This window comes from Ctenopharyngodon idella, chromosome 12 (genome assembly GCF_019924925.1).
Source record: "Ctenopharyngodon idella isolate HZGC_01 chromosome 12, HZGC01, whole genome shotgun sequence".
Lineage (NCBI taxonomy): Eukaryota > Metazoa > Chordata > Actinopteri > Cypriniformes > Xenocyprididae > Ctenopharyngodon > Ctenopharyngodon idella.
In genome coordinates this window covers 7,049,754-7,121,560 of record NC_067231.1, presented here as the reverse complement: position 1 = coordinate 7,121,560, position 71,807 = coordinate 7,049,754, and the positions used below count along the sequence as shown (strand labels likewise).

Below are 71,807 nucleotides of genomic sequence, written 5' to 3'. Positions count from 1 at the left end.
TATTAACAGATACAACATTTGACTTTAATAATGTATAAGTAAATGTTGAAATTAACAAAGATTAATACATGTTTTTTTCATTGTTAGTTCATGTTAACTAATGTAGTTAACTAATGTTAACAAATGGAACCTTATTGTAAAGTGTTACCCATGTAATTATATGCAATTAACTCACGGGTAATTGTAGCCTTACCTCTGTCGCGTGATGAGGTTGATGTAGTGTCTTAGAGCCGTGTGGTACTTGGCCATCTCCTCTGGACCCACGTCTCCGGCTGGAGGTTCAGGTTTGGGCGGGTAAGCTTCAGCCAGGCTGCTGAGACACACTATGACACACAGCACAAGAGCCAGCGGCACAGTCCAGGATCTCAGTGCACTTGCCATCTGATAGACACAGAGAGAAAACCTTTGGGATTCATACAAAGTAGGATGCACTTTTGAAGTCTTAAAGTCTACAGAACATTTCAAAGATACTATTAAACCTTTCCTGTTGATTTTCAACTCTTGCTCTATTAGCCTCAAGAGATTCTCAGTGCTGAATGGTTTTGTCAAGTTCACTCACTGATGTATTTTTTGTTACAGAGCTATCCATGGTCCTGATTTGGATGCCGTTATGTTGAAGTTATCGTCAACTAAAGAGTGAAAGAAGCAGAATGCTACTTACTCTACAATAGATGTTCAGGCCCAGAAGGATTGTGTAGAGCTGATGTTGGTTGTTGGCGTTGATCTGCTCTTCTCTCACCAGACCATGGTGCTTTTATAGCTCAAGAGACCCCAGAGGGAGGTCCAAACCCCACCCAGCACTTACACACAACCAGTGTTAATAATGAACTAATGAGTCATTGGCACAAGCCATCTGACCCTGTGATCTCAATATCTCTGAGACTCTGAACATTAACAAGATAGCTGTATAATACTAGAACTACACATTTACTTAAACTTAAATTTGGTTCTGAAATTATAACTCTTAAAATTGAAGCTTGTTTCTGCTTGTAATAAAAAGTAAAAAAGGTACATGCAACTTTTTATCTTTAATTCTGACTTTCTCGCAATTGCAAGTTATAACGTCTGAATTGTGAGATATAAACTTGCAAATGCAAGAAAAAAAGTCAAAATCGTGAAATAAAAGTTGCAATTTCCTTTTTTAAATTTTTTATTCTGTGGCGGAACAAGCTTTTAAATAATTTTATGCTGTTACATAATTCAGCAATAAGGTAAATATTGTGAATATTATTATAATGGGCACTGGTTAAGCACCAAATGCAGGGTATATTCACAATACAGCATAGCCTCAAGTGCCTTATTGTTTTTATAAAATAGTTGCTGCATAATAAAATTATTAAAGGCATCAATTTTCATTAAAACGTCATTTTATTAAGCAAAATCATTTGACATTCTCCCGCAGGAAGTTATATTCTCTGACATGTAAACTAAAGATAATAGATGTCAATGGGTTCTGTGCAGTTCAGTGTCTCTAGGAACTGTATTTCGACTAGAATGGAATGATCAAGGCCTATTTAATAGTTTGAGATTCCAAATAATGATTGAATCAGCTGTGTTTGTGTTTGAAGCCATTGTAAAATAGTCCATATACACACACACACACACACAACTCAAGTGCATATCAGGTGAATTTTACAATAATGTAGGCTATGCCTACTCATTTGTTATAGGGAAACAAAAACAGTGTACAGTTTGAATATTAGCCTACTTGTTTATGGTTATTATTAGAAATACATTTAACTATTTATTGAACATTAGTTAATAAAACGTTATGTCACGTTTTACACGTAATAACGTGTAAAATCAGCATACAGCCTTTGGTGGCTTATGGAACATTTTCATTCGCCATATTATTTTAGTGAATAAAAATGGGGCTTTGGGGAACTTACTGTCTTAATTTCCTAATATTACGTCTAATTTTAATTAAAACACGTTTCCCGTAACTTTTTGTCACTATAGGACTCTTTTCTAAAAGATGTGTTGTCAATGTTGTGTCAGTTGAATGATCAACACCCAGGTAGCCTTACCCACTGAATACACTGTGTCATTTTCGAAAAGTATAGCGTCCATTGAACAAGGTCTTTTTGAAAGTTAGGATTTTGCACTGCGAATAATATTCATAAATCGCGTTTGATAAAGGGTCCGCTAAAATAATACTTTAATTAAATTGATAGATGTAAAATGCTTCTGTAAATCCACTAGAGGGCGGAGCTGAGCGAACACAGAGCGTGCTGAATGCGTGCAGACACGTAGGGTGAACTGCCCTAAAGTGGGACACCTAAGGTCTAGTGTTTGTAGGTCCCCCATAAACACACGAATGCCAGTGGAACTACGGGTTAGCCAAAGCTGTGGTGTCATGTGATCAAAATAAGATGACCTCTCAAATGTCTAGTCATATATGAGGGTGGAGCAATCATCAAACAGGAAGCACCTTGTGTGAAGACCACCCAAAGGTCAATGACAAACTTGATATTAAGGAGTAAAAATTAATTTTAAACAAAACAATCCTGCTAATTTTTGGCCTAATGTGCTTATGAAATGTTTGTCATCACAAAATAGCTACAAAAATTTTTGTATGTATAAACTATATATTTTATATTTTTATCAAATTTCCTAGTGTTCCTAGTGTAGGAAATGTGGGACAGTACTTCAGTCAGTCAGAAATGTGTGTTGGGGCATGGTTTGTGGGACAAAAATGTTTATTTACAGGGTTTTAGTGTTGTTATGCAATATTAGAATGCTGTTATTGCAGATGTTTAAGGTCATGGGAAAGTTTTTATTTTGGGGAGATGATGGTTTGAAGGCTCTTGAAAACCAATAAAGCTATTCCACTTTATTTTATGCATCTACAATTAATTCAATGAAATGTATTTCAGATCACAATGGCAAAGGGGAGAAAGACAGGGAGAGATTGTCAGATGCAGAGAGAGAGGCAGAATCAGGGAAAGGATAAGAGAAAGAAACTATCAGTGGAGGCAGGACAGGATATAAGGAGCCATAGACACTATGTCTATCATTTCTTTTATGAATGTGTTATCTGTACTTTTTCCTTTTATTTGATTAAGACACATCCTGGGGTTTTTAAAATGGTATTGGATGTGGATTTAATGTTTTAGCTACACTTCGCAATATGTCACAGAAGTCTTTTTTTTAACAACCCACTTTTGTTGTTAAGTAAAATGAACTAGAGAACAGTCAGGAATTCTGATTGCGCATTTAACTCTTTTCTATGTACATAACATAACTATGATAATAGTTGCTTAATGTCTTTATAATAAAGGCATCAAAACTATCATATTGTATTATTTTTCTGATGATGTTCAATTATCCATGTTTCATCCATCCATAACCAAGAGAATTACTAACTTAAGAAGATTTTACTATTCTACATGAATCAAGGTGATTTTGACCTTTTATCATAGACTTTTCCTAGACTGATTTGGTGTAAGTGCAAATGAGCTTGTGCTCTCCGCCCCCAAGCTCGCGATTTCAATATGTTTGCTAACATTCGATTCTGAATGAATTTGATAGCATGCTGCACGGCTAACGTGGCTAAAGCTACACACTGTTGGAAAGACTCAATAAGAAAGAAGATGCGTTTATGAATTATACAGATTGCAAGCGTTTTCAGGTTAAAAATGAAAATAACGAAATGGCAACCATCACGAAATATATATGAAATTGGATCATGAACAGTTGGTATCGATCCATCATTGAGAATCAACTTCTGTGCAAATCCTGTGTTTTACTGACCCTCGTGTGCAAAGTAGTCTGGTGTAAAATGACTTGCATAAACTGGTATATGAATTTATTTCGACACATTCCCTTCATAAATAAAATTACACCACTGTGCCCTTAGTGGCTTCGTTTATTTAGGCTCATATGTTTACTATTATAGCCATTTACAGATCAGCGATGATGTTTACATAGCTGAGACATATCACGAGCTCAGGGACGGTCGTTCTTGAGTGCTGCTGTCCTGCAGAGTTTTGCTCCGACCCAACTCACCTTCCTTCACGTAGCTTTAGTAATCCTGAAGACATTCATGTGCTTGATCAGGATTGTAGCTAAACTGTGCAGGACAGCTGCACTTCAGGACCAGAGTTACTGGTACACCGTTGTCGCTTGCAAAAACAAAATGGCGGCGCGGTGGGTGGAAACATACAGATTAAGGAGCGGTGATATTATAATAAGATCCCCGAGCGAAATCTGAATGTCTAATTTTTTCACATGCTTGCAGAGAAAGGCTTACCAAAACAAAGTTACTGGGTTGTCCTTTTTCACATTTTCTGGGTTGGTAGACGCACCAAGGACCCGATTATAGCACTTAAATCGCATTCCGGTGGGTGGAGCTCAGTTAAAATTGCTGGGCCTACCAAGGCACCTTGAATCATCACCACCATTCGCCCCGCTAGCAATGGCCCTGAAAGGAAGTGAAAAATCGATTTGTGTGGATAAATAGGCCTTCCTGATCTGCTGTGTGTGAGTGTGTTCTCTCGCACTATGACACAACTGTGATGATGGGCTTTTGATGAAAATTTCTCCTTAAAAAAATTCTCTCAAATCTCTAAATGACAGACATTCATTTAGAATAGAAGAAAATGAGAGCTGGAAATGTTAATTATATGTCATTGATTACTAAAGAAGGCAGAGGTGGTTAATCAATAGTCATCTTGATCTGTATCAGTGGAATTAATCTTCAAGTGTTTTAATGAGAGCACAATCAGATCGCTTAAATTACAAATATTGACTAACAACTCGATTATTTTAGTAAGTGTCAGGATTTAGATTTAGGGAATGTAATAATATGCAAATAATATGGATGAACAGACAAATCCAACAAACTCCCTTGGCAATTATACTATTTTATGTTAGGGTTAGTAAATTAGCATCTAATTCATATGAATTTGTATGATATCATTCATACAGTTTTGTATGATCTGCTTTTATGCCCTACTGATTGCTAAGGTTAGGGATGGACCTTCAAGCATGCATGATTTTACACGTCTTGTTCATTATGATAATCTTCACAAATGAAAACAGCTCTTATGAATTTTTATGAATGAAGCCCAAATACAATCAACATAAGTAAAAAGCTAAACATATTGTATAAACAAACTACACCACGGTCATGTGACTTCAACATCACCATCATAATTAATTCTACTCAACTAAATCTACTCATATTCTTCATTCAACAACTGCAATTAATCTTCTAACTTGTTATTAGATTACATATTACATTCTTCCAACATATAAATGCGTCTGTTGCAGGTAAGTAAAGGCACATGGGTACTTTCTCTCTGAGATCCCATAAATGCAGGAATAGATTAAAGTGTAAATCCTCATGTCATGGCCGATCATGAAGCCATATAGAAATTGTGTACATCTCAGTGGTGGTCTGTACATGTTTTCTTGAAGACATTTTCTTTAGCAAATATAAATATGATCAGCCTATAATGTGTAAGATTGATAAAGATTGCTTGTTTTGCTGTTTATATTACGCATACAATTTACAGGAACATTTCCCGAGGCTTCTGTTGTAAAATTTTTAGGATTGTATTGTGGTTGGAGTCGCCCAACCAGTGCAACCATAAAAGTCAATGAGGAGAAACAACACACAGTAGATATTGATACTCACACTTCAGCTTATCAGTATGAATAAACACTGAGAAAGCCACGGCAGATAATACAAGCACAAACTGATTGGCTGAGTGTTTACGCTATGATAACTCTACAAATAATATCCTCTGAGGCGGTGATTGTTGTGCAGATGAGAGGAGTGCTCGGATGAACTCAACAGAAGAAACGTTTTGAAACGTCATCTGCATGTTCAATGTAGATACTTTCATATGAAAATAAATGGTGGTATAGTTTCTGATCAATACTGGAAACACCTTTTTACTATGGAGCTTGTTGTAATTGTATTGATTTTAGGTTTTAGCGGGATTGTGTGTAATAATTCCACTAGGCATAAAATGTAATTAAATGAAGAATCATAAAACTATGTATGGGGAAAGGGAGTGAGAGAATAGGCATGAAAAAATAAACAGGTTAGATCAGGAAAACAAAATTAAAGAAGTAAAATGTCGCACATGGCAGTTACAAAAGAAAACAGTTTGTTTATTGCTGTATTGTTTACACTGGTGGGCGATATGACCAAAATCTTATATCACAATATGAGTAATTTTATGTCACGATAATAAAATATATCACGATAAAGTTATTTTTGCTTTAAATAAGGTTTTCATAATATATTTCAACATTTGATACCATTGAAATTGCATAATTCTTGTCACCAGTATCACAAGAAAAACAACCAAGTAAACAGTTGTGATAAAATAAGAACTAAGAAACGAGTTACAATCAATTTCATAAATTAATACATAAATTAAAGTAATCATAAGTATAAAAAACACTGCATGGTCTTCACTGTGTCAATTAAATATACATTTATTGTTATTAAAGTTACAAAAGTCATTCAGTCAAGAGCAGTGATATATTTCCTCTCTTTTGTTGTTTGATTAACATTAATGACACAGACAGCAGCAGGTTTATTAGGCTGTTGTCACTTTAAGACCGAATGCACGGATCCAATATGCTGTTACACATACATTTTCTTTCTCAACTGTTTACGTTCACTTAAGACATAAATGACTGGATTCATGAGGATACTTGCAAAGACGGGCATTTTGACACATACATAGGCCTATGTGTAAGTATTGCCGCCCAATTAGGCGGCAAAATCAACTCAGTTCAGTACTCACACGCTCTATGAGCAGCGGCTTCATGTGTGTGCGTCTTTCAGACAGCGCTCAGAACGCACATATAGTGAAATAAGCTCTCTTTGGTTAAAAACGCATTCAAACGATAAGCTTTCGTGACGGCGCAGTACAGCGTATTATGTACATTATGTACATCTTGAGCTACATCTTTCCTTTTGCTGTGACTGAATACTTCTTTAAAATACAAAATGCACCATTGTCAGCTTGCAATGAACATGTTTCATTAAACAGTTTAATTGCATTTATGTGTAAACACACTAACTGTAAAAAAAAAATAAAAAATTACACAGTAAAATACCGCTTTCCATTAAAACCACCACTAACCACTTTCTCAAAAACAACCAATATTACCTAGAATGATTTGTTTTTGCAGTATATTACTTCTGTATATTACAGTGCATTCTGGATAATATTATTTGTCATTTTCGGGAAAGTAGCCTATAGGCCGCTTTTCTTAAAACGACAGATATTACCCACAGTTGTTTCTATGGTATATTACTGTTTTAATGGAAAACGGTATTTTAATGTGTAAATTTGTTTCGTTTTTTTGCAGTTAGTTTTTTTTATATATAAATGCAATTAAACTGTTTAATGAAACATGTTCATTGCAAACTGAGTTTTTAGAGTGCAGAGTTTACACACCAATGTCTAATGGGTGCTTTTTAAGGGTAACTGACATGAGATGTGGCAGCATCAGCACTGTCCTGAAAGTTTAACATTTTATTATTCCTTTCTCATATACAGTCAAATCAAAAATTATTCAGACATTTTTGATATATTTTTACTAGTGAGTTCAGGACACTATAGTGAATTTATGTAAGTGAGGATAGCAAAATAAAGTAAAACTGTGACATATTATTCCCAAAAAATTCTTCATACAGTGAAAAATTTGGGACCAAAAATTCAGAAACTTTGACCTGACCCTGTTTTGCTTAAGTGTTATCTGACATAATTAAGATAATTTTTTTCTGACACAGTTTAAATCTGAGATCTTGTCATATTTTATTACCATTTTTTTAAACTATAGTGAATAAACTGTATTAATGAATGAAATGTTCAAGGTGTCTTAATATATTTTGGTTTGACTGTATATGTGTGTAATTTAAAATCTGGGTAAGGTCCTGAAAAAAATCAATATAGAAAATTCCTTCATATCCACATGGTACACTGGACCGTATTTTTAAATCAGTTAAAATATATTGATGATTGATGATGAAAAAGCTGTCTTTAAATCTTTGTGAAATTAATATGTATTAAGCCATTTTTGGCTAAGGTTATGTTTGTGTGAGAAGCCAAGCGAAGAGAAAATGGAAAATAGACACATTCAGACAGAGGCAAGAAAAGTTCACTGCCATCATTCAGACAGAAAGGAGCCAAAGAGAACAACTCTAGACTAAAAAGCCATTTATGACCATTTATGGAAAGCTGCAATCGTTCATTGTTTCAACTTTGCTACCGTGAGGTCTTCCACTTACGCACACAAAATCCTGAAACTTCCTGTATTTATGGCTGTCCTCCTGTTTCAGGGGTAATGTTACAGAGAGTCAGAGGAAAACATGGAATTATTATCAGTCTTATCATGTGTTATGGCCTCACTAATGTGAGCAGAGTGCTTTGGTAGCAGCCTAGCATGTTTACATGAGCTGATTCAGTTCAGAGAGACGACCTGAGAGAGCTTGATGACCTTAGAGAGACAAAGAAGAACACTGATAGCATAATGTCAGTCAAAAAAAAAAGAAGCTAAGATTAAGACATTAGAGAGAGAGGGAACATTTCAAAAAGAGTTTAACATACTTTAAATTACTTTAATGCACATTTCAGATAAGTGAAACTTAATATAGTGTGTGTGTGAGAGAGTGGCCATAACGCAAGATGCTAAACAATGGAATGATGAAGGTCATAGTAAAAACTGATAGTATTTTTATGATGAAACTCTGTAAATCTGCATTGATTTAGTACAACCCGAATTCCGGAAATGTTGGGACATTTTTTAAATTTGAATAAAATGGAAACTAAAAGACTTTCAAATCACATGAGCCAATATTTTATTCACAATAGAACATAGATAACATAACAAATGTTTAAATGGAGAAATTTTAGACTTTTATCCACTAAATGAGCTCATTTCAAATTTGATGCCTGCTACAGGTCTCAAAAAAGTTTGCACAGGGGCAACAAATGGCTGAAAAAGCAAGACATTTTGAAAAGATTCAGGTGAGAGAACATCTGGCAACTAATTAAGTTAATTGATATCAGGTCTGTAGCTAAAAAAGGGATGTCTTAGAGAGGCAGAGTCTCTCCGAAGTAAAGATGGGCAGAGCTGTGAAAGAGTGCGTAAAAAGATTGTGGAATACTTTAAAAACAATGTTCCTCAACGTCAAATTGCAAAAGCTTTGCAAACCTCATCATCTACAGTGCATAACATCATCAAAAGATTCAGAGAAACTGGAGAAATCTCTGTGCGTAAGGGACAAGGCTGAAGACCTTTATTGGATGCCCGTGGTCTTCGGGCCCTCAGACGACACTGCATCACTCATCGGCATGATTGTGTCAATGACATTACTAAATGGGCCCAGGAATACTTCCAGAAACCACTGTCGGTAAACACAATCCGCCGTGCCATCTGTAGATGCCAACTAAAGCTCTATCATGCAAAAAGGAAGCCATATGTGAACATGGTCCAGAAGCGCCGTCATGTCCTGTGGGCAAATTTAAAAAGGACTGTTTCAAATTGGAAAAGTGTTCTATGGTCAGACGAGTCTAAATTTGACATTCTAGTTGGAAATCACGGCCGCTTTGTCCTCCAGGCTATAGAGGAGGGAGACCTTCCAGCGTGTTATCAGCGTTCAGTTCAAAAGCCAGCATCTATGATGGTATGGGCAGCATGCATGTTTTGGAAGGCACTATGAATGCTAAAAAAGTATATTAAGGTTTTAGAGCAACATATGCTCCCCTCCAGACGACGTCTATTTCAGGGAAGGCCTTGTGTAACAATAAAAAAACCACATACTGCAGCTATTACAACAGCATGGCTTCGCCCAGACGTCTTCACACTGTTTTGAAAAGAAGAGGAGATGCTACACCATGGTAAACATGCCCCCGTCCCAACTATTTTGAGACCTGTAGCAGGCATCAAAGTTGAAATGAGCTCATTTTGTGCATAAAATTGTAAAATTTCTCAGTTTAAACATTTGTTATGTTATTTATGTTCTATTGTGAATAAAATATTGGCTCATGTGATTTGAAAGTCTTTTAGTTTTCATTTTATTCAAATTTAAAAAACGTCCCAACATTTCAGGAATTCGGGTTGTAATAGATGCCAGTCTAAGGAAATTTCAAGAGATTTATTATCATTTCTTCTGAAAAGGTTACTGCTGAACTCTTATTTTCCCACCTCAGATCCGTTTTTCCAGGAGCTGATTCTTAAACCTAGCAAGTTATTTAGATTTATTAACCTTAATCCTAACACTAAAACGCAATGAAATGTATATACTTAATTCAAAGAGTCCCTAAATCACACATTATAATTTAAAAAAATATATATATATTAAAAATAAAAATAGAGACTGCTGTTTTTTTGTGATAGAGTCAAACTTTTGAAATACTGATAAACACTGTAAGAGAAATCTGCATCAATAAGAGAAAGAGAATCTTTGTTTTAACCATGTTGTCAAAAAAAATGATATTACTCCTGTAAATATGATGTCATAATGATCAAACCATAATTTTAAAGGAGGGAATATTATATCATAACAGGCTGAACAGAAAGTGCAAAGACAAATTCTGAATTTTCTCAGAAAATCCATAAAGCATTTCAGAAAAAAAAAAAAAAAAAAAAAAACTACATAGATGGTAAAATCATGATGTTTTAATTTGAATAAAATTAAATTATTTTTAAATTATCAACTATATAACTCATTAAAAATGTAATGGGGACATGCAAATTAGCTGGTTTTAAGATGAAAAATAAAATAATAAATGTTTTATTTGGAATTTACTTTGCATTATACACCAAATAAAGACAAGTAACCTATATAATTGTGACTAAGCTCATTATTTTGTAAATTAGATTAGTATTAAGTAGGGTTTTCAACATTAACCCATGCGATTAATTCAAAATCCTTAACGCTTGTGAAATTGCATCATTAAAGTAATTTACGTCATGCAAAGTTTGATCTTAGAAGTTGGGAGTTTATCACACTGACTGAGCATCTATAATGGTGCAAGCACCTTCTATTCATTTCTTCTATTTCTATTCTAACCCTTTGCCCGATTTATCTTCTCTGTTTGCGATTAGATCAAGCTGCTAAAATAATCTAGCAAGCGATTTCACAAAAAGGGTGTGATTAATCGTGATTAAAAATTTTAATCTACTGACAGCCCTTAAAGGGTTAGTTCACACATAAATAAAAATGTTGTCATTTATTACTCACCCTCATGTCGTTCCACACCTGTAAGTCCTTCGTTCATTTTTGGAACACAAATTAAGATATTTTTGATACAATCCGATGGCTCAGTGAGGCCTCAGTTGACAGCAAGATAATTAACACTTTCAGTGCCCAGAAAGCTACTAAAGACATATTTAAAACAGTTCATGTGACTACAGTAGTTCAACCTTAATGTTATAAAGTGACAAGAATATTTTTGTGTTCAAACACTGCTTCATGAAGCTTCAAAGCTTTATGAATCTTTTGTTTCGAATCAGTGGTTCGGAGCGTGTATCAAACTGCCAAAGTCACATGAACCATTGAAATTTCAAAACGTTTTGAAACACTTATGACGTAACGAAGCCTCGTTTACCGAAATCACATGACTTTGGCTGTTTGATACACTGAGTTTGGCAGTTTCCGAACCACTGATTCGAAACAAAAGATATTATCAAAAATATCTCAATTTGTGTTCCGAAGATGAACGAAGGTCTTACGGGTGTGGAACGTCATGAGGGTGAGTAAATAATGACAGAATTTTCATTTTTGGGTGAACTAAGTCATGGGAACAATGCTGTTGTTAAATTGTACTGCTCAAAGGTTAACCACATAAAAGGTATGTTAGAGACTGGGAACTGAAAGGGTCTCCAAATGTTGCTAAAGACACTGGCTCACAGTTAAATGGTGAAGAAATGCCCTCTTCACACTTCTAAATGCTCACTATTGTGGAGCTGTTTCATTGACATATGCTAAATCTCCCACTGGGAGATAAATAGCAGCTAACAACAAGTAAGTGAAGTTACTCAACTGACACAATAATGATATAATCCCCCTAAATGACTCGTAATGCACACAACCCAACTGATTTCCCAAGAGAGTCAACCTCAGGTTACAGAACCATGTAATTCTTTCTTCTTCAGTTAGCATCCTCTTATTAAAACAGATAAATATCAGTTGATGTGCAGTTAAAGATTTACAGCTTAAATGTGTTTTTGTGCCTGGTCTAGGGTCAATAAGTTTTTGCAAATAAATAATTATGAGGTAAGAATTTCTCCACGTTTTAACAATAAATTTTCATCTCAAAAAGTATCCTGACATATTACTAATAAAAGAAATTGAATTTAGACAAATTTGCTCCCCCAAGAGAGATTACATCTTTACATGTAGATGATGCCATTACATTTGAACCTAAAAAACTAGACTTTTCATGACTCTTTAAAAATACAATGGACATCTAGACCCTTCAGTGTCATCACTAGTATACTGATTACCTAAAGCTATGCAACAGGTCCAAATGGATTCATTAAGTCATGATACATTGTAATATATTACAAATTCATTTCAAATTTGCAAATGTGCCACACAAAATGATGTTTTATTTGGTTTATTTATAAAGGTTTTGTCAAACTTAGCTAACTTCTTGACAATTTTGTCCTCACTGCTCAGCTGTGTTATTTTTTTGGCTCACTTTGTGCCAGACAAGATAAGAACAAAAAAATTAAAGACCTTTTAACAAAGTTCAATACACAACTGTCAGACATTTCAGTCTGGTGCTTTAGGGTACATTTACCATACACACCAGCCAACTCCCAACTTAACCCAATCACACATAGAGGTCACTACAGTGGGCAGATAATTAAAAGGCCATTTTCTTGCATATACTTTTTTGGCTGTAAATGTATGTGATATTAGATTGTAATTTGCAGTTACGTCAAAAAAGTAATCTGATTACATAATGCTTATAATGCGTTACTTTACTCAACGTCAAAAAAATAATCTGAATATGTAATGCACATTACTTGTAATGCGTTACTTTACTCGTTACATCAAAAAAGTAATATGATCACGTAATGCATGTTACTTGTAATATGTTATCCCCAAAACTGCTGATTTCAGATGAGATTTGAAAACACCCGATTGCTAGTTTTTCCACAGTCTGAAAATGTAAACAGATCAATGTAGATTTCAGTCTGAAGTTTCTCAGAGAGGAAGGCTAAATTTGTCCATTTTGAACAATCAGAATTGTCAGCTAATAAAGGTAAATCAATGTACTCTGGTAGACTGGAGTGTGAGCATTTTCTACATAGTCTGAGTTGGATTTCCAGAGTTGTACGTTCACCGGTTGTAGAGATCTTTGATGGAATCACATCCTCATGTTCTGATATCAAAGACACGTGACATTCAAATGAAGTTCTTCTCTGTTTACTGGTTGAATTGGAACAAACTTAACTGCGTTCGGAATAAATGAAGCTGTATTATATTATTTGTATATGGGTCAATGACGTGACGTGTCATTTTTGTGGTCCAATAGCCTTAATAATAATAGAAAACAAAGATATGACATCCAAAGTATGTAAGGTAGCACAACTAGATCTCTTTTATTGAATCCAAAAGGTTTTAATTATATTTTGCTACATATAAAGGTATTATAAAGATTAGGTTAGGGTTAGGGTTAGATTTTATAACATCATACATCAACATAGTGCAAAATGGTATTAAAATTATGTGTAGAAGTCATTGCTTTGTTATGAGAAAGAATGTCCAGAAAAATGAATTTTATTGATGTCATTCGGAGTAACCAATACAAAGAGACCATTTTGGATCAAGTCATGTGGTCAGTATCATGTAACAGGATGTGACATCATTCAGACACCTGCAAAGGACCACATGGTCATAAAGCAAAGTAACTAATTCTCTCTTAACTGTTTGAAAAATTCATGTTTTCACTTGCTCATACGCATGTCCCAAAACATCAGTTCATTTGGTACAACTCCTCCATTTCCCAACAACTCTTTTCCAACAATAAAAATGAGAAAAATACTATTACCGCCTCCATTTTATCTCTCTTAATTACTCTTGCATCCATGAAATAAGGCAGGATGTGTGCTGTTAATTTGTGACCAATCCTCCAGTGTCATATACAGCAGCTGTAATGAAGCAGCATGCCTCATTGTGTAATTACAGTCATTTATCTCTGCACACACCTTTAAATTCTCATTCCAAAGTACTCACAGGTTTTCCATTCTAACCACGTCTTACGGCCATAAAGTCCACCATATGGGCATCAGGCTGATGGGTACAACAGGTCTTGAATATTAACATGGAAAGAAATCTTCGATAAGTAATTAAGTGAAAAAGCCAAGGTGTGAATTTACCACAGGTGGGTCATTCCTGTTACACAACACATTTTCATGTCACCATCATGTCTTAATATATTGGATAAAACATTTCATTCAACTCACAATTTGTTAATATTGAAATCATATTAGACAGTTTGATTACATCACAATATCACTGTTAATTGAGTATACAGGTGGATTTTATACCATTTTTGCCATATCAGGGTTCTTTAAGGACGGCCAATGGTGGGGAGCCTTTGAGCTGTTTATGATCTCTACAATATAGTGGTTTTCAATTTGCGTAAGCTACTGTGAAAATTTGTATTTTAGGTATGGGAATGGCATATTCTGAGTTTTGATATTTAAGATGTGGTTATTGGGCTATTTTTGATTGGCCATAGGTCTAGTTTTGTGACGCAGACCTGGCAACCATGCCAACTAACCACTGAAATACAGACATACCAGCTTTAAAATATGCTCAAATACTTCAGCACAATATATGTGACTTATTGATATGGATATCAAGTTTTAGTAGAACATTTGCTCAATTCCAAATGAAATTTAGAGCAGGAATGTGAACTGTTCCACTAAGATACCTGTATATAGTTCCTAAGAATATCTGAAGGCGATTGATAGTATTAATATAGAATTCATCAAATGCATGCAAATATCTATGGAAGCTTGTTTCTGCCATGGAATAAAACAATTTAAAAGACAATTATCTCACAATTCAGACTTTTTTCTCACAATTGCTATGAGTTATAAAGTCCAATTCAGTTTCTATCTCACAGTTCTTACTTTATAACTCGCAATTGCAATTTTCAGAATTGCGAGATATAAACTTGCAATTGTGTATTATAAAATCAGAATTGTCAGCAACACGCAATTCTGACTTTATAACTCGCAATTGTGAGTTTATATCTCAATTCTGAGAAAAAAAAGTCAGAATCGTGAGATAAAAAGTTGAAATGATCATTTTTATTTTTTATTCAGTGGAGGAAACAAGTTTCCATAAATATCAGATAGTTCACAATAGATCAAACACTGTGCATCATATCAGACTTTGAAATTGTTAACTATTTTATAAAGAAAGCTACAGTCCAGGTCTCAATGGTTTAAACTTTCAGTTTAAACTTTAATGTGAGTGTTCACATTCATTACATTTACATTATAGAGAGGCAAACATGCCAAAATCATGGGGGGAAAAAAACAAAATCAAACAAAACCCAATTCAAAAAGGAAATAAATTGAATTCAAAACATGCAATAAACAAAAGGCATGTATGTTGTTATATTCTCAAAACATAAATCACTAAAATATACTTTTTTTTTTTTTAGCTTAGAAGGTTTGCAAAAAGTAGACCTCTTAGCTCTACTTCAAAGTATGCAGATTTCAAACAAATTCAACGCTGAAACAAACAAAATCATTATGACATTTCTGTAACATCCTCTGCCCTCCCTAGGATCGTTTCTGCCATCTTAGGCAGGAAGGACTCTAGGAAATGGAAGAAGTCTTGAAAGACGCCTGCAGTATCATGGCTGGGGTGAAAACAGAGGACAACCTTGGTGCTTTCATTCCCGCCGACAACTTCTGCATCCACTTTGAACTCCAACAAATCTTGAAGTTTCTCCCCTTTCTCCACAATGCTCCGAGTCACCCTGCTTTCGATGTCAACGCAGCCTCCTTCAGGTTTGGAAGTCTCATCACTAGTCTTTAAGAGATCTCTCCGCACTTTCCGTCGGCCTGCCCAAACGCAGTTCCTTTGAGTCCAAGTCCAGTGGACCGGCTCTGGGTGCTCCACATCTTCATCTAGTCTCGGTCTTTTAGCTAGTGTAACAGTGGAGGTTGATGGACCCTCCTCCGTTATAAGAGGCCTCTTCTTACCAGCTTCACTTTTGGCTTGAGGACCAGTATCTTCTAGACTCTGGTTATTATTCACCTCCATTTCACTTCCATCTCTCTCTGCTTTGTCCTGACTTTGACAAAGGTCTGCAGTTTGAGTGTCCTCTAAGGGTGAACATTTTAAAATTTCTTCAAACACAATCTGCACAGCAGAGCAGACCTTTGCAAACCAAAGACCCCTAAATTCCTTCCCAGCCAATGCCAGTTGGGCACGCAAGTGTTCTGGGAGAACGGCTGCCTTGAAAGGGATGCTGACCTCCATAACCTTCTCAGTCTCGACCTTTGAACGGGGTCCTGCTTCACTTGGCGTTGCAAAGAGCCGCACGAGACCCCAGGATTTGCCCTTGGCTGATTTGCGCTGGTACTGCAAACTGCGGCAGTACTTCTCAGCCTCGCAGCATTCTCTCTTGAAGTTCTTTTGTGTTCGTTCGTTAAGGTTCCCGGCCACATTGTGGTTTTGCTCAAATGGATCCAGGACATTCATAGGGCCCAGTTTAGGGGAAGAGGAACACTTCTGTTTGGGACTAGAGGTCTCTGCAGCGTTTACAGCTTTCTCGTCACTTCGGAGGAAGTCTGTAATAGGCAGCACATGGCCGTCTCGCAGAGACACCACTGATGCAGGGAAATCAAACTTTGAGTAAAAGGTGAAGAACCCAAAAAGCAAAGTGCCTGATGGAAGGAGATAGGGAAAGTTATAGGGAGAATAACACAACTGGCTTGCCCATGGACAGCACGTGTGACATAATTTACATCATATTCACAGTCTACTGATGCCCGTACAGATAGTAGCAAGTGATCTGAGCACTCAAAAACAAAGTTTCACATGGTATTGAAAAAAAAGGGCTGGGCAATATGTAAAAAATTATTGTTCCATATTGTTCCGAATATAAGATTGTTTTTTTCTTACAAATACATCTGAAAAAATGGGTTCGTCTTATATTCAGCAGCTTCACATTCTGACAAAATAATCATTTATCGAGTAAGAAATCAAAAATACTTAATATTCTGGTGGATTATTATATAGATTATTATAATTATATTATTACTTTAGAAAAACTCTGAGTACAGCAGGGTGGGTCAACATTAACCAAACAATTACCATTTAGATAAATGGCAACAAGACAATCCCAGAGGAAATAGGGAAACATTTCCCTATTTATTCTGGGAGTCCATTACCCACAGAGGATACATGCACTGCTGCCTTTGCTTACATGATTCAAAAGTCAGATTCAGCATGACTTTTATACTGTACAACTCCTTTGGCTGTGCAAGACGAGAACACAGAATGCCGGTTAAAAGATAGTTCGCCGAAAAATGAAAATCATATCATCATTTATTCACCCTCATGTCATTCCAAATCTGTATGACTTTCTTTGTTCGGTGGAACATAAAACAAGATATTTTGAAGAATATTGGTAACCAAACAGTTTCGGTTCCCATTGACTTTCTATATATTGACCAAAAAATTAAGTCAATGGGAGTCGAACATTCTTCAAAATATCCTTTTTTGTGTTCCACAGAGGAAAGAAATGCATACAGGTTTGGAATGACATGAGGGTGAGTACATGATCACAGATTTTTCATTTTTGGGCGGATGATCCCTTTAAAACGTTTACATGTCTGACAGAAACAGTTTGACACATTTACATGACCACGCACTTTGTCAGCTTATTAAGCATAACTGGTTTAAGAACGTGCATATAAACACACTGATAAGTCACCCGAAATGAGCTAAAAGCATATATGATACTTACTGAGATCTTCAGTGTTTTTGCTGGGTGGTACACTAAAGGGCTGACTAGGAAATGTACAATCCCATTCCTCAATAACGCACTCTTCTTCCTCACCTACATAAACAAAAACCATGATTAAAAGTGCTGTGGAATATAAATGTTTTTCAAAACATCACAATGCTAATGCGAACGATTCTGCATCAATGCATAAAAACAAAAGAACTGATTTATTTAAAATGTAATTCAATAGGCCTATAATACATACTAATGTGCTGTTACTAATATATTGATGAAAAAAAAATTGTGTTTGTCCTTAGAAAGCAAAGCACTTGTTTCGGGTTTTACGAAAAGACCGTACGAATGAGAAAATAAATTGCAGGACATGCTTGATGTTAAACAGTTATTAAGCGTAATAAGCACGAGTAACTGTGTTACTCGCAGGAAAATCTGATGTGTAACAACATCTTAGATCAGTGCATTAGGTCTTAATATAATAAACCTGTTGCTGTCTGTGTCAATGTTAATCAAGCAACAAAAGATAGAATCACTCACTGCTCTTGAATAAATAACTTTTGTAGCTATAATAATATTTAATTTATGTGTAATTAGTACACTAAAGACTATGCAGTGATTATTTTTACATTTAATTATTCAATTTGTTTATTTCTTACTTGAGTGCTTCTGATAAATAGATAGAACTGTTAATTTTGTTTCTTGTATTGTATTTGTTCTACTGTTTATATCTGCAATACTGTTTGTTTTATTAGCATCTTTGTTCTTATTTGTAATAAAGATAAATTAACAAAAAAAACTATGTTGTGATTATTAATATAATAACGATTATTATTATTAATAAAAGAATTAGAGGAAAAGATGCATTGTGATGCATCAAGAATCATTCTATAAGCGGATCCTTATCCTCTGAATCGTAATCAAATCGAAATATGAGGCAAGTGAAGATTCAGACCTCTAATTATTAATACTTTTAACACTCATCTCATGCTCTCATGACAGATACTGTTTAGTCTGGCTTCCTATTGCTTCTGAATTTGTCAACAAAATGTGTATTAATTAATTAAATACAGATAAAGCAACTGATTAAGGAAGTTAAATGAACGGTTAACGCACAGGCCATGTTCTTGAGCTGGTTCACAGACGGAAGCACAAGAGGGTCTCGATTCTGAAGGTAGAAGATCACCAGGAGTGTAAGAGCGTAATTGTTCAACAACGGTCCAGGGCCAGACAGGTTCCCTATGACATTAAAAATGGACAAGGTTTAACTCAGAAAACTGTACATGCAAACTACACAAAAAAACGGTAATGTCCAGGTCATACAGTATATCAGCATAAAATCACGAGAAAAAAGTAGTTATATTTTGTATAAGGAAAATTAGGCTTAGTTTTAGAACCATTAAAAGGTTTTTTTTTTGTTTTTTTTAGCATTTTTATATTATTGTCATGATAACAAAGCAGATACTTAGCCCCAGTCCCAATGGTCTAATTCTCATTCTCATTTAAATTGTAAAGTATATGTCTGCAATTCTGAATTATTTTACTTCGATTTTAATTTAAAAAACAAGTATTGATTACTAAAGTATCCTCATTTTACAGTACTAAAATTATAACTTAACAGCACTAAAATAGACACTTGTTTATGGTAAAATATTTAAAATTACAGAATGTACCTTTATAGACAATTAATTATCATATACAACTATATTACCTGCTAATTGTTTCTGCTTAGCCCATAATCGGATGGTGTAGACTAAGGGTCGCAGTCTGGAATCGATGCCTGAACACAACTGCAGAAATCGAGTGTTTCTTACTGCCAATCTGGTGCAAAAAAGGAAGATGTCACAATTTAAACCTTAAGTCTACTACGGTGCTACATTCAAAGTTTTTCATTTTACGAAAAAGAACTGTTTTTAACCTATTGTTGATTGTGATGTCTCCTTGGAGGTTGAGCTCTCGATGACTGAACTTGACCACAGGAAGTCGGGCAGTGCCGAGCGTCTGTACTTTGTGCACACCTGGAACGCACTTCCTCAAAATGGTTGCAACAAGCTCCAAAATTTCAGTAGGAGTGGCAGTGGACAGGTCAATGTCGGACAAAATGGAGTCTTCAGAATGGCAATCCTCAGACTGATTTTCTCCTGTCTGTTGAAATGGGTAGGTTTAGACATTTTACAGATAGATGTAAATGGATTAATTATTTGATGTTTGAGTTCAGGATGTCCAGTATTAGTGGTGCTAACATACCGATCCAGAAGATTTTGCACGAGCTTGAAACGCTTTGGTGTTCTCAAGGTCGAGGAACAGATCAAGATCACAGGAGTGAATCCCAAATGTGTTCACAGAGGAGCCAAAGGGCACAATTTTGCAATCTATAACACATGACACAAAGACATAGCAACGTTACTGAAGGTGTTTTTTTTTTTTTTAAACCACTAGAAAATGAACAGGAAAAAACATTTCCAGAACCAGTGCTGCTGAAAAAGTGTGTGGCCACTGTTGCACTATATTCTGCAATGATTACAGTCGCTTGGAATATGGAAAAGCTTACATTCAGCGGCTGGAAATATTGCCATTACTTTGATTTTGTCGGGAGAAAAGATGACAAGAACACTGTTGTCAAACAGTGTGAACCTACCGCACACTGCATTTCCAAATGCATGTTAAACTCACAGAGATGAAGTTCTCTGCATTTGATACATTTATTAGCTTTTCATAAACTCACGAACCCCTGCAGTTTCCTCACAAAAGCACATTTTGGAAACCTTGGTCTAGGAATAAGGCTGCGATGATGGAAATCTGGTTCAAGTTTGAGTTAAGACTGGACCTGGAAAGAACTCTGTGAAGACTTCCTGTAGCAGCTGAACTAGGAGATCTCTCACTTTCTTCTCATTGTCTCCCAGCTCAAAATTCTCCACCACCTTCTGCATCTGCTCATTTACCTTTTACAGACACACACAAAAAAGTAAAAATGATAAAACAAAACAAAAACTTTAAAACAAGTAAGCTATGTGAATGTGGAACGCTCTCTTACAGATGTAGCCTTGCAGAGCTCGTAGTTGAGTTTGTCCAGGCTGATCTGGGTGTGTTTGGGTTTCCCCCTGCTGGCCAGTTTGAACTCTTTCCTCTCTCTGGGTTTGACACGGAGCTGGAGTCCATTGAACTGATGTTGTAGCTGTGCCAGAACTGTCTGAGCGTTCTGTGGCTCGGAGAACTCAACTATAGCGTACACACCCTACACAGAACAACAACTCTAACATTAACATCTCAATTAAAGGATTAGTTCACTTCAGAATTAAAATTCTAATAATTTACTCATCCCCATGTCATCCAAGATGTTTATGTCTTTCTTTCTTCAGTCGAAAAGAAATTAAGGTTTTTGAGGAAAATATTCCAGGATTTTTCTCCATATAGTGGACTTCAACAGCTACCAATGGGTTGAAGGTCCAAATTGCAGTTTCAGTGCAGCTTCAAAGGGCTCTACACAATCCCAGCCGAGGAATAAGGGTCTTGTCTAGTGAAACGATTGGTCATTTTCTAAAAAAATAATTATATACTTTTTTGAAAAATAATTAGATACTTTTTGTATCAGATGAGATCAGGCAAAAATTCCACTCGCAAAATTGCAATAATTAGTCTCCTCAATTCCCAAATGATTAAAAAGTGTAATTAAAAGTAAAAGTGAGGTGACACAGTCGTAAACATGCCTCTGTCCCAACTTTTTCGGAGTGTGTTGCGGACATTAAAATCTGCTTGTTGTTTAGTGAAAACATTGGAAATCTTTTCTTTGTACTTTTGTCAGTTAAATAAATGATTAAGAGAATTAACAAATCACAGATTCTTGATTTTACTGCATTTTACAAATGTCCCAACTTTTCTGGAAATGGGGTTGTAAATTGGGGATGAAATGCTAGGATAATTTTCTGAATTTGATTTATGGCATATTACTTCTGTTTTAAGATACAGACGTAAGCAAGGCAAAGACCAGATGATAATCACAAGAGAATTATACCACAGGGTAAAGACAGTGTGTATATTAACCTTGTCCTTGTCCATGATCACATCTGACACCGGCCCAAACTGTGCGAAATACTCCTTCAGATCGGTTTGAGAGGTGTCTGGTTTAAAGCCGCTCACAAACACGCTGTTTTCCTCCTGAGCTTTACGCTGATCTCTGAGCCGCTGGAGATGCTGGTGCTTCTTTCCTTTGACATGATCTTCCAGGCTCGGCCCTGCACAAAAAAACACTTCAGTTAAATGTGAAAGCAACATCGTTGATGGAATACTGGTGAATCCAAACCATCAAATGTTTGTGAAGATTTTCTTAATTCATATTTTCTTATATATTATTAATTTATGATTTTTCTCTTTTATTAATTCTATCTTTGAATTCATGTATTTACACATTTATACTTAACCTTCATCATATTGGAGTATTTAGTTAATTATTTAAGTTTCCTTCATTCCACTTGTTTTATATCCACTTGTATTTACCAGAAATAGAGTTTGTAAGACGTATTATGGTATCTAAAATAGCTTGCTTTGCTGTCTTTATTCTGAAGGTGTCAAAACCACACCACGTCTATCTATTTTTGTGGCTGTATCATATTGTGCGTATAATGTTCCTGAATGACTACCATATTCATAATCACAGTATTTACAAAACTCACAAGATGCTGCAAGAAATGCCGTAGTATTACCACAGAATGTTTTAAAACGTACGTTTGGCTAACAGTGCCATAAATATAGAGGGAACTCCTGCACCTACATCATTTTTTTGTATAATTACTGTATTATAACAAGTTTGCAACGTCTAGAAACGGGTCTCACTCGTGTTAGCGCTAATGTTTTTAGTTTATGACAACTTACTGTTGGGTATATTAACATTGCAGAGGCTGCAGTGAAATCCTCTCTGCGTTGTCTGGATGTCTTTATCGAGCTCCATTGAGAGGCTGTGCTGGTAATTCCCAAGAAAAGCGTTCGAGTTCCTACATAAAACAACTCAAATCTCCCTCCATGATGTTCCGCTGCGTCCGTCCCCGCAATACTTCCAACAAGAAACGCTGAGCGAGGCATTTCAGTTCCGCCCTTCAGGAGGGAGGGTTCCCAGATAATCTAATAAGTTACTTCTTGTAACTTTAAAGTTAAAGTTATTTCTTTTGAATTAATGTATATTCATTTAGTGTATATAATAAAACGTGTAATAAAAAAAAATACTGAACACAAATAGAATTTCAAATTGAAGTGCGCTACTTTGTATAATATTGGGTTGCATGACTTCATTACAGTACGTTACTTATCATTTAGGAAACAAATACAGGTTTTACATTTTTAATCCAAAAGGAGGGTTTTAAAATGCATTACATCACAATTTTCGATATTTAGCTGTGCTGTCAAAAGCGAAGTACACTCATTGTATTTAACAAATTTAATAAATATTGGCTCTACAAAATATGGGAGATTTACTAAAAATGACTCGCAAAACAAAATTTTTAGAGGCAGCCCTTCAAAATCCTGTTACTTCCCAGTCTCTACCAGTGATGAGCTGAGTGAGGGAAACAGTAGTTTCAAGGGTCAAAGGTTATCTCTTTCAGAAATGCAACATCTAGGAAGAAGAAAGTGTTCACTTTTTGGCACAAAACTGCCAGTTTAAATTTGGCTCAAGAACAGATTGATGAATACTGGGGGCACAATCTTTTGTCAGAAGAGACTAGGATAAATTTGTTTTGCTCAAATGGGATCCAGGACAACCACAGTAATGGTGTTGGGAAGATGACATTTATAGATGGCACCATGAATGCTTGTGGATATCCAAACATACTGGCTGACACCATGACTCCCAGTCTCCAGAAGCTTGGAATAAGTGGAATGTTCCAACATGATACAATAAGTGACATTTTATTGATATTGTGCTCACTTCTGTTTTATACTGTATGCAGCACAGCCCTGGAAATGTACTCTATTAGAAAAATATACTTTTAATTCATGTTCTTCGGTTTTGTTTGCTTTATGTCGTTTTTAATACATAGGCTATTCCAGTTTTCAAAACATTCCATGTTTTATTTTTTATGCCTGATTAAAATTTATATATAGTGAGTAGCCTCCACTTATCTCAAAAATAAACTATATTTTGCATTTTTGATTAAATTTTGTATAAAAATGTCTTAACCTTCAAAAGGAAATATGTTAAAATCACAGTTGGTACTACCTCTGGTCCACATGGAACAGTAAGGTCAAGCTAAATGCATTGTATTGTGGAATCCAACTAACACGCTACAGCAGTAATTTCCAAGGACAAATCAAAATGATTCACCATACAATTACACTCTAAAGAATGTACAACAAATACAAAATGTACTTTTCCCACAAATGTGAAATTTCTCAAGGACAATTACATCTGATTTTAGTTTGATATATAGTGACCAACGAAATACTAACATCTGATCTAAATCCTATATAAATCAGACAATTTTTCCAGCACATAATACAAAGTCAAATGTTTTATTTAGACAGTGGAAGTCTAACTAAAAATGGCATTTGAAAATGGTACGGTACTCTAAGAACTCAAGCAAGCAGTATAAAACTAGCACAATAAACATCACCTTTTGAGATACAATTTTCCAAAACATATTTATTTTTTAGTAAACAAACATGTAAATACAGGATAAATACACAAAGTATGATTCTGTCTCCAAAGACAATGTATTTACTCCAACATTACTCCATGGTGCCAGAATCAAACAACATCAGTGAAAAAAAGTCTAACAGTAAAACTATTTACAAATCAGAACTATTAGACATTACAAGCTGTTCGCTTTCTTCATGAAGTTTTCCACTAGATCCGTCAGCTGTTTCATGTCAGCCTCGTCCTCACGGATGACTTCCTTCATCTTATCAAACCTTTTCAGCTGCTCGTTGCAGTGTTTCTAAAGAGACAAAAAAAATATATTTTTTTTTTTTTGCTTACAGGAAGAATCTACACAAACCTGGTAGATTGAAGTACAGACATAAAGAATGGGATAGTGTATGAAAGGAATAGTACAGGGCGTGAATTAAACAATTTTAATCCATGACATGGGTGCAAAGAATCTTCCAATAAAATCAAGTAATGCACAATAGTCATAGATTATCCTGCTTATACCATGACCACTTGCCAGCACTGACAAGTTAAAGCTGTCATTAGTGTTTACAGCACAAAATTTGACTGGAAAAGCACCAAAATGTTATTTTGGCTACAGGTCATTTGCTTTAGCAATCTGCCAGATTTAAATCAGAGATGAAGTAGTGCGGTAAGATTGGATAATGAATTGCTATTTAATTAAAAAAAACGCAGGCAGCGTTGACAAATTTCTGTGTGTGTGCTAATGTATCTGTGTACAAGTGCTTTAAGGAAGACAACACATAAATAAAGGATTAGTTCACTTCAGAATTAAAATTTCCTGATAATTTACTCACCCCCATGTCATCCAAGATGTTTATGTCTTTCTTTCTTCAGTCGAAAAGAAATTAAGGTTTTTGAGGAAAACATTCCAGGATTTTTCTCCATATAGTGGACTTCAACGGCTACCAATGGGTTGAAGGTCCAAACTGCAGTTTAAATGCAGCTTCAAAGGGCTCTACAATATCCCAGCCGAGGAATAAGGGTCTTATATAGTGAAATGATTGGTCATTTTGTAAAAAAAAAAAAAAATTATATACTTTTTAGCCACAAATGCTCATCTTGCACTGCTCTGTGATGTGCCACGCATTACGTAATCACGTTGGAAAGGTCGTGCGTGGCGTAGGTGGAAATACTGCGGCAGGGCGAAAAGCTCCATCTCATTTTCAACTTCAAAATTGTTGTTTTACCTTTTTGTTGTAAAGGCCGTTTGACTTAGTCTTTGCACGTTCCTTTTGTAAACACTTGCTCGGTACCTCCACCTACGCCACGCGTGACCTTCCCAACGTGATTACGCAATGCGTGGCGCATCACAGAGCAGTGCAAGATGAGCATTTGTGGTTAAAAAGATTATACATCTTTATTTTTTTAGAAAATGACCGATTGTTTCGCTAGGTAAGACCCTCGGCTGGGATTATGGAGACCCCCTTGAAGCTGCACTGAAACTGCACTTTGGACCTTCAATCCGTTGAACCCTGTTGAAGTCCACTATATAGAGAAAAATCCTGGAATGTTTTCCTCAAAAACCTTAATTTCTTTTCGACTGAAGAAAGAAAAACAAACATCTTTGATGACATGGGGGTGAGTAAATTATTAGAACTAATCCTTTAAGGGTTGTTCACACCAAGGATGTTAACTATGAGAATAGGGAAGTCCACACAACAACTGTAACGATTGCTGGAATCACTTTTATAATAATTTGTTCCAGCTGATGAATGATAAAATCATCAACAGCCAATCAGAATCCACCTGACTTTACAGAGCTTGAGCATTTAAAGCAGCAGAACTGCAGCATTGCCCTTCTAATAAACAGATTATTGTGTGTTGATGTGGATGCTAATATAGGTATTTTTATTGTTATCATTCTTGGTGTGAACGGAACTTTAACGAACACCTTCCAGCCAATCAGAAAAGAGTATTCAGACAAAACATGGTATAATTAAAATCTAGAAGAAATGTATCTGGATTTCCTTTTAAGTTTCAAAATGTTCCACCTCATGAAGCACATATCAAATCAAGATGTGACTGGTAATTATAGGAAAAATCATCACATACTTCAACTGCACACAAGTGGTTTACTGCAGAAGTGAAGACATCAGTCAGATTCTTGAACACCATGCGGTTCTCCTCATTAGTCTCCTGCACGACCACATGATACCTGATGGAGAAGTTTAGAACACAAGTAAAGTGAGATGAATAGGCGACATATATTGAAAAGAATGAAGTGGGAAAACAGATGCTAACTGTTGTTGGGCAGCTTTGAGTTCCTCTTCAGCTTCCTCGCATCCCTGCGTCACGTTCTTTTCCAAGCGCTTCTTGTGGGTTTCAGCAGAGTCCACCTCAGCTGCCCACTTCTCCTCCTCTTGCGCCATTTCCTACACACACCATGACTAGTTCAATCAAATGCACTTTAAAATGTGTCACTTCTGAAAATCAATTAAAAAGTCCATGAAATCAATTAACATATATTAGACTATATTTAGCAGGTTTAAAATTAGAAATCCCCATACTGATGCATCTTACCTGCATGTCATGTTCCAGCTGTTGGTCAACTCTGCGAATCTGTTCCTTTAGCTGCTTGATATCATTCTCCTTATCAAAGATGTTGGACTTCACCTAATAAACAGAAGGAGTGGTACATACATGATTGACCTCACTTCAGGCGTTTTAAGCACATGCTTTATTCCAAAACCTAGTAAGCTGTCTCAGTGTCTAACTTCTATATAGGCAGTTGCCTTTTAAAAGCCAAGGTATACTTCAAATTTCCGCATTCCGCTCCGTCTCGCGTGCGAGCCTTTCAAATTATATTCTTTTGGCTAAGCGCGGAAGGACGCGTTCGGAGTGTGCACACCATCTAGTGAATTTTGTTTTTAAGTGCTCAAGTCACTCGCAAATACGCTGTTATGCGCACACCATCCGCGCAGCCTCAAAAATTGGGCTCCACGTGGACGGTATTTGCAGATGACCACGGACCCCCTGATGACAAAAATTACATCATGTGGACAGTGCCCGGCCGCGGACAGCCGAAGTATACTTTGGGCTTAAGGCACCACCTTAACTGAAACAGAAACTCACATTGGCAGCAACTGCAACAGGGCTATCTGCAGAGTTTTTAAATCAAATTTATAACCTCCACAAATAAAATGAATACTGCATGTTCATATAGACCAAACCCCTGCGATCATTAATCTCAGATTCAGGCTGGGGCTCACATTCAACTGCAAGTTTAAAATACTCAAGACAAGGTTTTGTTCAATATAAACAGTATGTATTGCAATTGGTTTATGTACTAATATATCAATCATTGTATATATGAATTATAGGTCGGTCGATATTGGATTTTGCTGATACAATAATGTGTTTACTCAAAGGCAATAAAAAGATTATTGCGCAGATATAAGTAAAATGTATTAATAAATTAAATTAATATATTGAATGTGTTAAGTTAACGCTCTTAGAGAGAAGCTATTCTTTACTACTTCCAGTTTCTCATTCAAAAAGATCAGGGAGATATAATATGAATTCTTACAACCGTCTGCAACATTTTACAATATAAACATCATAAATTAAACATTGTCATAATTCATCAAGATTAGATAATTAACAATACTCTAAGCAAAAATAATAATAAAATACATACAAGTAATCACAAATACTTGGTAAAATAATGTTACAATGCAAGTCTTAATTGTACTAAAATAGCCTCTATATTCTTTATGCAAGATAAAATTATCTGTTGATTTGGGAGAGAAATATAAACTGGGCATTTCTTGACAGATTTTTTAAGATAATTACAGTCACATGAGTAATGTGATATATTTACCAAGATGGAAAGGTGTTCTTATGCAAGGCATAAAGAGCAAATGGGAAAAAAAGAAAAAGAAAAAAAAAAAAGGGTAGAATAAAAGCTTCATACCTGTTCAACAGTCTCTTCCAAACTCAACTTCACATTAGTAAGTCTGCTGCATTCATCCTCCACGTCAACCATCATATTCTTCAGAGGATTCTACCAGAGTTAAGACAAGACAAAAAAAAAAAAAAAAAAAAAAAGAGTAAGAAAAATCTTTAATTAAAAAAGAAAAGAAAAAAAGAAGCCTCTGATGATGGCAGTAGTGACTGTACCTGTATCTGTGTCTTGTACTGCGTGATGGTAGTGGCACTATAATCTGTTCTGATTTCAAAGTCATGACCGCAGGCGTTCTCTGCTGACTGTGGGATGAGCTTCAGCTTACGACCCAGCTTATTATACTCAGCAACCTTCAACTCCGCCTGCAACAAAAAGTGAAAACTTTCAATCAGTACATACATAAATATGTGTTAATATAGAAGCTAGTTAAACATGAAGCAACTGATAAATTCATATGATAAATCAAACTGATGGATATATATTGCACAGAACACAAAACAATCTCTAATTTGATTGGCTGGCTTCACTTAGTTTAGCATTCCATCATATAATGAGCCAGGCAGATACAATACACATTTGAGGAAGCACTAGTCACTGGATTTACAAGGTTAGTGACATCAAACCTTTGAAAGATATTCATATTATCTGATACTATAAGAAATTCTGCTTTGTTTTCTTGAGTCAGAGTTTGGAGTAATGTCAGTAAAATAATTAGCACACTACTTTTGAACAGACATATTTTTCCAGTTTATTACTGTAGTATCATCATTTACAGATAAAAATGAACTGTGGTTGGTCACTTTACATGTCAGTCAGATGGCCTCTTCCTTTTTAAAAGGGAGGTTGTTGGTCAAAATAGAATTCAAAGTGGACAAGAGTATGTATTACATTTGATGAAGAACTATTGACATTTACAATGTCTATATGAAGTATGCATGTGTGTGGTACAAATACAATCCAGACATACTACATTCACCATGTTGGCACTGTCATGTGACCTACAATGTCAGGCTCATCACTTTCCTGCCATTTACGAATCCTCTTCTGTACTGTGGCCTCATTAGACAGTGACGATACACCAACGTATTTCGCCAGACATAGTATTTTATCCACAGATTTTCACATACTATATAGTAGGGATAGGGATTCAGGAGGCATATTCAGAAGTTGCGACAGTCTTGCTTACTTCCCTACTATATTCAGGTAAAAAGTATATGGAAAAAGTAGTATGTCCGAATTCATAGTATTTATAAAGTTTTTAGAAATTTCTTCCTGCAAGATTTCAAAGTGCACATCTGATGGACACTTTACCATCCCATGAGGCCACAGGAGAGGAGTTGTGAATGGCAGTAAAGTGACAAATGACACTGTAAGGCCGCATGTCCACCAAACCGTTTTTAGCCAGCGTAAAAGCAAGACGCTCTGCTAAAAACGCCTATCTGTGAGCGATTGAGAGTGCTTCGGCATTGCAGTTATTTAATTTTTTTTTTCAGTTGAGACGCTCTGTTGCTGATACGGAATATCTGCGGCACTGTTACTTGGAACTGATTCTACAGATAATTTGTCTCAGACTAAAAATGTTGACACAATGTAGAGTACTTGCTATGTATGTTCGAAGACCAGCAATATTAATTTCTCATCCATTTTGTTCTGTCTCTGCTTGTTGATGTCGTTGCACAGCAAGAATATTGTGACAGTTGATCAGTGTTGTATTTGTCCCGAGCAGTAAAAAATGCAGAGCGCTCGGTGCTTGAGCATGAAAAAGACAATCAGCACCTCGTTATGCTTCTGGCGTTTAAAAAACATGGCGCTCCCATTGAAAACAACTGGAAAAGTACGCTAGCTGCTGGAAAAGCCGCTTTGTTGGACACAGCCTAAGTCACATTACAATGGCGGATGTAGTTTGTCCGAATTTCATTCATACTAAACACAATAGAACATACTATTTTTACGGTCACAAAGTAAGTACTTCTTCAAATGTAGTACCTATTTAGACAGTATGCGATTTTTGGATGCAGCTTTTGAGGTCCGTTCACACAGAATGCATTTTTCCACTTTTCCATTGTTTTTCTATGTAAAGATGTAGACGTGTTTGACCGCTGCGCTTGCATCTTTTACAATGTCTCATGCATGACAAAGCATTCTAAAAACGTGGCACTCCAGTTCAAAGAAGTTCAACTTTTATAAAACACATCTCTAGACCTTATGGTTTTACTCGTTCCACTGCCCTGTGTCTTGCCTTTTTAACCGCAAAAACGTGTTCTGTGTGAACGGGACCTTGGTCTGTGAAACAACTCTTAATAGACAGGCTGGGATGTTTGTTTGTGGGTAAAATCCTGACCTTCTCTTTGGTTTTGGACAGATTGACCTCCTCATTCCAAACCAGCTGCTCAGCCTCCTCTAGACTCTGGTTTAGGCTGTGAACGGTCTGCTGCAGTTCATTCCTCTCTCGGTTAATACGCTCAATATCAGCTGGAGTGAACTTCTGATGCTCCAGGATGTGCTGCAGCCTCATCCTCTCCTGCTTCAGACCCTCCAGCTGCATCTCTGCATAAAGAACAGGGACATTTACCAATTGAATTCAACCTTTGTATGTTCATGGTCATATTGTTATGTGTACAGTGTACAAAGTACAATGAGATTCTTATCGCAGAGCTAAGACAACATACAATGTACAAAGTGAACAAGGCATGTGTGGCTGCATCTTGTAATCTCTCTTACCAGCTGCCTCGAGCTCCTCAGCCAGTCCAGCAGCTTTATTCTCCAGTCCAGTTTTATGGGCCTCCAGAGTACAACGATAGTTCTGCAGCTTCTGCAGATCAGCCTGTAATCTGAGCTTCTCTGTCCTCTTCCCTGCTAAACGATCCTGTCAATACACACAGCCCCAACAATAATGTAAACTCTTTTATTTTTTATATTTAAGACCTTAATGTCCTACGTCACATCTACCCTAGTTTTCATAATCCATCTTTTTTTTTTCTGTTGTATTGGTGGTCATTTATTTTTGGTATTTCACGACAGTGGTTGAGAGATGTGACAAAGGGTGGCAAGTTTACAGAAGCTCAAATATTTCATGCATGCATTTATGTTATTTCACAGTTGGACTGACTTGACTATTATTTTATGCTATTATTCTAAAATTAGTAGATTCTAGAAAGTAGTAATTCTCATCCGAATGAACCTGAGAAATGACAAGTAAAGGAAACACATGCACAGACTCACAGTTTGGCTTTCCCTTTCAAGTCTCTCCATGTGCTCCATCAGCATCGCATGCTTTTCCTGCTGGGAGTGTAACAGCGCCTCATCCACATTGTACAGCTTCTCTGAGAGAATTCAAAAAATTTAGTGACCATAAATATTTCTTATCAGTCATGAAACCATATTTTGAATTAGTTTTATTAAAAATATTCAAACAATAAAATAGATTTTTGTCATTGAAAGACTGTGAAAGACTGTAAAGACACAACATTTTTCCCTTGTTATTTTCATTTTGGTGGCTTAATGTGAGGGATATCCCACATAAACACGGGGTGCTGGAGAAAAACAATGTGGCATCAGCAAGGGTTCGACTCTATTAACAGGGATGCAAACAGGTAAGGGGGAAAAAATGTGAGAACATTGCACGGGGCGGGGGCATGCTGCGCACGGAATTTTTAAAAAAGTGATTTGCTTTATATGCTCATTTGTAGTTACTTACAGGGTAATAATAAATTAAAAAATCCCTTAATGTCCAAAGCTGTAATTTTTCGTGCAAAAAATTAACATATTGTTGCAACATTTTAACAAAAATCAACATTTGGTTAAAATCTCATGTTATAAATAACGAAATGCTATGCAGGATATTTAGACTGCAATACTGTTTGCCTAATCTCAGACCTCAAATACATAAAATATTACCCATTATAGACATAGTTTTTAAAGTAAAGAGTAAAGGAAACACTGTACAGTACTTATTGAAACAACCAGTTCTTTATTTACCCTTGTAAGTTCCCAAGTACCCTTGTAAGACCCCCCTAGCCCCCATAAAACACTTTCTCATTGGATCTATGCAAATCCCATAGGTGACCTATTTTGATCTCAAAAAGGTGAGTTCTCACTGAAAGGTGAAGAGTTTGCATCTATGTATTAAACATGTATTATGTTGTAGTTCCTTGATATATGTGGTGTATTGTACGTTTTGTTGCGACTGTAATGGTCATCCAAATGTAAAGGGTTTTCAAAAAGAAAAAATGCAATGGTTTTTGATTAGATGTTGCGATGTGGCTATTGCACTCAAAAGCGGAAACAGGTGAACACGAGCTTGCAGGGGCGGGATTAAGTGGGTAAATGTTTGGAGAATTCATACATACAAACATTGTGACGTCCAAAAACCCCCCCAAAAACTTACAAATAAATTGTTTACAATAACATGCATTTAGAAAATAGGGTGAATTTGCCTTTGTCTTCTCCATTACATTTGCCCCCATACAAATACATCTAATGTACACTTTTCATCGTCACACTGTGGTGTAACTTACTTAGTTTATTAAGATAGTCGTCTTCCTCATCCTCAAACGTATCTGCTCCCTGCATGAACTTGTTGTAGGTGTCAGAGCAGTATTCCATAAAGAGCTACAGAGATAACACAGCACACATATACACATTTGCCAAATTTGTGATGTCTACAATGCAGAAGAGTGAAATATACAAAATGGCTCCTAACAGTTGAAACGGTCAAAGCAGACGTTTTGTCTGATACAGTACCTTGTTGTACTCGGTCCCTTCCTCTAGATCACACAGCTCATCTGAGAAGTCAGAGAACAGCAGGCCCTGCTCTCTCAGACCACTGAAGAGCTGTGGGGACAAAATCTACATGTCAGGCAAAGCTGCAATAATGTGTCCTTCTACATGTTAACATGCATGCAAGTCTGGGATAGTAAGGAAAGCTAGATTTTCACATTTTCAAATGAAAATGGTCCTTGTCTGTGCAAAATTCAAAGCCACAATGTTTTTAAAAGAAATTAACACTTTTATTCATCAAGGACACATTAGGGGGGCGTTCACACAGAACGCGAGACGCAGCACTCAGTAATGTTTTTAAAAAAAAAAAAAAAAAAAAAAAAAAAAAAGCACAGGGCAGAACGTGAGGGTCTCAAGACGCACTTTTGAGACATGATGCAATAACAAACAAATAAAACAGTTGCCATGCCAACTTGCTACTGTAAACAAAAGCTCACAACGCTTGCCCCGCCTCCGAGTTATTCTGATTGGTCCACTGTTTGGAATTGACACTGATGAGCGGTGTTGCATGTAAAAGTTGAAATTCTTTTAACTTGACACGGCATCTTAAAAACGCAGCACTCATGTGCGAGGCGCCGTAACAGTCATACACATCCTTCTAGCACGTGTTTACATAGAAAAACAATGGAAAAGTAGCGCACTGGAATAGAAAAACGCATTCTGTGTGAACGGCCCCTAAGTGTGCGTTTACACTCATAGTTCAGTTCTCTTGGTTCTATAGTCCTGGTTCGCTTAGTGTTCACACTGTCATTTTTAAGACCGAACTAAAAAAAAAAAAATTGTATTTTGCAACAGAACTTACACACCTTGTTTGGTGCACACCAGGATTCGGATGGCAGCGTTCACACTTATTCAAATGAACCGCACTAACAGAGCAATCACACCAGAGTTTGCTTTAAATTGATCAAAAGTGAACTGATCAATTTTACATGTTACAAATGATTTTAATAACGCTGATTTAAAAAAAAAAAAAAATTTGATGAATAGAATTTAAATTATCCTGAAAATAATTTATCACAGATTCCATAAAAATATTAAGCAGCGCAACTTTTTTCAACATTGATAATAATAAATGTTTCTTGAGCAGTAAATCAGCATATTAGAATGATTTCTGAAGGATCATGTGACACTGAAGACTGGACTAATGGCTGAAAATTCAGCTTTGCCATCAAATGAATTAATTACATTTAAAAAATATATTTAAATAGAAAGTAGTCCTTTAAAATTGTAATAATATTTCACAATATTACTGTTGCTATATTTTTGATCAAAGAAATGCAGCCTTGGTGGTGAACATAAGAGACTACTTTTAAAAAACAATAAAAAAATCTTGAATTTTGAATGGTAGCGTACATATATTTATGAAATGTTTGCTTTGCTATGAGCAATAGTGAAAGCAACACTAGCCATAACTGGTTAAGAGGTCTCCCTTATATCATAACTCAAAATGGAAACCAGTAATAGTTCTATGTACAGATTATATCTCACATAAACATGTTAAAGGTCTGGAGAAAAGTCACCTTGACTGTGTCGATGAGCCAGATAAGAGCTCCGAGAGCCTGAGGCCATGTGTGAGGAGCACCAATGGAGTACATGGAACTTTTTGAGAGCGCAAACGGGTATCTGGAACAAAACGATAATCATCTCTTTGTGATTAGGGCAAAATACAGGGTGGTTAACACAGAGCAAAGTGTTTTTGACATCAGATTACATTTGAAGTGTTTCGTACATGGCGTAGTAATAAAGTAATATTGTCACTTTTTGTTTTTTCGATATTGTGATTACCCCAGATCTTTGAGCATTCTTGGGATCTCCTCCTCCACTTTGGCAGTGGGCATCTGAAAGGATGGTTCCAGCAAAGCGTAGATGAATTCGTATATCTTTAAAAACTCTTTTGTGGATGGAGACTGGAGAGCCTTCACTGAGACGCTGCCTGGAAAGCCTCGCTCCCCCAGGAACTAGAAATAATGGGAAAATAAATGAATTGTAAACAGACTTTTGGCCCAATTACTTTCTGATTTTTTAAGTTGCTTATAATTGCAAGATAAAGCTTTTTAAAAATCATTTTGTAACTGATGAAATATATTTAAAGGGTTAGTTCACCCAAAAATGAAATTTTGACTTTATTCAGCAAATTCGTCTCTCCCCTGTCATTCTCATACGCTATTTACGTCCAGCGCTTCTGTGTTCTACGTCAGAACGCCAGATCAGTATCGGCTGGCTCCTGCGTCAGCATCACACACATATGTCGTGCTGCTCACGTGAACAGCTTCGGCCAATAATGAGCCAGAGTTTGGATGTAAACACAGAAGCGCTACAAAGTAAACAGCGTAGGAGAATGACAGGGGAGAGACGAATTTGCTGAATAAAGTTATTTTTGTTTTGTTTTTGCACACGAAAAGTACTCTCGTCGCTTCATAACATTAAGGTTGAACCACTGCAGTCATGCGGACTATTTTAACAATGTTTTTACTATTTTTCTTGACTTTGAAAGTGGTAATTTCTTTGCTTTCTATGGAGGATAAAAAAAACTCTCGGATATCACCAAAAATATCTTAATTTATGTTGTGAAGATGAACGAAGGTCTTACAGATGTGGAACGACATGAGGGTGAGTAAGTAATGACAGAATTTTGATTTTTGGGCTGAACTAACCCTTTAAAGCTGACCATAACTAGAAAAATCTGTTTCACCATGGATGGTGAAAACATCCATGAATCTTCTAACGAAATGTTTTCTACAAGGAATCTGACACATGGAGGTTTCCCCACTGATTACAATATCTCTATTAGAGCCTATCAATATATGGTTAAAGAAATATTTCCGGATTTGCTCAATTGACAGCTCTTGTGGCCTAAAGTTGCTTACAAATAATTTCAAATAAAAATAACTAATAAATAACTTTTCTTTCATCAATTTTCACTGTTTCAAAAGCACAGCCACAAGACATAAACAATGTGTTAAAATAATTTTAGCGTGGACAAATATGCTAAGATTTTCAGTGTAAATTTATTTTAAATTTTATAGCCTAAAACCGTCACAATTACAAGAAAAACAGAAGTTTCAGCAAAAGAAGTGCTTTCATAAAATTTAAAAATTCACATTTTTACTTTTAAATCTTCAAAAAAAAAAAAAATATTGCCCAATTCATGACTATTGTAAGTGCCTCACTGTAACCCCCTTTTTTTTTTTTTTTTAAATAGAGGGACGGGTCAAAATTATTTTTTGTGCTTATTAACTTTATGGCTTAAAGAGTTCACCCAAAAATCTAAATTCTGTCTTCATTTACTGCCCCCTCAAGTTGTTCTAAACCTGTATGAGTTTCTTTGTTCTGTTGAACACAAAAGAAGATATTTTTAAGAACGTTGGTAACCAGACAGTTGCTGGTCTCCATTGATTTCCATAGTATGAAAAAAAAAAAAAAATAACAGCAAATGTCTGATTATCATCATTCTTCAAAATATTTTCTTTTGCATTTAACAGAACAAAAAAAACTCATACAGGTTTAGAACAACTTGAGGGTGAGTAAATGATGACAGAATTATTATTTTTTGGGTGAACTATCCCTTTAACTTTTCATCAACCCGTAATATTCCTTTCATGTAGAGATGACATCAAAACTAATCATACTTCACAAAGCTGTTTGATACACTGTTGGACAAAAGCTTTGTCATGTAGCGGTCTGGGGTCCTTCATCTTCTCTGGGCCCCCATAAGCCCCAAACATGCTGTTCCTCTGGCCACCTGCCCCGATGCCTCTGTGGAGAAAGGTGAGGACACCGTTATACATTGTTGTACTACAGTATATGATGAATTAAAACTGGGGTTTAATAAATCTCTATATGACATGATCAAGGATTACAATGCACAATCACAAGTTACAAAATCATAATTTACAATAACATTTGCTTATTTCCACCGATTCACTGCCAGACTCACTTTCCAAAAAAGCTTGTTCGTCTCTCAGATGTGGTAGACTGAGGTTTAGGTATGTTCAGCTTGCCAAAGACATTGTCCTTGCTGTAATGAAATACAAGTTAACATATCATATATACTGAAGCATAACTCATTTTACTCGCTGAAAGCAGTTTAGGCCAATAAAACCACTTCAACGTGTACTCAGATACATTTGCAGTGATATAATATAAAAGAAAAAACAGATGTGTTGTACTTTTGAGGGGTGGCATTGATCAGACTCATCCTGCTGTCTGTCACACGCATTGGCATCTCAGAATATCTGCTGCTGGGTCGCCGACTCATCTTGACCTTTATAAACACACCCTTCACATGTAGAACAGATTAAAGATGTAGTTATTACCATAGTAAAAGTAGTGATCAAGTCCAGTATAAAACAGCTTGGATTAGATTAATATTTTCAGGCAGTTTTAATGACTTTAAATACTACTAATAAAGAATGCGTTGGTGTAGTAGGTGTGTAATGTAAATAAACCAAAGGTATTGTACTGTAGTATGAATAGGTAAAAACAAAGTACGCAGATTTACTCAGTACTTTGAATCGTACAACTATGCAAAGCTTTAGTTGTAGTAAGTTAAATGTTAGCAATATGAACGTGTAGCTTGTTTTGACGTGAAGAACATGCGCTTTAAAAACACCGAAACACATCAACCATCTAAAAGTATTGAGAAATAAACTATTTCTTACGAAATTGCATTACGTTAAATGGCGCTAACTGAATAACGAATGAAATTCATAATATGTTAGTAACGAAATAAATGAGAATTATGCACAAAACAATACCTCCGATATAAACTTCAGCTGGAGGACGATTCTCGGTTAATAAGCACTATACTCCAGATATGTATATCAGCATACCAGATATACTAGGTATACTCGAAAAAATATATTTATACTTCACTATGCTCAAGTATATTCTTCCGTCGATACTTCGGTTGAATTTCAAAAATTTCCGCGAATGCTGTTCAACGGATCACTCTGATGACGTCAACGTCTGTTTGAGCTGCTGTGCGCCGTACTGCCACCTGCTGGTGTGGCGGAGACTGCGCTGTGCATTAAAGGGATAATTTAACCAAAAATGAAAATTCTGTTATCATTTACTCACTCTCAAGGTGTTCTAAACCTGTATGGATTTCTTTTTTTCTGCTGAACACAAACGGAGTTATTTTGAAGAGTGTCAGTAACCAAACAGTTGATGGACCCCTTTGACTTCCATAGTATTTCCCCCCTCCATACTATGGAAGTCAATGGGGTCTATCAACCGTTTGGTTAATCATATTCTTCAAAGTATCTTCTTTTGTTCAGCAGAAGAAATAAATTCATAAAGGTTTGGAACAACTTGAGGTTGAGTAGATGACAGAATTTCCATTTTTCTGGGTGAACTATCCCTTTAAGGCAGGGGTCTTCAAACTTGGTCCTGGAGGGCCACTGTCCTGCTTTAAGTTCTGTAAAATTATTAATTAATAATATATTACTAATTTTACACTACAATACCTCACTACTGAATTATTAAATAACTCAATGATAATAATGATTAAATTAAACAATAAAAACATTAGTAGCTACATGCCTTTGGGACCTTGTCTCTTTCCACTTTAAAATAAAAAAACATTTGTTACCATACAAATCTAAATGAATTACTGTGTCCACAAACCACCATTAACAAATAGACCTAAAACTTTAATATTCAAAATAAATGCACAGGTCACTATTATCACATGATAACAATTATATTAAGTGGTCAGATAAAAAAACAAAACAAAAAAAAAACCTCAAATTTATTTAGATGAAAACTCAAGATTAATAAGAGCAGAACCAATCAGTAAATAAGTTGAGATTAAATTTATTGACATATCAAGAGAAAAATATGAGGTGGCAGGGACATCTTACTCTGCTGTAACACCTTGGAGTACCATATAAATACCACGGTACTAACTTATAATAGTAACCAATCAGCACCATGGTAGTACCATAGTATTTTTGTAATATTATTGTTAAGAGAATATACAGAATATTTCACTACTTTTCTCTTCCTCTATTCTTCTCCATAGACAGCTTTGAGTTTTTATAGGTGTCAATATGGACCTCATTTAAGCTAGTGGTGCTGCCCTGCTGTCCAGAGAAGAACGAATGTAAAGTGTCAGATTTTCAAACTGCTTGGGCCACCTCAGAAATGTCACTTTACATTTCCTGTTCCAATCTGGACATTAACCATGATAACGTCAAGTATATGGAGTACCATGTAAAAACACAATTAGCTAATTATCTAATTGTATTTCTATCAAAGTATCATGTGATTAATATTTTATACAATCATCAAACCATCATAATGTACTTCTTGTAAAAGTAATACAGTGGATATACACCATTAACCATTTTAAACTTTTTTTTTTTTTTGCATTGAAGGTGTTTTCCCCCCCACACATGAAGTAGTTTTGATACTTGCTGCGCTCTGGCACACCTGCATTGACACAATGAATGGGTGAATAGTCAAGACATCTGCAGGTGGAACTGAATTTTTAATTAGAAAATCCTTACTTAAAAAAAAAAAAAAAAAAAAGAAAAAAAAAAGAAATGAATCAAACATGAGGTTACAAACATCTTTTTAATGAAAACTTTCAAGCATGTCACACCACTAAGCCACATTACACACAAATTGTGACCGCTTAAGCCTGGTTTTGTACCCTCACTTATTTTATTCTTTTAATACATTTCTAAAAAAAATAAAAATAAAAGAACATGAAGAGAATATAGAAGATAAATGTTTTTGAGGGAAGTTTAAATGTAGAAACTGGCCTTTAAACTTTGTTGAATTAAAACATTCGATAAGTGTACACAAACAGTTTTACCTAAAAATAAAAAGCTAAAATTACACTGAGAATGTTATAGAAAAATATCATAATGAAATAGTACAAACATAAAACTAAAACTTTTTTTTCCCAGAGATTACACAGATTTGAAGATTAAGACCACTCTTTAAGATCAGTGCTTTACTTCCTCCTGGTTCGCCTGACGGGAGCTGCCTCAGTAGAGATGTCTACTTCCTCTACTTTTTTCACACTTCTTCCTTTTCGAGTGGTGGTCCCTGTGTGAATACATAAAAATGTTACCTTTTCACTCTCAACAGGTGAATAAATTATACAGCACAGTCTCTGTGTTTATTACAGAGGTGCGGAGTGTGTGTTTTCTAGATGTGGGCATTACAGAAGGTCATTTGCTGTGCTTGCATGCATCACGTATGACTTATATATGAAACAAATTAAATGAAAGATATCAATAAAACCCTATTTAATAAACTTCACATGAGTTTATAGAAGTGTGTTTATAATAAACACTTAAGTGAGCAGAGACATCTTGACAAGTATCTTACGGACACTGATATTAAAATGGACAGTCTTTGCAGTTTCCACAATTTGACTATTTTATAAAAAAAATTGTTTGAAAACCATCCATATTGATTGGGGTGTACACGGTAGCTCAAATAACACATGAGAAGCATTAGAATAATACAATAGCAATCAAAATAAAAACATTCGGAGGGGATTCGATTTCTCAAAGGACAGTTGGGTTAGCTGAAAAACAGTAGGTAATTTGCCCTGGAATTTTTACTGAGGTTGTGTGAGAAAAACAGACACATGGCAGATTCAGACAGGATCAAAATCAAAGTATGCCTGTGAAACACAAATTTCTCTAACATCCTCCATTAAGACTAGTCCCATCCAAATAGGGCTGAAGACTGATGTGACAAATAGAATTCACCGAAAGATGGCTACATCTAAAAAGACCCTTACCCACCAGCCTACATAAAGCATTTTATAGTCACAAGTTGCACAATCAGGTTCATTTAACACCCATGTCTTACTAACCCCCAATGTAAAGTTGTCTTGTATTCTGAAATACACTGAGGACAGCATTTATAGTATGCTTACCTGAAACGGACTCCTGAGCAGGTGCTGGATCTGGTTCCTGGGCTGTCTTTTTCTGTCCTCTTACAGCTCTATTACCAGCCTTCTTGGGATTAGCCTCTGCCTTTTCTGGTTCAGCATCAGGTGTTTTCTCTTTGCTGGAGACCTCAGTTGCAACTTTAGTGCTGATGGCTACTCTGCCTCTTTTCTTTGGCAAAGGTTCCTTAGTTGACGACTCGTCAGTTACTTCCAACACATCATTCCTTTTCCTTTTGAGGGGAGTTGATGCCTTACTATCACTGGGGTCTGATTTAGGTGCAGCAGAGCCCACTGCCTTTCCTCTCCTTAATGGCTTGATTTTTATCTGAACTTCTTCAACAGGATGTTCCTCTTCTTTTTTGGCTCCTCTGCGGCCTCTGGGTGGCAAATCAGTTGACTGATTTGATGTGGAGGACATCTCAGCTGGTATTTTGCCTAACCTTTTGGGTTTCTTCAGCTGTTGTTCTTCTACATTGGCAGAAGGTTCAAACTCTTCAGTGTTTTTAGAGACAACCACATTTTTTGAGGGTTTAATTTCACTAGCTTCCTCAGCTTTAGAAATTTCATTGATTGGGTTGTTAGGGATGGACTTAGTTGAATCCTTCGGTTTTCTGCCACGGCTTCCTCTTTCCACCTTCTCCAGTGCCACAATTGCTGTATTCTCAGCAGCAACCAATTCAGAACCTGCCTGTGCCATAGGATTTTCTTCTTTCTTTGATTCAGGTACTTTTGGTGTTCGCCTGGTATGTTTAACAGGTTTAGCTGGCTCTTCTGATGAAGCTACATCCTTAGTAACCTCTGACTCTACCTTGGCAACTGCTTTACGTCCACGGCTGGACACCACAGCAACTGGTGGTGCAGGTTCTGCAACAGCACGGCGACCTCTTTTGACAGAAACTTCTGCCTCGACTTCTGCCGTTTCCTTCGCAGTAACAGCCCTTTTTCGACCAGATTTCACAACAGGAGTCTCTGCTTGTTCAACAAGGTTGACAACGTTCTCCTCAGTCTTTGACTGCTTTGTCTTCCTACTACTCCTCACAGATTTCACCTCTGTTTCAGTGTGTTCCTCAGTCATAGGTACATGTGTGCTGGCATCTACAGCTGGTTGGTGGTCAACCTCTTCAGCCATCTGTGGTTTCTGCTGTTTGGCCTTTCGCCCTCTGCCAGACTTGACCACAGGTGCTTCAGGTTCATCTTTATGGTCAACATTCACCTCTGCCACAGTTTGAGAAACCACCATGGCATCATCATAATCCAAGGGTTGTTCTCTGACTATTTCATTTTTAGCCTTCCTTCCTCGCCCTGACTTTGCTGCAGGTGTCAGTGGCTTCTCAGCCTCTACAGCAGCATGAGTGCTGGTAATTTCACTTTCCAAAGTAAGGGATGGCTCAGTTTTCAAGTGTTCCTTCTTTGCTGTCCTTCCCCTCCTAGCTCTAGTTGCAGAAACAGTCTCAGTAACTAGTGAGGTCACCAATTTGACACTTTCTGGTGCAACAGCGTTTTCCTCACAAACAATTTCATGTGTTTTCTGTTCAAGTTCTTCTGAAGGATGGACAGCGGGTTTATCCAATTTCTTTCTCCTCCCAGATTTTACAACAGGGGCTTGGACCAGCTCTTCATTTGCAGGTGCATCAGGACACTGTGGGTCACTAGCATTTATATCATCAACGGGCTCAATTGCAGCTTCATCATCTTGTTTAGCTTTTCTTCCTCTCCTGGTTTTGGTAACTACAGGAGGGCATTCTGGTATTTCAGTTTTCATGGAGTCTACAGAAACTTGGGAAGCCTCAGTGTTCTTTGCCTCTTCATCCACAAAGCGGTGCTTGGGAATTCTTCCACGGGCAGATTTTCTGACTGGGCTGGCAGCGACTTCTGGAACTTCGAGAAGTTTCTTGCCTCTCCTTGCCCTGGGTGGGCTAGAGGGAAGTGAACCATTCAAATTTTCCTCTTCAGTTACTGATAACACAGCAGGGGCTTTAGCCTTGTCATTATTAGCATTTTTGGATTTCTGTGCCGCTTTTCCTCGACCGCCCCGCTGAATTTTGTTGGGAAGTGAAGCCTTGATTATCTCCCCCTCGTTTTCCTCAGCAGTGGATGAAGTTGGGGTAGTTTCAACTGTTGCGTTGCTATTATCAGAGGTACACACAGTTTCTTCAGACTGCTCTTCGGATTTCTCATCTGTCCCAGAAAAACAGATATCAATAGCTTCAGCTGAAACAGATTCCTCTTTAATCTTGTCAGGGTGTTTTTCCTGGGGGATTACAGTATCAGTCTCTACATCACTGCGAGCAGAATCAACGACTTCAGTGGTGCACTGAGAATCCACTTCAATCTCCATCGTTTCAACTGGACAGACATTTTCTTTGTCACATTCCTCATCAAAACCTACAAGATAATTCAAGACAACATGAGTTTAGCTCAATCCAAGTAGTCAACCGTTATGCCCCTCCTGTTTAAGATTAAACAAATACTTAATTTCCCAAATTTTAGGACTGAGAACAAAATAGAGAACATATGTGCACTTCCTAATTTTAACTCACCTTTAGCTGGAATGAATGCAGAACCACTTTCCACTGCTAGAACAGGCCCTTGTATCTAAATATCAAATATGAAAATCAATTGATTATATTTGGAAAAAAAAAACAAACAAAAAAACTCTAGACTACAGTTAAAACAAAGAATGACCTGAACCATTACAGAATGTTTACTCTAAGTAAAGCATCTAACAAAATAACATTTACATATCTACACTGCAAGTGAGCAGTGTCACAAAACTTCCAATGTAATCAACTAAATTAAGTACTGTATTGACATGATGTGCATGTTTAATAGGAGTGACCTTGTCGTTTACCTCAGTAGGCTCAGTCACATTTTCTGTTGTCAGGGTAGAGTTATTCTCTGGTTCTTCAAGTTCTTTAAAGCCAGTGACAGCCATCGCTCCTCCATTGTTTAAAGGTTCTTCTTTTTGCTTGGGGGTCTGCAAGTCTTCTACAGGTTTAACCTTCTCTTTGGGAGTCTGCATCAGCCTTTGTATACCCATTTGATCTTCAACTGGTTCTCCTTTGTGTTTAGGGGTCTTCATCAGTTGTTGAACACCAGTTAGGTCCTCTTCAACTTGATTCCTCTTCTGTTTAGGTATCTTTACCAATCTTTTCAGCCCAAACTGATTCTCCTCCAGATCTCCTTTTAATTTCGGTGTTTGCATCAGTTCTTTCACATCAGTGAGTTCTTCATGTTGCTCAGACTTTTCTTTGGGCGTTTTCATAAGCCTCTGAAGACCAGCTGCACACAGTACGGGGTTGCTTTTTACTTTTGGGGTCTGCATCACTCTTTTCACTCCAACCATGTCTTCTACTGGAGCTCCCCGGTATTTGGGAGTCTTTAGGAGTTCCTTAATGCCTTCCAGACTTTCTTCCTGCGGAGGTTTATATTCCTTGGGGGTCTTGAGCAGCTTTCCTCTTAAGTCCTCAATTGGTTCAGCCCTCTGTTTGGGTGTCTTCATGAGTCGCTTTACTCCAGTGAGGCACAAGGATGGTGCCGCTTTCTGTTTTGGGGTTTTGACTACAGTTTCAGGGGCAGCCTCCTCTTCCATTGTTTGGTCATTGGGGCGCATGTCTTGATCTGGAATGATGTCATGGCCACTTGCCTCATTTGAGTTGTCAGTGAGTTGAGAAAGACCTTCATCTTCCAATAAACTACCATCCTTGTTGTCCAAAAGAAGTCGTGTTACTGCTTCATTGTTGTACCGTCCACATTTTGCAGTGGAGATCACACTCAATGGAGAGACAACCATTTCACCTGTGTGAGCAGTGAAAAACAAGGGCATGAAATCAGTGATCTCAAAACAATACAAAGTAGATAACTTGTGACAAGTCCAAAACAGTAACCTGATTCTTCTGGTGTTTTCATGACTGAAATCTCATCCAAAGGCATCTCTGGACATTCATTATTTATGGGAACCTTATTCTTAGACCTGCTGTTGGCTGGTGTTTTGAAAATGTCTGCAACACCTAACAATACAAATATAAAATCTGAACTAACAATTTCACAGAACATTTATTATATACACATCGGTTTCTACAATACTCAGCAAACCTGTAAAGTCCTCGTCCATTTTCATGTCCTTCTTGAATAGTGCTATGTTGGGGACTATTTTAGGTGCAGCACCACAAGACAGGTTAGTCCTCATATGGGCTTTGCCAACAACAATGGTGACTGGAGATGCTGCATGCCCAGTGCTGATATCATCCTTCAGCCTCCGTGCGGGTGTCTGCATAAGTTATTAAATGTCATTTCTTTGTAATTAAGTCATAGATTAAATCAGTCATTCAATGAGCTAAAACCATCCACAGAAATTAGAACAATGAATCAGAACAAAAGCACTTATGGGGAACATTTATTTTTGATACTAATAAGAATCTTTTTGCATTTTACCTTGGGTTTTGGCACTGCAGTTTTTTTGACTATGTTGCTCTTTGTAGGTTTTTTCTTAGTTGCAACTTCTGTTTGAGGTTTGGTCTGACCAAACTTTACAATATCAGCCCAAGAGGTCAACACTTGAAACAGAGGAACAAACATACATTTTAAATAAACATTTAAAATCAATTAAACATTTAGTCTTCAAAAGCAGGAAGACAAATATAACCAGCTTAAATCTTTCACCTTTTAGATTAGCCCGTGATGCTCCACTGCGTCTTGAACGAATTACATCAAGTGCACTTTTAATTGCACTCTTAGGAGTTTTTCTCGCAGAAGACTTCATGCTCTTCCTCCTTAAGGGTATCTTTGGAGTCACACACTTCTGAGGCATGTCTTCTACAACAGTCGACTGTACTTCAGGCTTCTCCCCCTGGTCCTGGACAGGTGACGGAGTACTGATACGAGAGACTGAAAACCTCCCCTGCACCCTAGGTGTCTCAGTTAAAGACATGCCACCCGCAGCCTCAACTGCTGAAGTTGATGCTCTTCTAGCAGATGCAGGTGTCTTGGGTGTGGCAGGAGTAGGGGATGGTGTAGATACCTTGGGTGAAGCAGATGGTGACTTTTGATGTTTTGGTGATGGAGTTTTAGCCTTTGTACTCGGAGACCTTTTGGAAGGTGATGGAGTCTTCGCTGCAGATGCTGCTCGTTTGGGTGAAGCTTTCTTTGGAGAACTATTTTGAACATGTGGAACAGTTTCTTCAAGTCGAAGAGCCTAAAAAAAAATTAAGAAACTTTTTAAAACTTTTGACAGTTTTTAATGATAAACGTTTTTGTCCTTAAAAATCGATTTTAAGCATTACCAAAAGACCAATGGTGGATGCTCGTCGTAGGAGAGATTGAGGTTTCTGGGAAGGTCCCAAACTGCGTCGTGGGGTTGCTCCACGGCGGAGGGGAGAATTGGGGGGCAGGCGTTTGTCAAATAGCTCTGGGCTCAACTGTCCACCAAAGGACACTCGCTTCCTCTTTGATTTTAGAACCGTTACTTCAGTGTAAGATTTGTTGCTGTCGCACAGCTCAGTAACTGAAGTGTCATCTGTAGAACAAACAAAAGTAGGATGAAATATATTTAAAGAACTGCAGATGTTTGCGACATTTACCTAATTGACAAATGGTGTGTATATGACAAGAAGACACTTCAAATATAGTTGTGTTCATAAGGGGGAAAAAACAAAAAACAAAAAAAACAATGCAGTTTCACCTTTGTTCTTAGAAGCTGATGTTGTAGCCTTAACCTCATGCAGAACATCTTGGATTTGAAACCTTTTTCCAGCATTTGATCTTGGGGATGTTCTTGGTGACATTTTCACTTCAGTGTTTTTACCTATCGGGCCTGGAGTCTGAGGCTGGCCCGAAGGTATTTGGAGAGCAAGGCTCTGATCCTGTGATCCACCACTTCTCCTTCCTTTTGGGGATTTAGGTGTTTTCTCCTCAGACTGCGGCTCTAAGAGAATTTGCTTAACCTCACCAGCACTGAACTTCGGAGGAGTTTTCAAAGGTGTTCTCTTCTGGGAGACAGGAGTTACACTTTTCTCTGTCAATGAAGGGGTGATGGACCCTACAGACAGCATATCATCAGCAGGTTTCTCTTCCTGATTTGCATTAAATGAGCTCTGAGCAATAGCTGGTCCAGTCATATCTTCAGAACTGGATTTCGAGGATCTTCGCTTCTTGGTAGATGGAGTTGTGACTGGTTTAGGACTACTTTTAACATCTGCAATGGGAGCTTCCTTGTGATCAACCTGAGGTCTTGCAAGAGGTGTTTTTGGTAGCGCAGATTTCCATGGTGATTTAGCAGCAAGGTCCTGTTTGACCATTTGGTAGAGCTCACAAAAAGGTGACATACTGTCCTTTTTAATTTTGCCATCTTCTGGTTCAGTCTCAACAGATTGTTCCACAGATGGTGGTAAATTTGACCCATCTTTTAAACAAGTGTCTGTAAGTATAGCACACACGACAATCACTGATATGAAATTGAATTCTTTCATTCATATATATATATATATATATATATATATATATATAAATAAAAAAAGTCACAAAAAAGAAACATAGAATATTACAGTAAATAAACAAATTTCATGACCACTTACCAAACGAATGCTCTGACTTCCTCTTCTCTGCGTGAATGGGTGTGCTTTTTTCCTGCTGGTCTTGCAAAGGCTACAAGACAAAAGAACCCAAATTTAACAGAACTCAATGAACAATATAATAAATAACAAAATACCCATCATCTGTCTGACTACAGACTACACACCTGAACTGTTTTGTCTTTTCCAGCGGTGGACAGCCTCTTCTTCGGTGTCTTAGGAGGTGGGTACTCAAACCTAACATTATGACAAGATTTAACCACACAAAACATTCTCAGAACAAGGATTCTCCAATAAAGAAAACTTTAATGTTTTTTCCCCCCCATAATAATTATAATGATAAAAATCAGACTCACCTGAAAGAACGATCAATGATTGTGATGAGATCACCATGCTTTAACCGTTCAGATTGATTAAGAACTTGTCCATTAATATGTGTGGGGTTCACAGAGCTCAAATTGGTCAAAATGAGCTTAAACAAGAGAAACAATAAATGAACATTATGCCATGTGTTCTTATGTGCAAAGAAACAGTTTAAGGAAACAAAAGAAATTCAAACTTATAGTGTAATACCACAATATAATATACCTCCTTGTTCTCATTCAGCTCAATTTTACAGTGCTCTTTAGACACCTGTGGCAGCTGAATACGAATGTCACAATCCACCTTCCTAAAAAGGTAAAGAGTCCACATTAAAACAGCTGCTTTTCCCATTTGCATTTTTGGTAAATGAGAAATATTTATGATGTAATGCCACATCAGCAGCAATGGCTATATTCACAGCAAAATCATCAGTATTTCAATTTATTTTAAGTTAGAATTACAATATCATTCCAATACATTGTTTTGCATGTGGTGTAAGTTGATATTCAAAGATGTATGAATCCATTTCTAGTTTCACCATTAATTATTCAATTATTCTATCAATAGCTTCTTGCATTAGTGCCTTTTTGCCAACAACATTTTGTTTTTGTTCATTGAGGTCTGTAACATCAAATATTTTTTTCTAAGTTACAGCATGACATAATTATATATGCACCACTCATTCAAGTATATATTCAATTGTTGTTCAAGATTTCCTTTTTTAATTGAACACATTAAACGTGCATATTTAAACATTTTAATTTAATTTGTTTCCATTCACTCTTGCCCACTTTCATAAACCACTCATCAACAGACAAAACTTAGATGAGAATTTTTTGCAAAACATAACTGTAAATATAATACACAACCTGTCCCCTGATCTATAAAATGAGCACGAATGTCATGTACTTCAGGCCTAGTCTATATGCTTCATGCCGTTAAGTAATAACGCATTCTGATTGGCTGGAGAGCTCGTCTACGTCAAATTTGACATCAACGAAGCCCGCCAGGCATCAAAAGAGAACAGCACATGTAACACAAAGAGCTGTAAATGTTTGGTACTTGCCATTTATCATTTTTTAAACCAAATGCACTTCGATTCTACTTGCAATGATAGTGTGTATGTGTAATAGTAGTAGTTTTATCCACAGTTTTTGTTTTGTCACGTGCCTCACTCTATATACTTGGCAGCATTATAGTTGGAAATATTCACAGCCGTGTAAAGTTATAAAAGCCATAATTATAAAATGTATTACTGACCTTCCGAACAGACAGGATGCTGTGAGGGGAAATTCAGTACCATCTCCTCCATTTCTTTTGATCACCACTATCTTCCCCAGCAAAGGCATTTTAAAACAACTTACCTTGTTTAACAAACACAAGAGACAACATTTAAAAAAAAAAAAACCTCCGTGACTTGTAAATTATTGCATTCACGTCGATAAAAGCTTACACAGTAACGTTTCATGGATCTCTAATATAAGATCAGCACATGGCCAAAGACATTTAAAACATTACATAACAGGCAAAAATTACAGGTATAAATCTACATTTAACTTAGTGATAGCGACCGACTGGAATCACATTCACTGAAAATAAAGATACCGATTTGTTTTGATTGTTAACTGAAATACGCATCTGTCGCTAGCATACTATGTAAATAATGTTTAAACAGTTTCTTTGTAACCGTGAAATGAAAACGACTCCTGAAACGAACCTGAAGTTCCGTAAATCAAAACGTCAAAGTATATTCCATCGATGTAAAGCCCTGGCTTTAATTAAAATCAGATTAATCCAACATTAGGATTATCGTCCTTGTCGCTCCTGCCGTTACTAGCACAAACTACAAGCACCAATATTAACACTGTCGACACAGGTAGCGCGTGTTGCCGTCTTGACTGAGGGCATATATCCCTCCGCTAAAATAAAATACAATAACTAGTAATTATTTACTAGATACAAACAAAATATTACATAATGGATGAAAATAAATAATCGGAGACTTATTCAAAGATTCATATAACATATAATGCATTATAAAAGCGAGGGACTACTTTCTTTGTCAATCTGCGGAGGGATATAAAGCGGATAACTACTAATGTTTGAAAACTATTCAAAATTCCGCGCGAAGGCTTTTGGTTGGCCAGTAGTAATACTTGCTACTTGACATAGCCAATAGGATTTAGCGTTGACGTAACGCGACAGTAAAGGTGGCCAATTAAATCATGTTAAATGTGCAACCGCTCTTTTAAACTAGACACGATCCGCCCTAGCCTGTTAAAGAGTGCGGAAGCACAAATAGGCGAGTTTAATATGCACACTAGGCCTGGTTTCACAGACCAAGCGTATACTTATATTAAACCAGGAGTAGGCAAATTAGGACATTTAAGTAGCTTTAATAAACGTGCTTTAGAAAAAAAAAAAACATTAGTGGTGTGTATCTTGAGACAAAACAATGACACTTTAAGATATGTCAGTGCAAGTTACTTTTAGTTAAAAAAGCTCAAACATGCATTTTAGTTTGGGACTAGGCTTAAGCCCCCAGTTTCACAGACAAGGCTTAAGATAGTCCTAGACTAAAATGCATATTTGAGCTGTTTTAACTGAAAGCAACTTGTACTGACATATCTTAAAATATGTCAGTGTCATTGTTTTGTCTCAAGATGCACATCAGTAATGCTTTTTTCTAGTGTACGTTTATAAAAGATACATAAATATCTTAATTGAACTAAGGCCTAATCCTGGCTTAGGCTAAGCCCTGTCTGTCAAACCGGGCCCAGATGTATTAACCACCGAATGATGATGACCACACAAAATTAAAATTATGGTCACTGAAATTTTCTATATGTTAATACGTACATTCTTTTCCTGTTACTTGTTTTTAATTGCAGAACTAGAACAAATACAATATTGTTGTACAAAGGAGTAAAAATACAAATTTAGATATCAAAATAAATCACTTATCTGTACAGTAAGGAATAGAAACATGGATAAATTACATTATTTCAAATATATAGAGAAAACAAACATCAGTAGCCTATTGATTATTCCTGTAGCTCAACCAGAACAGCATGGCTCTAGCAGCACTAAAGTCTTGAGTTTGAATCTCAGGGAATGCATATGGAATACTGAGCATGCAACTTAAGTTGTTTTGGATGAAAGCTTCTGCCAAATATGCATTAATGTTGATGCTGTTGTAATTAGCAATATTATATTAAGTATCTAGGGATAAGTGGTTTTATGGTACTAACGAGGGTAACAGGCTCTTTTATTTTGTCTGATTAACAGATAATAGTTTCTGTGTCAGTAATAACAATACAGTTCCATTGAAATACGATACACAAGTAATCATCAAATAAAATAATTAGTATTTTTAAATATGTAAATTATGTCTAAGAACTGTACCTGAAATTAAAAAGGTGCAATGAATGCTGATAAAATTTATAAATAATGGCAATAAATAAATACTACAACTGTCTATATAAGAAATGACATTATGTTGCACACATTATGCTGGCATTATTGTAAAACTCCAGACCATGATCAGAATCTTATACCATTATATTAATGTACCATTAAATTATGATACATTATCATAATTTATAACTGCTAATTGCTCACACTTCAAATTACTATAATTATTTCTGAGTTTATCTTTGAGCCGTGCAGTGAAGAGCTGGATCTGATGGATGTCCTTGCCAGAAATTCCATCTTATATCACATACTTTATTATATCCTACCATTAATTTATCTGCAGTGACATCTTGGTATGAATTTAAAAGACAACAGATCATATTTCTGGCTAGTTAAACAGGCATATGTGAAATGAGACGTACTTTTTAAAAATTATTTTTATTATTTAATCTAGTACTCATTAAAAAACAGCAAAAAGGATTACACACACTGGTACACTCCTTCATTATGGTGAATTCTGAAAGTTGTTTTTGACAGTATCAGTGATTAAAAGTTATTGCTGAGGTTAAAACTCAGCAATAACTTTTAATGCTTAAAATCCTTCCACGTCAGATTTAACAATACTAGTAAATGAATTTTACAGAAGTATGTCAAATCATCAGTGATGCCCTTTTTTAACAGTCACAATAGGTTTATAAAGAAAACATCCAGTTGGCCTTTTAGAAAAAAGAACAAAATCACTGGCAGGTAATGCACATATCCCAAATTCCCACGAAGCAGGCAGAACAGGCTGCAGACACTGTCCAACTATTCTTAATGAAAAATTAACCAAGAGAGTATGCGTATTTAGCACCTCAGTATATCACTGATCTAGAATCAGCGTATGCCCTCGTCACATTCATTAGAAAACAGATCCAAGATCAACATTATCAAGTCAAATGGACCACTGAAAACAGCATGTAAACAGGAGCTGGGTGCAAAATATGAAGCATTTTCATGTTTTTTTGTTTGTTTTTTGCAAATCAGCACTTTCATTCTTCCATCATAGCCCATGCTTCCTCTGCTTTCATGTAGTACTGATTGGCCAGTCTGCCCTTCATTGCCTCCATAGCTGCATCAGCTGCCTCGGTGAAAAGATCACCTACAAAATTTGAAGACATCATAACTCTTACATGCATACAACTCCAATTTACAACATTACAGCAAATTCATGACACATTTAGAGACCAAAATCTTCTATTGTTGTAATATTTTCCGATGTTAAATCTGAAGTACTGAACCACTGTGGCCTGAGATACACTCACCTGCTCTTTGGGGGTCTGCATCTAGGTTGAACCCTCCCTCCTGGTACATCTCAGCCAATCGTGCCAACAGAAGGTAGCGTGGCTCATCCTGCATCCCATCAAACTCTCCGCCCTCGTCATAGTCCATCATCTTAAGGGCAGAGTCGTACCAGTGCACGGCGCGTGTCCAGTCCATAGCCCTGCATTTTCAAAATAAAAGTTTCAGTTCTAAACTGGGTTCCTACTGTTTTTTAAAATTCTATACTTTTCCAGAATTCTCTAGATTTTTTTTTTTGATATTTAAAGGGTTAGTTCACCCAAAAATGAAAATTCTGTCATTAATTACTCACCCTCATGTCGTTTCAAACCCGTAAGACCTTTGTTCATCTTTTGATGAAATCCAAGAGCTCTCTGACTCCTCCATAGATAGCAATTTAATTACTACTGTCAAGGCCCAGAAAGGTACTAAAGACATTGTTAAAATAGTCCACGTGACTGCAGTGGTTCAACCTTAATTTTATGAAGCGATGAGAATACTGAGAATAATGAGAATACGGACGTAAACACTGAAGCACTACTCTGTGGTTACTACGTCAACTGCGTAGGAGACTGACATGGAAGAGAAGAGATTGTTGAATAAAGTTGTTATTTTTGTTTTGTTTTTGCGCACAAAAAGTATTCTGGATGCTTCATAAAATTAAGGTTGAACCACTGTAGTCACATGGACTATTTTAACGATGTCTTTAGTTCCTTTTTTTAGATTTCATCAAAAATATCTTAATTTGTGTTCCGAAGATGAATGAAGGTCTTACGGGTTTGGAACGACATGAGGGTGAGTAATTAATGACAGAATTTTCATTTTTGGGTGAACTAACCCTTTAACATGTGACAAATGGTTTCAAAATACAACATTCTGACTATGTATGCTATTATGTTGCCAAATAACTGCTGGAATATGGTAGCTAGGTGCTGTAGCTCATACAAACCAATGAATACCAACCCCAGTTCAAGTTCAATGTGCAGCATTGAATGTGTACTTTAAATTCATATTAATATTAATCTGAATTAATAATAAGATACGTTTCAAAAATAATATTGTCACTGATTATATATACACAGTATATATTATATATTTATACAGTATCTCACAGAAGTGAGTACACCCCTCACATTTTTGTAAATATTTTATATCTTTTCATGTGACAACACTGAAGAAATGACACTTTGCTACAATGTAAAGTAGTGAGTGTACAGCTTGTATAACAGTGTAAATTTGCTGTCCCCTCAAAATAACTCAACACACAGCCATTAATGTCTAAACCGCTGGCCACAAAAGTGAGTACACCCCTAAGTGAAAATGTACAAATTGGGCCCAAAGTGTCAATATTTTGTGTGGCCACCATTATTTTCCAGCACTGCCTTAACCCTCTTGTAGAGGTCTGCACGGGACTGTTTTTTTCGTCCCGCTCCCGCAATGGTTCTATTCCGCACGCACCCGCTCCTGCCTAAAATTCACTCTGTGTTCACACGCTATCCACATATAGTGATTTTCTTCCCGACCCGACGGGATTTCCAGAATCTTGCGTTTAAACTTCCCCTAAAGAAAGAGAGTGATTGGGGGTAACAAATGTAAAATGTTGCATATACAAGATTTGTATTTGTTATTTGTCTATGATGCTGTCAACACCCTAAAAATGTCAGAGAAAAAATGTCACAAAGAATAATAGGCTAAATATCACAGAGAAAAATAGGCTAAATTAAATAGCCTACAACATGTCCCTCAAAACTATAGGCTATGCCAAAATTACATAAACGAACACTGTTGGCTTACTAGCTATAGCCTACTGCAAAATGAAATCTTTTTTAACATCCACGCAAGAACAGAATGACGCTGACTGACGACCATTTCAGAACGTCTCTCCTTCAAAATCAGCCATGCAGACCAATTTGATGCAGTGTGCAGCGTATGGTCTGACCACTGATAGGCTGACCCCCCACCCCTTCAACCTCTGCAGCAATGCTGGCAGCACTCATACGTCTATTTCCCAAACACCACCTCTGGATATGACGCTGAGCATGTGCACTCAACTTCTTTGGTCGACCATGGCGAGGCCTGTTCTGAGTGGATCCTGTCCTGTTAAACAGCTGTATGGTCTTGGCCACCATGCTGCAGCTCAGTTTCAGGGCCTTGGCAATCTTCTTATAGCCTATGCCATCTTTATGTAGAGCAACAATTCTTTTTTTCAGATCCTCAGAGAGTTCTTTGCCATGAGGTGCCATGTTGAACTTCCAGTGACCAGTATGAGAGAGTGAGAGCGATAACACCAAATTTAACACACCAGCTCCCCATTCACACCTGAGACCTTGTAACACTAACGAGTCACATGACACCGGGGAGAGAAAATGGCTAATTGGGCCCAATTTGGACATTTTCACTTAGGGGTGTACTCACTTTTGTGGCCAGCGGTTTAGACATTAATGGCTGTGTGCTGAGTTATTTTGAGGGGACAGCAAATTTATACAAGCTGTACACTCACTACTTTACATTGTAGCAAGTGTCATTTCTTCAGTGTTGTCACATAAAAAGATATAATAAAATATTTACAAAAATGTGAGGGGTGTACTTACTTCTGTGAGATATATATATATATATATATTTTTTTTTTTTTTTTTTTTGGGGGAAAATATTATTTTCAAAATAATGGCAGGATGTGTTATCCAGTATAATATTGTTTGCTATACTATAAATTTACTGATGAAATAATTTAATTATCAGGCATTATTACTCTAACTCCATTATTTCACATTATTTTCAGATTTATATTCAGTATATAGTACAATAATCTGTAAATATGAATTTTTTTTTTTTTATGATGTTCACCAAATGCATTTGTTTTCTTAAAGTGATAACATAAATACGTAAAGGGAAGAAACCTAAAACACCTTAACCTGCATATATTTACCTCTGAAATATTAGTTTGATAAAAACAAAGTACAGTGTGATTTAAATAATTGCACAGTCCCTTTATCTGTTGCTGTTGTTTGAATGCTCAATCATTTAGTGACGTTCAAAAGAGATTCACTTATGGTAAAGACAAACAGTTTTGCGTAATGTAAATATGCATGTAATTTAATTTATTGAGTCATGTGAAACAATCACTAAACTTGAAAAACACTCTGCTTGTTTGATCAAATTATTTTTAGAAATTCTCAAATTTATATTTTAGACAACTAAATAGAGGCAACAGTCTGGAAACATAATCTTTTTTCATATTCTGACTTGTCCAGACCTGGAAATGGATAAAATCAAATTCCATACTTTCCCCTCCTGCCTAGGATCCCTGTCTAAACACATTTTTGTCTATACAGATAAAATGTAATTAAAGCATTTCTTACCTATCAGAAGGGAGCTTCAGACCCGTGTCGAATGCTCGTGCCACTAGAATCATACTCTGCCGGTCTCCTGCCTCAGCGGCCTGCAGCAGGAAGTGGAAGCCCTTCTTGCTGTTTTCCTCAGATGCCTGAGATGAAACAACACAGACATGACAGAGGAAGCATAAGCACGGCAGAGAGATAAAACAATATGTTACCAACCATGAGACCATTTGAAAAAAAGCACCTCTAATTCTATCTCTTGTAGAATGTGATGTGGCAGCTGAAGATAACACTGGCCAAGGGCAACTATAGCCTCGAGCTCCCCACACATGGCGGCCCTCTCCAGATGATACATTGCAGAAATCTCGTCCCACGGGGCATCCTTCTCACAGAAGCGCCCAGCCTCGTGGTAGCGGACCATGGCCAGATGAACCTTAAAGGGACAGTTCACCCAAAAATGAAAATTCTGTCGTCATCTATTCACCCTTATCTCGTTTAAAACCCTTAAGACTTTTGTTCATCTTCAAAACACAAATAATGTTAATGAAAGGTTTCTGTCCCTCCACTGAAAGTCCACACAAACAAAACTTTCCAAAAAGGTCATAAATGTGTCGTAAAACTAATCCATATTTTCACACATAAACGATAATGACAAACATACATAGAGGACGTCAAATATGGTAAACACAGAAGCTCAAAAGTGCATGTGCCTCACGAAAACCAGTGAGGTTTGTTCTACTGTCCAACCCTCTACAATGCGAGTAAATCATATGCAACCCACATCCGAAGCGCACCCAGAAAGCCGCGTCTGACAGCATGCGAATACTGAATTGAGCTCTCTTTCACGTCTTGCACTTAAATTAACAATTTCACACAAAATTAGGTCAAAAAGTCATTATGTCTTAAAGGAATAGTTCACTTTCAAATAAAAATTTCCTGATAATTTACTCACCCCCATGTCATCCAAGATGTCCATGTCCTTCTTTCTTCAGTCGAAAAGAAATTAAGGTTTTTAATGAAAACATTGCAGGATTATTCTCCCTATAGTGGACTTCAATGGCCTTCAGACGCCTTCCCTATTCAACTTACGGAAAAAACGGAACTGGCGCCGCGTTTGTTCCGTTAGTTGAATAAGGAGGGTGTAGGACATTCAGTGTAAGCTTTTTGAAGAATACGGAATCGCGTTCTGGTGGAAGCACTTGTGATGTGATTATTTGTGCCTATAAAGCATATACATTTTGATTTTTTTAGAAAATGGCCGATCGTTTCGCTAGATAAGACCCTTATTCCTCGTCTGGTATCGTTTAAAGCCCTTTGAAGCTGCACTGAAACTGTAATTTTTACCTTCAACCGTTTGGAGACCATTGAAGTCCACTTTAAGGAGAATAATCCTGGAATGTTTCCATCAAAAACCTCAATTTCTTTTCGACTGAAGAAGGACATAGACATCTTGGATGACATGGGGGTGAGTAAATTATTAGGAAATTTTTATTTGAAAGTGGACTAATCCTTTAAGTGAATGTTAACAGTTGAGAAAGTAAACGTGTGTGTAACAGTATATTGGATCAGTGCATTAGTCTTAAAGTGACAGCAGCCTAATGAACCTGCTGCTGTCTGTGTATTTAATGTTAATCAAACAGACTCACTGCAAAAAACTACTGAATAACTTGTATAACTTTAATAAGGATTAATCTATATTTAATTTATACAGTGAAGACTATGCAGTGCTATTTTACATTTGATTACTTTATTCAATTTCTGTACCTAATCTACATCTAGCTCTTTAAGTTGTTTACCTTAATTATTATTGTAATGTTATGTGCTTTGAGACTTCAGGTAATATAATGCCGTCTCTCGTGACGCTTTGCAGACTCTGCTCTGCTGTACTCGTTCATGTGTTTCAGAGAGTGCTCTGAAAGGAGGGTGGGATCTTATGCTTTCAAAGCTAGCTTGCTAGCCTCTCTGAAATTGTCTACCCTAGCTTTCAAGGCTGAAATGATGCCTTTAAGTCAGAAAAATGTATTTGTGAGTTTCAAGACCAGGTTTGTAAACACATTGCACAGTTTCTTACCTTGCCAAGGATGGATTTGCCAATTTTCCTTTCAATAAGCATAGCATTAAGTCTCTCCACCTCCATTGCCACACAAGATGGTCTGTGTATGTGGGAGCGAGATGAATGGTAAAAACTCCATTTTTCTTCTGTCAGCTGAGAGGCACAACAAAAATACATATTATCTATAAAATAATAACTGAGCCAAGAAATGACAACATGATTGACTTCTTGAATTGTCCCATGCCCAAATTTCAAATATATCCACACTTTTTTATCCATTACTGGCCAAGACCAAAGTCAGAAATAGACCTTGTATAGGGACAACATATAGCTTAGAGCGCTGGTCTGTGATATCAAATACAGCGCATAGCTGATTTGTGAAGTGTTCCTTTATTGTAAATAAAAACAGTTGTCATTCAACAAACTGTTTTTAGATGTAACTGCTTTCACTTCAGCAGAACTAACATCTGTGAGACTTAGAAAACCACAAAAAATAAACACTTAAAATCTTCAAATATTTCAAAAAAAGCAATGCATGCAGGAAATCACATGCAGGGTTCCCACATATTTTGGCTTCCATGACTTCTCCAGTCATTCCAGAATGTTTTTTATTTTATTTAATTTTATTATATTTATTTTATATATTGTTTTAATAGAAATTTCACTCACAAACAGCAACTGCTATTCAATGATATATTTTGTGAGCACAACAAGAGAAATTTCCATGACTTTTACATGCCATTCAAAAATCACAATTTTAAAATTCCCTGACAGTGACAGGTTTTCCATGATTGTGGGAACCCAGCATATGCATTTACAGTACGGAAAAGGAGAGCTTGCCACTTGTGAGGAGGTTAAAAGTAAGATGAGATAAAGGAGTTAAGATTGAAGAATAATGAGATGAAAAGGTTTAGAGGTTTAGATAAAAGGTGGATTACAAGACAGCACCACTTTAAATCAACGTTCTATGAAAAGGAAACAGATTAGGAATCAATGGGAGATGGGTGACTATCATGATTAGATATAGGGATTTTATCAACAGTTTTGTAGTTACCCGACGAACACTGTCTTCATCCGATTCTGAGAAATGTCTGTTGTAGAAGGGACGTCCCTAAATAATGATGAATGAATTAAAAACCTACTATCACATATCTTAGGAGCCCAAAATTTATTACTGCTGCGTTTTATGTTGCACGTAAGCACAGCACACAACAACAAGTTTATAATGAAATAGAAAGGAAGCTTTGTTGGGAGTAACAAAGTAAACAAGCAAGAATTTTAAAGAAAACAAGCTTCTAATTTTAGCTACATTTCTCAGTAGCATGAAACTAAACTTTTTTTTTTTTTAATATCTATATTATCGTTAGATCTATATCTATCTATATAATATCTATATCTAAAAAACAAAAACAAAACAACAGTTGTAAAGTAGTTTAATTTCAGTTTAATTATATTCTGTATTTGTTCATGTTTAATGCTGACAATAATCCAAAACCCTCATTGCTTTTGTGCCGGATAAAAATACTGTTGTGATTAATATAATATAATAGTGTTGTCATGATACTGGAATTTCCAACTTCGATACGATACCATGACAAATATCAATATTCGATACCATTTTCGAAACCACAGGGAAAACTGCCATATATACCACCATACATATAATTTGTTATTATCATCTCTCATAATTTTTTGATAATTTGGGTAATTTTGTTGTAATAGCTTACACACAGCACCGGGAGGCTTTATTTGAATCGTTGAACTACATTTACAAAAAAAGACAAGTAAACCGTCAGTAATAAAATAAGAACAAATAAACAAATTTCAAATGATTGCACAAATAAATACAATAGAATAAAGAGACAAATATTCAGGTGGGTCTAACAGTATTCGGGTAAGAAATGCTACAAAAAAGAAAGTAATCAATAACACTGGACAGTTCACTGTAAAAATTAAATACAGATTAATGCTTACAATTCAAGTTACAAAAGTTATTCAGTCAAGAGCAGCGAGTGATTTTCTCTTTGTCTTTTGTTCTTTGATTAACATGACAGACAGCAGCCTAGTAAACTTTACTAGTTTACTAGGCTGCTGTCACTTTAAGAGCTTATGCACGGATATAATATATTGTTACACAACATGCGTTTTCTCTATTTACGTTCCAAAACTGACTGTGTTCACCTAAATACTCGCCAAGAAGGCATTTTGACATAATTTTGTATGTATTTCACCATTTAAATGCAAAAAGCCATGAAAAAGAAGTCAATTTGGTACTGATGAGGTGTTTGAGAGGTGGCATCACGAGAGCGGACAGATTAGTGGTCTGAGCGCAAAACCTGCGGGAATGACTAAAATTATGCACAATACAAGCACTATTCCACCGGAGCGAATGAGACGAGTGAGTGACAGGAGGTGGGTGTGTGTCAATTTGCCGTCAGAGAGAAGAGAATGAGACCTCTCAGCTGGTATCGTTGTATCAATACTGCAGAAAAGGCTTATTGGAACCGCTTCAGATATCGATTCAGTATCGATACATATAGAAATATCAGTATTTTTGACAACACTAATATATAATATAATATAATATATTTCTTTGTAAGATTCTGAATTTGCATTGTCTTGCCAGCTGATAATCAGTACCTGGCTGTGATGTTCCACTAAGTCTCCTTCACTGCGTTTCTCACTAGGGTAACCACTGTCTCCTCCATTCTCTGAGTCCTGTGAATGCAAGTACAATTTAATCAGTTTAGAAATAGTATAAATCAGCTTTGCAAATTAAATCAAATCAGTTTCCACAAAATATTACTGAATTTAATAGCATTGTCAGTAGATATATTCTTCTTCACAAACTGACCTTTTGATCTGTGTTGGCTCGATGTGTCTCATTCATTTCATTCATAAATGACCAGCCTGTTATGAAACATAAATCGAGAGACATAATAGTGGTGGTGAAATTAATAAAACTGAGTGTACATTTGTCTCAAAACAAAATATGCAGTGCTGAGGCTGTACAGAATGCACCTGACATACAGTAGAGCAAACTTTATATTCGATATGTTGCAGATTTATTTGTGCACATTAATTGAGGAAAAGCTTAACAAACAAATGTGTTTAAACTGGACAGAATATGTAGTGCTATCAATCAGGGTGCAGTTGATATTAATTGCATAAACACTTTTGTCGATACTTTTTCAATCATAATGTTAAATTGTCAACATGACAGTTGTGTATACTCTACTAAAGCCTTATATATGTAAATTAGGATATGTGTGCATATAATATTCATCAAAACAATAAAAGGTCAGTGCAAACTGGCCCAAGAAGGTTACTTAGCAACATCAGCACCAGCTAATTAATATTCATGAGCTAAGCCATAGATACAGTCAGCAGTGCATCATTCTCTAGGGGGGGACATAATTTAGCCTTAGGGAAAACAAACCCTAACCACCATAGTTTCCCATTCATTGTCATTTCTGTAGGGAAATTTCTGATAAATGTGGTTATATTTAGATAAGTCACACTGCTGCAGACATACACATTTAAAGCCTCCCTTATTTTTATTGCAGTTTTCTTTTATTCATACTGCTCTCGAAAAAAAGATATTTATAGGTTTTTGCTTTATAAGTGTCAAACACAACAACGCACAATAACTTTTAGACATTTAAAAGGTTTAAACAACTTTTCTCTCTAAAAATAGCTAAATCCACTAAGTATTTTCTTCATAGAAATGAATTGGTAATTATAGTAACATCACAACCAGACATTCAAAGGCCCACTTCAGTTCTCGGCCAGCTGACAACAAGTGAAGGCACTTCTAGTACTTTAAATACATGTATTTAAAAAAGTGTTTCCAGGTGGTTTCAACATACTGACAGCTGATAAATTTTGATTGCATGAGGTACTTCAAAAAACGCCTATAAATGCAAGGATTCATTCATTGTTATGTCTGTTGTCTTCAGTTGAGGGCAAATGTAACACACTGAAATTATTTTAACTAACAGTATTGGATATTTCAGTTTTTCTCCATTCAAGTAGCTTGCAACTAAACACTTGTTACCTACATAGAAAATATCTGTCACCAAAGTGATCTGACTTTTCTTAAGGGGGATTTGGTATTACTCAGGTGGGCTATTTACAGTATCTCACAAAAGTGAGTACACCCGTCACATTTCAGCAACCATTTTAGTATATCTTCTCAAGGGACAATACTATAGAAATGAAACTTGGATATATTTTAGAGTAGTCAATGTGCTGCTTGTATAGCAATATAGATTTACTGTCCTCTAAAAATAACTCAACATACAGCCATTATTGTCTAAATAGCTGGCAATAAAAATAAGTGAGTGCACCTTAAGTGATAACTGATGTACGTCGTTTAACCATGCAAAGCCACATGTCCTATTCATCATGTTCATGTTTTTGTCTGCTTGACAGGACTATACAAATTTGTTTATCTTGTTATTAGAGCAGTTTAAATTTGGCGCTTTGAGTACAATCCTCTCATACTGACCACTGGATATTCAACATGGCACCTCATGGCAAAGAACTCTCTGAGGATTTGAGAATTAGATAAGATCGGTAACACCATGAAAACATGGTTTTTCAAGACGGGTTCCACTCGGAACAGGCCTCGCAAGGGTTGATCAAAGAAGTTGAGTCCTCGTGCTGTGCATCAGGTGCAGAAGCTGGCTTCAAAAAACAGACGCATGAGTGCTGCCAGCATTGCTTTAGAGGTTGCAGAAGCGGGAGGTCAGCTTGTCAGTGCTCAGACCATACGCCGCACACTGCAACAAGTCGGTTTGCATGGCTGTCGTCCCAGAAGGAAGCCTCTTCTGAAGCTGGCTCACAAGAAAGCCCGCAAACAGTTTGCTGAAGACAACCTGTCCAAGAGCATGAATTACTGGAACCATGTCCATTGTTTGGCTCAGATGGTGTCCAGCGTGTGTGGCAACGCCCTGGTGAGGAGTACCAAGAAAACTGTGTCTTGCCTACAGTCAAGTATGGTGGTGGTAGCATCATGGTCTGGGGCTGCATGATTGCTGCTGGTACTGCGGAGCTGCGCTTCATTGAGGGGAACATGGATTCCAACATGTACTGCGACATTCTGAAGCAGAACATGATGCCCTCCCTTCAGAAACTGGGCTGAACGGCATGATAGTTACCCCAAACACACCGTCAAGATGACAGCCGCCTTGCTGAGGAAGCTGAAGGCGATGGAGTGGCCAAGTATGTCTCCAGACCTGAACCCTATTGAGCACCTGTGGGGCATCATCAAGCGGAAGGTGGAGAAGCGCCATGTGTCTAACATCCAGCAGCTCTGTGATGTCATTATGGAGGAGTGGAAGAGGATCCCAGCAACAACCTGTGCAGCTCTGGTGAATTCCATGCCCAGAAGGATTAAGGTAGTGCTAGATAACAATGGTGCTCACACAAAATATTGACACTTTGGGCACAGTTTTGACATGTTCACTTAGGGTGTACTCACTTTTGTTGCAAGTTATTTAGACAATAATGGCTGTATGTTGACTTATTTTTAGAGGACAGTAAATCTATACTGCTATACAAGCAGCACATTGACTACTCTAAAGTATATCCAATTTTCATTTCTATAGTATTGTCCCTTGAGAATATATAATAAAATGGTTGCTGAAATGTGAGAGGTGTACTCACTTTTGTGAGATACTGTAAGTGCAGTCACACATAGTACTGGGTTAGTATAGTATTACCCATGGGTGATCGGCCTGCAGAGACACCCATACTAAGTGGAGAACAGGGAATCGAGTCTGTTTCGCTGTTTTCATCAACTGAGGAAGTCTCAGAGAGCCGGGACAGGAGAACAGGCATGTGGCCGAGAGAGGTTGTCCGCACCCTGGGGGAACCACACTGCTCTTCACATCCACGGAGGACAGTCTGAGCTGAATTCTGCTAAGAAAAAAATGAATTCATTTAGAAAACTTTCAGAAATGTGAGTTTAAATTATCCAAATGCATAACCAATTGCAACAGTTTGTGAATTCTCAGACTAAGTGATAAGAATTTTATTTCAGCAGTTCCAGTGATATTTTCACTGGCCACACCACAAAAACACCCAACTTTTTAAATTAACTATCAGAACCAAAGTATAATATTTTAGTATAGCATGTTTCATTAAACATGGAATAAGGGATAGATCGACACATCAGCAGGAATGATGTATTTTTGTCATCCAAAACCCGGAAACGATTTACGATTTACAGCATATAAATATAGCACCGTCCATATTGGAAGGTTCCATCAACTGGCCAAAACTTCTCGCACTAACCCCAGGCAATCCAACTGTTGAACCCAGGTTACGTTTAGAGCTTACAGAAGGATCTTGTACAAACCAGCAATTTGTTGGTGCAGTCCAGCTGTGCATATTCAGAAGGGGACAGGTCAAAGCGAGTGAGGCTCATACTCCTGCAGATCTTATTACACAGGTGAGAGTGGAAGAAAAGAGCCATGCCACGCACACCTGGAACACACACACACACATACACATATAACAACAATTACTAGTGATGCAAAGAAACAAATTTTTTACAGAAAGTTAAAAACCATAATATTTAAAATGCACAGATTAAAAAAGCAGTTTTATATCAATTTTTAATAATATAAATAATGTTTCTACTCAAATTCTTTGTTAAAAAACAAACATTGTTTTGATGAGAGATTTATTCAAACATTAAATAATGAAGGCACAGGTTAAGTAAAAATATAATGAATGTGTAGTATAGTGCATATATTTAGCAAAATGCTCCTCTTTAGAGTTATTTTCTTAAAGCTGAGAATTTGTTTTTTATATAAAAAGTAAAAAAAGCACAAAGCTTATTTTGATTATTGGATGGTAGGTGCACTACAAATAATGATTTGTGTATTAAAAACAGCATAGACTAAAAGATCTCGGTTCATCAAAGTGAAGATCGATTAAAAATTGATATCAATACTGTCAAAAAGGGGTGGACGATATGACCTAAATTCTTAATTTACGATAACGATATACCACAATATGGTTATTTTGTGTTATTTTATCTCATTTCTGTAGCAAATTGTCTGTAGCAAATGTCAGGAAATTACAAACAATAGGACAAATACAATATAACAAAAATATGAATCAAACAAATTAAGTTTTTCAGGTACAATAAGTTTATTTAATATGTAGTTAGAATTAGAACAGAAATTGAATAAATCAAATGTAAAAAATAAAATATTGCATAGTCTTCACTGTATGAATTAAATATAAATTTATTCGTATTAAAGCTAAAAAAAAAGTTATTCAGTCAAGAGCAGTACGTTATTTTCACTTTTATTTGATTTACATTAATGACAGAGCAGCAGGTAGGTATATTAGGCTGCTGTCACTTTAAGACCAAACGCACGGATCCATTATACTGATACGCATCCAGTTTACACCCAACTGTTTACTTTTACTCGAGACATAACCGACTGTGTTTACATGAATAATCCACACGATGGGCATTTTGACATATTACTGTGTGTCAGTCAGTGCATGCACCGCATTGAGTTCTTTTTCACTGCTTATTGTTTTTAATAACACATTTTAACATCGACCACATCCCAAATTCACGATCGCCTTCTTAGAGAGCCAGCTTTTCTGTGAGCCCACTTTGGCAATGTGCCAGTCAGCACAAGCATTGCACCGAGTTCCTTTTCAGGATATATGCACAATGCCGGCTCAACATCGTGTCAACAACATTTCAGTACAGTACATCACTAAAATGTTCCTCATGCTTACACTACTCATGTTTAAGACAAATCAAATTTATAAGAAGTCTTCAAGTTTATAGGGAGAAAAAATGCAGGATATTGATAAATACCCAGGTTGCCATCTCCAAAGTCAGTCCCCTTCTCAGTGTGGATCTGAGGGTCTGTATAAAGGTCCCCAACACCTTGAATGTCCACCACTATCAGCTGGTGTCCAGAGCGCTCAAATGTGAAATGACTAAATGCCTAAAGCCACAAAAACATCATTGCCAATAAATAATCACACATCATTTCACTGGGACAACAAATTCAGATTTCATACATCCTTGACAATATACCTGGGGTGTAAGCCGTATGTTATCGTCCCTCACAAAACCAGAGTTGGAGTTGTACTTTGTATACTTCCCCTCAATGTAGTGTTCCAGGTGAAACAAAGGGCTCCCAGGGCGACTAGTCATTTCAACAACACACATCTGCATGATGTCAACCTAATAATGATGGGATACATTAAAGAAGCACATAATTTATATCTGGTATGATTTTTCAAACCCATTTTGAGTGATCAAACCTGGTTTACACAAAAATGTGGCAATGTTTTATGATCATAATAAACTACATCCACCAAAGAAGTACCTGTTTGGGAGGCCTGTGGCGATTGAACTCCTCACCCCATAATTTAGCCTCCATTTGTAACCTCACATCCTCAAAGTAAACTTCTCTGTCCACAGTCTCCATGTAGCGCTTAGCCACGTAGTTTGAGGCTGATTTCCAGTTGTTGCTGTGGGAAAAGTTTGATAACTTCTTCCTGTGAACGAAAGGGAATAGAAAGCTACAGGTCAACAAAAATCCATTTTAAAACAAGAGATGAGAGTATTAAATTTAGGGCTGCCCCCCGAATAAAGAATTTACTAGTCGACTATTAGTCGTTCATTTAAGCCATTAGTCGATTAGACGGGGGAGAAATACTAAACCATAATAATGAGCATTCAAAATATAAATTAAGTGCTCAAGCTTGCACATAAGGTGTGCTGCAGCGACACCAAACATTACATTAACTTTTCTGAGATCAGAACACAAACAAAATAAATAACCTATAATATAAATAACCACCTTATTTTAAAAAGAAACAAAATTTAAAGGCACAATATGTAATTTTAGCCACTAGAGGTCGCTTATTCAAAACAAAGGTGTAGCTTGATGACGCCGTGAACAAGCGTGGAATCATGGGAGTTGTCATCTTCACCTCCATGGAAAGCAATCTAACAGACTCGGGCATAAATCATGTTCATGGATGAGCTAATGTATTAAAGTTTTATTAAAGTTACTGTGGTATAAAGCACAGTGGTCAGAGAGTCGTGGGAGTCCAGCGGAGCTTTTATTATGCTTATGTTGCAGTCGGCCGCTTTCGCTCTTTTCATTGCATATGTGGGGTAACGCAGCGCTGTTTTACATGGTTAAAACAATCATACTAATTACATTTGAGTGTGCTGAAAGTTATAACGTTGCTCTGTGCGTTCGCTCGGTGGCTAGTTTAAGAGACTTGTTGCACTTTGCAGTATCTAGATCCATTTTAGAATGTCATATTAATAAAAACTGGATGACTTGTGTTGCTAAATGACATGCAATTAATTTAAAAATATATTGTATGATGGAAAAAGCTCTCTCTGATTATGCTATGTTAGCCACTTGAAAAAATAGTGTTGTCTCTGAGGCATGGTAAAAACATGGTACTTGTGGTAAATCAAGAAAAAAAGTGTTTCAAACATAAAACCTAAAGCACAATTTTTACTTCTATTCCAATATTCATTAACAAAACAGTAATATTTACCTAGTCTAGGGTATATATATATTCAACATATTTGCTTGACTCACGATCTGAAGCATTCTCTCATGGCTCCTTTTCCAAATGGCTGTAAAAGAAATATATCCCAATTAATAATCCAAGAGAATACATAATAATCAGTATTTGCAAATTTGCATATTTATGTTGGTGTTACTATCACACAGAACTGCAACTTCAAGCTCATAAAGAAAACAAGTGTATGATGGTGCCAAAGTACCTGAGAGGAGATCTTGATAAATATGTCATCTTTTGCCCATTCACCAGTAACCGCATTGTATCTAAAGAGCAAGAATACAAGTTTACACCAATGTAAATCACTTTAAATATAGCTTTAAATTCCCTTTCCCTTCAAACTACGTGGCTAAGAGCTACTTGGAGGTGTAAATGTAAATGCATTTTACCATAAAAAAATGTATCATCTATATTACGAAGATAATATTTGTAAAATATGATTAAGTGATTTTTCTTCTTCTTTGGGACAGTTAGTGAAAGAGTTAATACAGCAAATACTGCATGATAGGCACGGTCCTAAATGCACACACCCAGTATTTACACAGGTAAATGTGTGCTGTTTTTTTCTGTGGCCCAGAACACTCTGTACCACATAGACCAACCCATCAGACACAGTTGTTTAATGGCACACACAACCATTGGTTGGAGGTCAAGGGATATTTTAGAGGTGTGAAGTTACAAATGTTTAAAATTAGAGCCTGAAACTGCGAGCAGACCCCTTGAGTCTGCGTCTATCTGACATTACTTACAGTGCTCTTATTTAACATGCAATGGCAAATGTCATGAAATCATCTGAGATTGATTTAGACTTGTGTCAGAGGTCTGTGGTGTGGCACAGTGGTAAACTCAGGACTGGTAGCAGGAGGAAACCGAAGGTTCAGTGATGATGGGGCACAAGGGTCAATCTCATGTGGAGTGTTGGGGAATCACTCATTAAAAATAGAGATGTTATGAACTTTACATTTTTCAGTAGCATGAGAGTAGTTCAGGTGTTTTCAAAATAAGTTTTTCGTGAATTTTTTGTTTCTGTCTCTATAACTGAAACTGTTACTTTATTAAGGACTACAATAAAGGACTACAACAAACGGCAGGTAGGGACTACAACGAGCTTCTTCCCGGGGTAGTGACATCACTAACCCTGAAAATTTACATAAACCATACCCTGCCCCCAGGAACATGCAACAAAGGGGGCGAGCCCATGTTGGGCTGCATTAGAGAAGAGGAAGAGTTGTTGTAGTAGAGTGTTGTTGCCATGCCGTCATTTTACGCTGGACTGCTTCACAAATGAGGATCAATTCAAAGCTGGATTTGCACAAAAGATTAACATGACGGCACATGCAAGTCTATGAGTTGAATCAACTCCACAGCAACAACATAAATAAATAAACTACCCATTTAGAAACACCAAAAACTGCATGTTTTTGCTCACACCCAAATAGGGGCAAATTTGACAAGCTATAATAAATGATCTGTGGGGTATTTTGAGCTGAAACTTCACAGACACATTCTGGGGACACCAGAGACTTATATTACATTCTGTAAAAGGGGCATTATTGGTCCCCTTTAAAAAAAATTATATTTATTTCATATTTATTTTATATGTATTTACATAGTAGTTGAAAATTTAACAAGATAGGACATTTATCTTCAAAACACGAATGAATATAACATACTTGCAAGTATGGTTGAACTACATTTACCATATTTGAAATGCTCTATGGATGTCTGTTAATCAATGTTTATATGTGGGAAAAAAAGCCTAAATTAAATCTGTTCATCATTTAAAGCTATCGTGTCTCTTCAAAAGACTTAGATTAAATTGCTTAATTTATATGGAATACTTTAACAATCTCCTTAGAAACTTTTGAACCCTCAAAGTTTCGGTTTCATGGACTTTTAATGGATCAACAGAAATACCTTCATTTGTGTTTTGAAGATAAACAAAAGTCTTATGGGTTTGGAATGTTTTAACCCTTTTAGTAGCTTCATTCAATTACACTAATTTTTCAAAAAATTCAATTTTCTGTAGCTTGGCTGTCTACAGATTCCAACCAGTTTCCCCAACACTGCTCATGTGTTGCCTTTTGTTGGATTCAAACCTCCACTCTTTGAACAGTAGGTTAACCATTCAAAGGGCCTCAAAATCACTCACCTGTATCGAGTACAGCGCTCTGTCTCGATTTCCTCCAGATGGAACTCAGCCCAAGGATCTGGCATGGCTTTGGCTTTCTGAATAGCATGTTTCCACGTAGCCTGAGTAAGAGAAATTGAAATTGTTTGAAATACTTACACATCTAGCTGTATGGATTGAACGCTGAAGATCCACTCTATATATTATGGATGTGTGCGAGCACAAAACAATGATCGAGAGAAGAAGGTAAGTACAGGAGGAAAAGAGGTATGCTACAATAAAGGACATGCAGGAATAAAAAGACAAAGAAAAGTTTGAATCAGTGCTGAAAGTGTAATGTAGTAGGCATTAAGTAAGGGACCCTAGTAAAAAAAGAAATACCATCAGAAAATCATTTTTAAATGACATCTTGCACCCTTTAGGAATCAGAATTGTTACATTTCTTGATACTCCAATAACACAGTCGCTGTTCTGTGATCCCACAAAGCATTTGTCAGGAGTAGACACCAGGCTTGGTTATTTTATAAACCTATTTTATATATTTTATAAAAGAATGTAAATTCTGAGTAACAACTGTAAGAGAGCTAGCATATTGTACTACTATACAGTAAAAGTCTCAACGTGATCCTAGTGTCATCACCAGTGAAGTAAACCTTCCGTGTGTCGGACACACAATATCCCAAAATAACCAGTAAACCTAGATCATGTGGCCGAATATATTCAACCCATTATTTATTTCCTTTTGAAAGGTCACAGTGAGTACAAATATATACGTCAGACACTAGGAAAATGTGGGCTCTTCTTTACAGGGAACCCCTTAAGTATGGAAACGTTACCCATGTGTCACAAGACATCACGGAGACATAGACATGTACTAAAGAGTACAGAACTACCACTGATAACTAACCTTACATACTATATTTGAGTAGGAATTCAATAGTATCATGAACAAATAACTTTAACTGTATATTAACATTGCTGTGTTTTTAAATGGCAACAGTGTGATATTTGAAGCTGATAATTTATATTAAATTTTCAATACTGAAGTCTTATACTATGCTAGAATAAATGAGCACTAAAAAGTACCATCTCTGCTATACATTATAAACAGTTTTTTGCCTGTAAAATTCTAAACGGGAGCTTAAAGTTGTGATAAAATGGAAGTAGCAACAGATCTTTTTTTCCTTACAGTGATGTACTTCTGAGTGTAACAATTATCGAAAAAGAAAACATGTAGGGCAGGTACTTGGTTCTATGTATCATTTGTTGATTGGATTTTGAGATGTGGGTGTTGGATTCAAAAATGGTGAAAGATGATGGAAGCAGAAAAATAGTATTGTCTGTATAAGACAAGCATTCTTTGCATCCCTAACAGATATCATTCTTTTTAGAAGGAGTATAAAGAAAAAAGGCGATAGGAGAGATATTGGAAAAGCATGCATTCCAGGCTTGGTGCCAGGCTAGATGGGGGAAAGAAACAGAAAATGTGAAGGGTAGAAATAGAAACTTGTATTTAACATACCCGGCCTTTCTCAGTTAAAGAGCCAAACCTGACGTCCTGCTCATTGTCATTTTTGTTCTAAATTGGAGGAATAGACAAACCCACTTGTTTAAACACAAAATATATTAGTATTGATGCAATCTGACATATTTACAGTATGATTTACAGTACATGAGGTTAAGGAAGTTAAATCACCAGGCTCTTACTATGAGCTCGAGACCTCAAACTCCATATATGGAAGTGAGCATGTCACAGAGATGGGGGAAACAGTTTTTGCATAC

General features: G+C 36.5%; 5 protein-coding genes across 10 annotated transcripts in view; all 5 read right to left on the bottom strand.

Annotated features, from left to right (window-relative positions):
• pyyb (peptide YYb) overlaps positions 1–750 on the bottom strand; it is a 3,181-nt gene extending 2,431 nt beyond the window's left edge. The window contains exons 1-2 of the mRNA XM_051914636.1: positions 662–750; positions 194–381 (exon numbers count right to left, since the gene is read on the bottom strand). Coding sequence (XP_051770596.1) covers positions 194–381 — 188 coding nt within the window. The 5' untranslated portion in view covers positions 662–750. The remainder of the gene's footprint in view (positions 1–193; positions 382–661) is intronic.
• Positions 751–15,438: 14,688 nt separating this feature from the next.
• On the bottom strand, positions 15,439–23,048 carry tut1 (terminal uridylyl transferase 1, U6 snRNA-specific). The gene is made up of 10 exons (XM_051915128.1): positions 22,848–23,048; positions 22,020–22,210; positions 21,013–21,213; positions 20,806–20,920; positions 20,226–20,350; positions 19,897–20,123; positions 19,690–19,799; positions 19,095–19,217; positions 17,988–18,080; positions 15,439–16,902 (listed from the first exon to the last, which is right to left on the bottom strand). The coding sequence occupies exons 1-10, from the start codon at positions 22,921–22,923 to the stop codon at positions 15,758–15,760; spliced, it is 2,406 nt and encodes an 801-aa protein (XP_051771088.1). The 5' UTR covers positions 22,924–23,048; the 3' UTR covers positions 15,439–15,757.
• A 1,541-nt stretch (positions 23,049–24,589) lies between these two features.
• On the bottom strand, positions 24,590–38,310 carry ndc80 (NDC80 kinetochore complex component). Its single transcript, XM_051915437.1, has 17 exons — positions 38,080–38,310; positions 37,492–37,601; positions 37,260–37,340; positions 36,952–37,078; positions 35,108–35,280; positions 34,843–34,945; positions 33,287–33,376; positions 33,061–33,154; positions 31,766–31,866; positions 31,265–31,409; positions 30,885–31,090; positions 28,759–28,905; positions 28,553–28,642; positions 27,160–27,252; positions 26,881–27,011; positions 26,692–26,794; positions 24,590–24,904 (listed from the first exon to the last, which is right to left on the bottom strand). The coding sequence occupies exons 2-17, from the start codon at positions 37,578–37,580 to the stop codon at positions 24,779–24,781; spliced, it is 1,899 nt and encodes a 632-aa protein (XP_051771397.1). The 5' UTR covers positions 37,581–37,601; positions 38,080–38,310; the 3' UTR covers positions 24,590–24,778.
• A 1,572-nt stretch (positions 38,311–39,882) lies between these two features.
• Positions 39,883–50,060, bottom strand: mki67 (marker of proliferation Ki-67). Of its 2 annotated transcripts, XM_051914419.1 has the most exons (16): positions 49,890–50,060; positions 49,433–49,536; positions 48,398–48,479; positions 48,166–48,281; positions 47,977–48,046; positions 47,813–47,882; positions 46,921–47,655; positions 46,523–46,755; positions 45,903–46,434; positions 45,675–45,796; positions 45,336–45,510; positions 45,128–45,250; positions 44,092–45,038; positions 43,781–43,835; positions 41,226–43,625; positions 39,883–40,381 (listed from the first exon to the last, which is right to left on the bottom strand). In XM_051914419.1, the coding sequence occupies exons 2-16, from the start codon at positions 49,519–49,521 to the stop codon at positions 40,287–40,289; spliced, it is 5,844 nt and encodes a 1,947-aa protein (XP_051770379.1). In that variant the 5' UTR covers positions 49,522–49,536; positions 49,890–50,060; the 3' UTR covers positions 39,883–40,286. The 2 variants fall into 2 exon arrangements, with proteins under 2 accessions (XP_051770379.1, XP_051770380.1); XM_051914420.1 differs by lacking the exons at positions 48,166–48,281; positions 48,398–48,479; positions 49,433–49,536 and having other exon boundaries at positions 49,890–50,047.
• A 1,945-nt stretch (positions 50,061–52,005) lies between these two features.
• Positions 52,006–71,807, bottom strand: part of eef2k (eukaryotic elongation factor 2 kinase) — a 22,005-nt gene continuing 2,203 nt past the window's right edge. Inside the window, exons 3-19 of one of the 5 annotated variants that reach the window (XM_051914796.1) lie at positions 71,548–71,604; positions 70,047–70,147; positions 68,100–68,160; positions 67,912–67,949; positions 66,673–66,844; positions 66,378–66,527; positions 66,153–66,285; positions 64,662–64,789; positions 64,024–64,222; positions 61,152–61,207; positions 60,938–61,015; positions 59,352–59,408; positions 58,316–58,450; positions 56,489–56,677; positions 56,266–56,390; positions 52,891–53,069; positions 52,006–52,727 (exon numbers count right to left, since the gene is read on the bottom strand). In XM_051914796.1, coding sequence (XP_051770756.1) covers positions 52,618–52,727; positions 52,891–53,069; positions 56,266–56,390; positions 56,489–56,677; positions 58,316–58,450; positions 59,352–59,408; positions 60,938–61,015; positions 61,152–61,207; positions 64,024–64,222; positions 64,662–64,789; positions 66,153–66,285; positions 66,378–66,527; positions 66,673–66,844; positions 67,912–67,949; positions 68,100–68,160; positions 70,047–70,147; positions 71,548–71,604 — 1,968 coding nt within the window. In that variant the 3' untranslated portion in view covers positions 52,006–52,617. The remainder of the gene's footprint in view (positions 52,728–52,890; positions 53,070–56,265; positions 56,391–56,488; positions 56,678–58,315; positions 58,451–59,351; positions 59,409–60,937; positions 61,016–61,151; positions 61,208–64,023; positions 64,223–64,661; positions 64,790–66,152; positions 66,286–66,377; positions 66,528–66,672; positions 66,845–67,911; positions 67,950–68,099; positions 68,161–70,046; positions 70,148–71,547; positions 71,605–71,807) is intronic. The other 4 variants (XM_051914797.1, XM_051914799.1, XM_051914798.1 and 1 more) reach the window with 4 other exon arrangements.

Coding starts and splice junctions, on each gene's coding strand:
- mki67 (XM_051914419.1), bottom strand. CDS start 49,521: ATGCCTTTGCTGGGGAAGATAGTGGTGATCAAAAGAAATGGAGGAGAT. Junction 45,797..45,902: donor ATCACGGGCTAATCTAAAAG/GTGAAAGATTTA, acceptor CTCTGTTTCAAG/TGTTGACCTCTTGGGCTGAT. Junction 45,039..45,127: donor GAAAACACCAGAAGAATCAG/GTTACTGTTTTG, acceptor CTGCTCACACAG/GTGAAATGGTTGTCTCTCCA.
- ndc80 (XM_051915437.1), bottom strand. CDS start 37,580: ATGAGTCGGCGACCCAGCAGCAGATATTCTGAGATGCCAATGCGTGTG. Junction 31,091..31,264: donor TGAGGAGCTCGAGGCAGCTG/GTAAGAGAGATT, acceptor TTCTTTATGCAG/AGATGCAGCTGGAGGGTCTG. Junction 28,906..30,884: donor TGTCCAAAACCAAAGAGAAG/GTCAGGATTTTA, acceptor TTTTTGTTGCAG/GCGGAGTTGAAGGTTGCTGA.
- tut1 (XM_051915128.1), bottom strand. CDS start 22,923: ATGGAGCTCGATAAAGACATCCAGACAACGCAGAGAGGATTTCACTGC. Junction 20,351..20,805: donor CTTCACAGAGTTCTTTCCAG/GTCCAGTCTTAA, acceptor CATGTGTTATAG/ATTGCAAAATTGTGCCCTTT. Junction 18,081..19,094: donor CCAGCTCAAGAACATGGCCT/GTGCGTTAACCG, acceptor TTGTTTATGTAG/GTGAGGAAGAAGAGTGCGTT.